General features: G+C 44.5%; 3 protein-coding genes across 7 annotated transcripts; 2 read left to right on the forward strand and 1 right to left on the reverse strand.

The window, feature by feature from the left end:
• The first annotated feature begins 5,156 nt into the window (after positions 1–5,156).
• Positions 5,157–13,680, forward strand: LOC132586139 (fatty acid-binding protein, liver-like). Its single transcript, XM_060258102.1, has 4 exons — positions 5,157–5,298; positions 6,184–6,356; positions 9,117–9,206; positions 13,553–13,680. Exons 1-4 carry the CDS (start codon positions 5,232–5,234, stop codon positions 13,601–13,603), a joined length of 381 nt encoding a protein of 126 aa, XP_060114085.1. The 5' UTR covers positions 5,157–5,231; the 3' UTR covers positions 13,604–13,680.
• A 7,326-nt stretch (positions 13,681–21,006) lies between these two features.
• Positions 21,007–33,414, forward strand: SRSF10 (serine and arginine rich splicing factor 10). 5 transcript variants are annotated; one of them, XM_060258658.1, is made up of 7 exons: positions 21,076–21,168; positions 27,609–27,780; positions 28,190–28,587; positions 29,242–29,363; positions 30,977–31,139; positions 31,407–31,460; positions 31,590–33,414. In XM_060258658.1, exons 3-7 carry the CDS (start codon positions 28,520–28,522, stop codon positions 31,885–31,887), a joined length of 705 nt encoding a protein of 234 aa, XP_060114641.1. In that variant the 5' UTR covers positions 21,076–21,168; positions 27,609–27,780; positions 28,190–28,519; the 3' UTR covers positions 31,888–33,414. The 5 variants fall into 5 exon arrangements, with proteins under 5 accessions (XP_060114640.1, XP_060114639.1, XP_060114641.1 ...); XM_060258660.1 differs by having other exon boundaries at positions 29,257–29,363; XM_060258657.1 differs by lacking the exon at positions 28,190–28,587 and having other exon boundaries at positions 21,007–21,162; positions 27,609–27,713; positions 29,260–29,363.
• A 3,208-nt stretch (positions 33,415–36,622) lies between these two features.
• PNRC2 (proline rich nuclear receptor coactivator 2) lies at positions 36,623–42,758 on the reverse strand. The gene is made up of 3 exons (XM_060257589.1): positions 42,637–42,758; positions 39,474–39,680; positions 36,623–38,058 (listed from the first exon to the last, which is right to left on the reverse strand). Exon 3 carries the CDS (start codon positions 38,038–38,040, stop codon positions 37,627–37,629), a length of 414 nt encoding a protein of 137 aa, XP_060113572.1. The 5' UTR covers positions 38,041–38,058; positions 39,474–39,680; positions 42,637–42,758; the 3' UTR covers positions 36,623–37,626.
• Positions 42,759–71,034: the final 28,276 nt, after the last annotated feature.

The raw sequence follows: 71,034 nt of genomic DNA on the forward strand, positions 1-71,034 counted from the left end.
CCGTGTTCTACTGGAGAAAGTTTTTCTTCCAGACGTTTCGTTCTCGGCTGTGGAGAACATCCTCAGTGGCGTTGCAGCCGGAGCAGGCACTCAGACCTTCTTGGCTGCTGTGCATTGAAGGTCAGAGCACCAAGAAGGTCAGAGGTCAGAAGGTCAGAGTGCCTGCTCCGGCTGCAACGCCACTGAGGATGTTCTCCACAGCCAAGAACGAAACGTCTGGAAGAAAAACTTTCTCCAGCAGAACACAGCACTTGAGCTCGAAAGATTCTACAAACCCTAATGATGTTACCAGCCGTGAAAACCTGAAATCTTTGATAGTCAGAACAAAGTTTGAGACCAATGGCACACACGAAAGCTTATACCCAGAATTAATCAGGTGCCGCTGATCTCAAACTTTGTTTATATAGCAACGGAAGGACTGTGTTCTGCCCTGATCTCCTTGGGTGAAGAAGAAGATAAAAATGGGGTAGAAAGAGATGTTTGCATTGAACACAGATTCAGGTGGGTAGATATGTTGGTCTGAAGCAACAGAACACATTGGTTTCATTCTTCCCACCCATTTTATCCATATTCCAACCCCGTGAGGTGGATTAGGCGGAAAAAGCTTATTGGCCAACCCAGTTTCTTGACTCGACACAGATAGAAACATACTCTTGTATATTGCAGGGTTGGTGTGCTCTGGAAACCCTTTTCAACATGCCATAATATGATGCAGATTAAAGCAGGAAAAAGCCAACGGTAGGGGCAGGGTTGCCAATACCCAGGTAAGGCAGGGGATCCCCCGGTTTGGAAGCCCTCCCCCCACTTCAGGGTCATCAGATAGGGGAAAGAGAGGGAAATGTCTGCTGAGCGCTCAATTATTCCCTATGCCTATGGAGACCGATTCCCATAGGGGATAATGGAGAATTGATCCACGGGTATCTGGGGTTCAGAGGGGGGGGGGCACCAAAGTTGCAGCATATCATCCAAATGCCTCTCCTCGAAATACCCTCCAAATTTCAAAAGGAGTGGACAAGGGGGTCCAATTTTGTGAGCCCCAAAAGAAGGTACCCCTATCCTTCATTATTTCTAATGGAGGGAAGGCGTTTATAAAGTGTGTGGTCCCTTTAAATGTGATGGCCAGAACTCCCTTTGAAGTTCAATTAGGCTTGTTACAACCTTGCTCCTGGCTCCACCCCCAAAGACCCCAGATATTTCTTGAATTGGACTTGGCAATCCTAGGCAGGGGGTTTCTATTGGCCAGTACCCATGGCTTCACTGAGAAGCCTCCCCAATCTCTGAGGGACTTTTGCAACTGTTTTGAGATTTAAAAAAAAAATAATAATAAGAAGCAGGATATATAAATTGATACACACACATTGTGCTTAATTTTTTTTAAGGCAGATGGTCCACCTTCCCTCATCAGAGGAGGAAAGAGTTCTTTGTCAGTTACTCTGTTTCCCTTTACAAAAAAGAGACTGCTCAGGTGGGTAGTCTTACTGTGGAAGCATCTGGGTTTTTGCACGTTTAAAACAAAGCAGGTGTCAGACGATGGACATTCAAAGAAAGCAGACTTCCATTGATTACAATGTTAAGGCTTTATTCTTGATCGTCCAAAAGTTCTGAACAAAGATTCTTTGGAACTGATGCCCTCCCTCTGGTGCATAGACATTTTAACTACGATTACATCAAAGGCTTTTCTAAACAAAACTACATTCCCACAGTATGGTGATACATTTCACAAGTTAGGTCCTTCTTATCTCGCTGTGGTTCCCGTTCTCACAGGAATAGCTTCTAGCTGCCCCTGAGGCATTTTATCTTCAAAGGATTGTTGCAAGTGTTAATACCAAGGACAGGAACTCACAGCAGTGTTAACAATAACTTCAATTCTACTTTGATATGCAAGGTTTCTACATTGGGGTTAGTAGCAGATGGTAGGAAATGGAGTAGGTTAGGTCAAGCAGATCACAGCAGTTTAAGCACAGTGCCACATTATACTCTTAGCATCATATCATAACAGTAAAGCTTTCCAGAGTCTGACAACAGGGTGGTTTTGTCTGTGTGTGTAAGGAACAGGCCATTTGTGGTCTGTGCACAAACGGAGGGCTACAGGATATGGAAACATGGAAAAAATGCACCAGTCAGGTGTGAAAGCAGCCCTGGAGAGCTGCCAGTCAAAGAAAATTATGAGCCAGATGGTTTGAATAATCATGCTGGGAAAGACAGAAGGCAAAAGAAGAAGGGAATAGCAAAAGATGAGATGGCTGGGCAGCATTACTGATGTAACAAACACGAATTTGAGCAGACTTTGGAGGATGATAGAAGACAGGAGAGCCTGGCGTGACTTTGTCCATGGGGATCACAAAGAGTTGGACTCGACTGTGCGACTCAACAACAACAAGTTTCTTATGGTCATTTTCTTTAAAAATTATACTTTTCTCAATCTGAAGAGGAGACATGAATCCCTTGGAGAAAAGTTTCAAAGTTTTTGTCAAAATTGGCCTGATTAGTATTTTTTATGTTCGAGAAAAGCAAGGTGCAAATCCGCTGAATCCCACAACTGACGGAAGATGCGCGTAGCTGGTTATGAGAGGGACGGTGGCTCAGTGGTAGAGCATCTGCTTGGGAAGCACAAGGTCCTAGGTTCAATCCCTGGCATCTCCAAAAAAGGGTCCAGGCAAATAGGTGTGGAAAACCTCAGTTTGAGACCCAAGGGTCTGATTCAGTAGAAGGCAGCTTCATATGTAGGAGGGATGGTGGCTCAGTGGCAGAGCATCTACTTGGGAAGCAGAAGGTCCCAGGTTCAATCCCTGGCATCTCCAAAAAAGGGTCCAGGCAAATAGGTGTGGAAAACCTCAGTTTGAGACCCAAGGGTCTGATTCAGTAGAAGGCAGCTTCATATGTAGGAGGGATGGTGGCTCAGTGGTAGAGCATCTGCTTGGGAAGCAGAAGGTCCCAGGTTCAATCCTTGGCATCTCCAAAAAAGGATCCAGGCAAATAGGTGTGAAAAACCTCAGCTTGAGACCCTGGAGAGCCGCTGCCAGTCTGAGAAGACAATACTGACTTTGATAGACCAAGGGTCTGATTCAGTATAAGGCAGCTTCATATGTCCATATATATGTCCATAAGGATGAGAGGGAACAGTATACTTCAAACTGATGATTCATTGTGATGAATGAAATCACCTCTAAGCAACTAGATAGCAAAGCTTCCATATTCTACACTCAATACCTAAACTTTTGGGGCTATGTTGTTTTAAAAAGGATAATAGATGTGGGAGGAGATGAGGCAAGATTGTCAAACTTGTAGTGGGCTACTAGGGCTAGGAATGTTGACCAAGAAAGGTCAGACCCGAGAGGGCACAGACTGTTCTTGAATGAAGTAATACCAGGGCAAACAAGGTATGCAGATTTTGTCAAAGTAGTACTCAGCCCTAGAAAAATGATTCATCACTATGCTATGGCCATGTGCCAAAGATGTCTGAGCCTAAGAGGAAAGTTGCAGACCCCTGGCTGTATTCCAGAATCCTCCCGCTCTCCTCCTACGTAGCAGGTTGCCAAAGATTGGAGCTGTGGCATTGTTGACTAGCAAGCATTCCTGTAGTTCTCTTCTGATAACTCAGGCTTGTGCACAGCTACCCATCTAGTCACCTGTGATGAATAAGAATCACTTTGAAGCATCAGATAGCAAAGCTTCCATATTCTATACCTCATACTCATACTTTCTTGGGCTATATTTTTTTTAAAAAGGATAATAAATGTGGGAGGGGATGAGGCAGGCTTATCAAAGTAATCATTGGGAGAGGATGAGACAGGCCAGTACCTTTTCAGGACACATTTGGAAGGCTGTAATATGTAACATCCACTGCCCCAGGCATTGATTTGATTGTGCTGTGATGCAGTGCATCATGGGAATGACAGAAGTGAATCTTAAGGTACCAAATGCAAGTCGTCGTTCCTTCTCACCACCCACAAGCAGTTATTTCTGCTGTCCTTAGAGGAGATCTGCAAAGAGAAAGCTGTTTCCACTCATGGATCACCTATATTGGTTTGTAGATTCAGTGATTTTGGAGAACTGTGTTATTTGAAGTAAGACAATTATTTTTACAACCATCCATCACACTTGTGGAAAGCGTAACCATCCATTCTTCGTGTTGTAAAGAATGTCCTGCCTTTGACTTGGTCTTTTTTCCAAGTCTAGTAATTGGTAAATTCAGGGCTTTTTTTGAGCAGGAGCGCAGTTCTGGTTGGCTTGGTGTCAGTGGGTGTGGCCTAATATTCAAATTAATTCCTGCTGGGCTTTTTCTATAAAAAATGCCCTGAGTAAATTATATATTCAGACCCTAGGGAATGATACAGAAATCTGGGTTCAGTTTCCAGCCCTTATAAAAGTTGCAAGCAAATCCATTTTCCATCTGCAAAATGGAAGTATTGACCCTTCAAACCTTTTACACTTCTATGTTCTTACTTTGAATCATAACTAGCTGGCACTTGCTTTATTCTAAAGATATCCCGAATTTTTTAGGGCATTCTGTAGCAGCAAAATATTGCATGTTATGTTGCTATGGTCATTTTTTTTTATTTACTTCATTTATAGCCCCCTTTTCTCGTTGAGACCATAAGCTGCTAAAGTATGCAGCAGAACATGGGTTACAAAGATAGAAGACAATGTCCCTTATAAAATCAATTTCTTGAGCTGTTAATACAGATCTAGTCTCTTGATAAAAATGCCCTCCTGAACATTTCTGCTTTGCATGTTCCACAGAATGATAAAAAGTAGGGAAGTCATCCTCAGGCAGGTAGTTCCACAAGGTGGAAGCCACCACACAGAATGTACATAAATGGGCCAGTTACTGACCTTAACCATGTGCAGGGTGGTACAATTTATAATTAATAAATTCATTTATTTATTCAGAAACAGGAACAAGTGAACTGCACAAAAACATGCTGGTGGAAAAGTAGCCATAAATACTTTGAGGCTTTCTGCCTTCATTATGATTAACACTGGTATTAGTGATATGTAGACTAGAGAAAGAGAAGAGTCTGGCCTTTTCCACAACACAGTGAACGGGAGGTTATTTCCACGGTGAACAAATTTAGAATTAATTATTAATAGTTCATGGCTTAATCATTTGTAGCTTGACCCTAGGCAAGGTATGAGATTCCCTCTCTATAAATAGAATTTGTTCATTTCCTCTGGAGACACCTCTGCCCAGAACTTACTAGCTCAGTTCCCTCAGTCCACATTCCAAAATGGCATTCAACGGCACGTGGCAGGTGTATGTCCAGGAGAATTATGAAGAGTTCCTGAAAGCTATTGGTAAGCATCTAGTTGCTTTGGTCCCAATAGACCTTAGACTGGAATTAACTCTACATAGGATCGTGCTGTTAGCAACTAAACAGAGAAAGAGTTTAACCCTAAAGAATGATAATTCCACAACTCAGATTTTAACAAGGCATCCCCCAAAAGGTAAAAAAAGGTGCAAATTCAGGAACAGCAAATTATCAGAAGCAAGGACCAGAAATAGAGTTGCCAGGTCCAACTCAAGAAATATCTGGGGACTTTGGGGATGGAGCCAGGAGACTTTGGGGGTGGAGCTAGGAACAAGATTGTGATAAGCATGAATGAACTCTGAAGAGAGTTCTGGCCATCACATTTAAAGGGATCGTGTGCCTTTTAAAGAAGTTAACATTTCATTGGAAATAATGGAGGATAGAGGTTCAATCTTTTTGAAACTTTCTTTTTAGTAGAGGCACCAGATGCTATGCTATGGTGAAAATTTGGTGCCTCTACCTCAAAAAACAGCTCCCCCCAGAGCCCCAGATGCCCACGGATTGATTCTCCATTATACCCTATGAGGACCGGTCTCCATAGGGTATAATGGTGTGCCCAGCAGACATTTCCCTCCACCCCCCACTTTTTGATGACACTGAAGCAGGGGGAGGGCCTCCAAACCAGGGAATCCCCTGCTCCCAACTGGGGATTAGCAAGCCTAACCAAAAAACAGGGACTGTCCTTGGTAAACAGGGTCAGTTGGAGAACATGGAACCCTTAACAGCCCTTGTTGAATGATCACACAGTCTAACGTACCTCACCGGGCTGTTGTAAGAAAAAGGGGGAAAGGAGACAATGTACGCTACTTTGGGTCCCGACAGCCCACGGCATTGAGAATACTACTCCAACCCCCTCTTTTTTTCTTTTCAGCCTTGCCAGAAGACATCATCAAAACTGCCAAAGATATTAAGCCGACCATTGAAATCCAACAAACTGGGAACAACTTCATTGTCACATCCAAAACCCCAAACAAATCTGTGACAAATACATTTACATTGGGGAAAGAAACAGAAATGTCCACCATGGATAACAAAAAAGTAAAGGTAAAGAATAACTTCGAAGATTACTTGAGGTCACAAGACTTTAGTTTAGTGTTCAAATATTTGTGCCTGTTTCTACATATATGTGTATTTCTACCTGATTTCCATACAAAGACTGCTGGAAATGATGGGGTGGCTTCCAGCTTTTCTGCTTGATCTTGTCCAATCTCTTCCTTAGTGCAGAGCCTGTTCCATATAGCTTTTGGCCACATAGGTCCAGCAGTCCTTGTCAGTGGCCAGAAGGGGAATTTCCTGTCTCATTTATAAGCAGAAAAACTGGTACGATCCAACTCAATAGCACTGGAGAGCCAGTTTGGTCTAGTGGTTAAGTGTGCGGACTCTTATCTGGGAGAACCAGGTTTGATTCCCCACTCCTCCACTTGCACCTGCTAGCATGGCCTTGGGTCAACCATAGCTCTGGCAGAGGTTGTCCTTGAAAGGGCAGCTGCTGGGAGAGCCCTCTCCAGCCCCACCCACCTCACAGGGTGTCTGTTGTGGGGGAGGAAGGGAAAGGAGATTGTGAGCCGCTCTGAGACTCTTCGGAGTGGAGGGCGGGATATAAATCCAATATCTTCATCTACCTCACAGGGTGTCTGTTGTGGGGGAGGACGGTAAAGGAGATTGTGAGCCGCTCTGAGACTCTTCGGAGTGGAGGGCGGGATATAAATCTAATATCTTCATCTACCTCACAGGGTGTCCGTTGTGGGGGAGGAAGGTAAAGGAGATTGTGAGCCGCTCTGAGACTCTTCGGAGTGGAGGGCGGGATATAAATCCAATATCTTCATCTACCTCACAGGGTGTCTGTTGTGGGGGAGGAAGGTAAAGGAGATTGTGAGCCGCTCTGAGACTCTTCGGAGTGGAGGGAGGGATATAAATCCAATATCTTCATCTACCTCACAGGGTGTCTGTTGTGGGGGAGGAAGGTAAAGGAGATTGTGAGCCGCTCTGAGACTCTTCGGAGAGAAGGGCGGGATATAAATCCAGTATCATCTTCTTCTTCTTCTATTGGAGGTTCTGAGATGCCACATCAGAATTAATTTTCTAAGGTTCTTTAGTGAAGTCATTCATTTTAAAAAGTTGATACAGATGCAGCCTCAGATTAAAGTCACACTAAGATATTTTGGAGGATGGCACAGAAAATCCAAATGGCATAACCTAACGCTCATGATCTGGACATGGTATATAATCCATTGCCACATTTCTATGCAGCTCTGGCTCATTTACTTCCTGGTGAACTGCGACACAAACGCCAGATTTCCCCTATTTTCACTCTGTTACCCTGAATGGCACCCAGATCTGGCAGGAGAGTCAACTGTCTCACCTCATTTGCAGTAGGATTCTCTCTGCCTCAGAATTCTTTACAGGGTTGCCAGCGGGGGTGGGGGGGTGGGGAAGGTTATTTGGGAATCAGGTGTGAGGTACTATTGCAGCTCTCTGCCTTGAAAATCTTCAGACAACAATCTGGAGTTGGCATCTCTGTTTTTTCATTTGTTTGCTTTTTGTGCTGCTTCCAACAGGCTACGGTCGCTATGCACATCGCAGTATATTCAGTTGGTGGGTCAAGGGCTGCCAACTCCAGTTTGTGAAATTCCTGGAGATTTGTGAGTGGAGTCTGGGGATGGTGGGGTTTGGGGAGGGGGACAAAATATCAGCAGGCTTGCCAGGTGCCTGATTATAGTGGACAATCTCCTGGTCACTGATCTTGATAAAACTGGGAAGGGGGAAAAGGCCTGATACACTGGTGATGTGGCAGCATGCTGGCACCACTTCTGGTTTAAACTGGAAGTGACAAGGGGCACTCTGGCATTTCTTGAAAAGTCTATGGTAAAACAGTTACACATTGATATCACTTATGGGCACACAGGGAATGACATAGGAACATCGTTAGTGCTGTCATGACCCACCACCACCAAGATTAGCCACTGCCATTTGCACAGGTGACTTGGCAAGCCTAGATCTCAGTAAGGAATACTGCCTTTACAGTCCACCCTCCAAAGCAGCCATTTCCTCTGGGCAGAGTAATCTGTATAGTCTGGAGATCAGTTGTAATGTCAGGAGGTCTCCAGGCCCCACCTGGATATTAGCAACCATTGTCAGCACTATGCCAGTAACATTTCGTTTGGCATGCTGAGTAGGGTTGCCTAGTCCAATTCAAGAAATATCTGGGGACTTTGGGGGTGGAGCCAGAAGACTTTGGGGGTGGAGCCAGGAGACATTAGGGGAGGAGCCAAGATCAAGACTGTGACAAGCATAATTGAACTCCAAAGGGAGTTCTGGCCACCTTTTCAATTCCTTCCTTCAATAGGAAATAATGAAGGATAGGGCCACCTTCTTTTGGGGCTCATAGAATTGGACCCCCTGGTCCAATTTTTTTGAAACTTGGTGGGTATTTTGGGGAGAGGCACTAGATGCTATACTGAAAATTTGGTGCCTCTACCCAAAAAAACAGGCCCCCCCAGAGCCCCAGATACCTACAGATCGATTCTTCATGATTTTCTATGGGAATAAATCTTCACAGGGAATAATAGAGTTCCCAGCAGACATTTCCCTCCCCTCCCCCCGCTTTCTGATGACCCTGAAGCGGGGGGAGGGCCTCCAAACCGGGGGATCCCCTGCCCCCACCTGGGGATTGGCAACCCTAATGCTGAGTGAGTTCAAAGGATGCATTACTTTTTCTCTTTGTGATACAGTTCTGGTCATTTGCTTTGGTCATACCTGGCTGTTTTTGTTCATTACCTTTGTTTTCCCTCTCAAATTTTACAGTGCACGGTAAACCTGGTAGATGGAAAATTAATATCCAAAACAGACAAGTTCACCCATCAACAGGAAATAATAGGCAATGAAATGGTGGAGGTGAGTAAATACTGATGGAATGGGATAGGAAAGAAAAGAGTCAAGGGAAGAAAATAATGTTTCAGCAGATGGGGATCAGCCCAGAACCTCCACGCCCTTTGTCCCGGAAATGTCCTTCTCAAACATGTAGAACTGTACATTAGGAATGTAATCATTTAATTTGACAGTCTATCGCTTTCTGCTCTTAACTCAGAGACACATTATTCCATCACAATGAGAAAGGAACTTATGCCCAGCAGGGGCTCAATTGCTGCCCACAAATCAGTGGCATGAAGTTGGCTGACATCTCCTGGTCCTCCAGCATTGCTTTCCAATTCCAAGTCAAGTTTTTGTGGCATTGCTTCAGGGGGCTAGCTTGGACTCAGATGGCCAGCAGCAATTCATGCTCCGGAGAATGAGCATGCCTCATCTTCGGGAGAGGGGGGGGGGGTAACAAAATACCTTGAATGGGCTCCAGTTCCAGGGCTATGACTTTATGAGCCCAAGCAAACTTTAAGCCCTGGGAGAAGCAGCAGAAGTTTCTCTCAACTACTAATACATGGAGTGCTTCAGACTGCAGCCATGAGCACACTTTCTTGGAAGTAAGCCCTGTTGAAATAGGCTTCCCAACCCTCCTGCCCTGCGGGGGACCCCAGGATTTCCACCCTCTTCCCCCACTCCCTAAAAAAACAGAAGCGGGGGGAGGGGGGAAACTGCGCCGGGGAGCATGGCAAGCCGCCCCATCCCGGAGCGGGCGAGGCTGCTGCGCCGCCCCCTCCCCGCCCACCGCAGCTGCTCCTCCAAGATGGGCCCAGGCTGAGCCCATCTCGGAGGAGCAGCCAAGACGCGGCAGCAGCGCAGGCAAAACCAAAGAAGGGAAGGGCGGAGGCAGGCCAGGAGCATGGCGAGCCGCGAATCCTGGCCCTTCTAGGACCCGGACTCGTGGCTCGCCACGCCCCCGGCCCGCCTCCACCCTCCCCCTCCGATTCCACCCCAGAGGCGGAGCGGGCGAGGCCGCCGTGCCGCTGCCGCCTCTTCTCCGCTCGCCGTGGCTGCTCCTCCGAGATGGGCTCAGCCTGAGCCCATCTCGGAGGAGCAGCCACGGCGAGCGGAGAAGAGGCGGCAGCTGCGCAGCGGCATCGCCCACTCGGAGTCGGGGCGGCTCGCCACACTCCCAGGCGCCATTTCCCCCCTCCCCCCTAGCTCCACCCCAGTGTCTCCTGGCTCCACCCCCAAAGTCCCCAGATATTTCTGGGTTTGGACTTGGCAACCCTATGTTGAAATGAGTGAGACTTTTCAGTAACATTAATATGACCACTCTGAGTCTTGTGCTGGTTTTCAGGAATTCATGGGAATGTCTACTAATGCTAATATCAAATACAAAGCCCTTCATGGCTTTTGCCCCTCTTATTTGTGGGACTGCCTCTCTCCCTTATACTCTTCCATGACAGCTTTGCTCATGTCTAGGGTTGCCAAGTCCAGTTCAAGAAATATCTGGGGACTTTCGGGGTGGAGCCAGGAGAAAGGTTGTGACAAGCGTAAGTGAACTCCAAAGGGAGTTCCGGCCATCACATTGAAAGGGACTGCACACCTTTTAAATGCCTTCTCTCCATGGGAAATAATGAAGGATAGGGGCACCTTCTTTTGGGGCTCATAGAATTCGACCCCCGGGTCCAATCCTTTTGAAACTTGGAGGGTCTTTTGAGGAGAGGCATGGGATGCTATGCTGCAAATTTGGTGCCTACCTCAAAAAACTCCCCCCCCCCAGAGCCCCAGATACCTGAGGATCAATTCTCCATTATTCCCTATTGGAATCGGTCTCCATAGGGAATAATGGAGTTCCCAGCAGACATTTTCCCTCCTCCGCTTTATGATGACCCTGAAGCGGGGGGAGGGTCTCCAAATCAGGGGATCCCCTGCCCCCACCTGGGGATTAAAAAAATCAAAGGTACATAACCCACCGTGAAAACCAGCTTCTATTATCAAATTATACAAGGTCATCAAAAATAAACACAAATTCCACCATCATAAATTACAAAACAACCATAACTTTTAGTCCTTAATAGAAAAGGAAAGCAATAGCACCAAGAGTCTTTCTTTTCATCCTATGGTAAAACTTCCCATCTTATTCCATGCAATCTTGGTGCAGTACTCCAGATGTTTAATGTCTGTGCAAAGATGCAGCCAATAATCCAAGTTTCCAAGGGCAAGGCCGTACTGAACCCTTGTTTCGTGGGAGCTTCTTCAAGCTGCAACAATCCTCTTAGCAATTTCTCTTAAGTGTTAGGCCAAACAGCCAGCATATTTGAAAGAACACCTGGGGATTGGCAACCCTACTCATGTCAGCAGGGGCTTCTGCACGTGCCAACCTACAAATGGGCAAAAGCAACAACTGCCAGTACATGTGCTTTCTCTACATTATGGAATGGTCTCCCCAAGCAGGTCAGGAAAGCGCCCACTCTCCTGGCTTTCTGCAAGTTATGCAAAACTTAACTATTCAAGAGGGCTTGTCTGCAGAGGTAATAGAGTAGTACTGTATAAAAGGATTCACAAGATTACTCGGATAAATGATTGAGGCTATAATCTATGCTACTGTGCATAGTTTATTGCAGGTTGAATCCTATTATGTAATTTCTGTACCATTTAATGAGTCATATGAATACCTGTGCTGTGCTTTAGTTCTTTCTGGTGGTTCTAAGCGTCTACAATCCCAGTGTCCTGGTTACTGAATGTCCATTTTGTTGACCCTCCTGACTCACTGTAGCCGGCTCCAGGTTGGCTCAGCCTTCCATCCTTTTTAGGTCGATAAAATGAGTCCCCAGCTTGCTGGGGGTAAAGTGTAGATGACTGGGGAAGGCAGTGGCAAACCAACCCGTAAAAAACAGTCTGCCATGAAAATGTTGTGATGCGACAATGCTCCAGAGTCAGAAACGACTGGTGCTTGCACAGGGGGACCGACTCACTAGTGAAATCCATCTTCAATCCTAGGGTTGCCAAGTCCAATTAAAGAAAAATCTGGGGACTTTGGGGGCGGAGCCAGGAGACACTGGGGGTGGAGCCAGGAACAAGGGTGTGACAAGCATAATTGAACTCCAAGGGAGTTCTGGCCATCACATTTAAAGGGGCAGCACACCTTTTCAAATGCCTTTCTTCCATAGGAAATAATTAAGGATAGGGGCACCATCTTTTGGGGCTCATAGAATTGGACCCTCTGGTCCAATCGTTTTGAAACTTGGGGGGTATTTTGGGGAGAGGCACTAGATGCTATACTAAAAATCTGGTGCCTCTACCTCAAAAAATAGCCCCCCCAGGGCCCCCAATACCCACGGATCAATTTCCTATTATTCCCTATGGGAATCATTCTCCATAGGGAATAATAGAGTGCCCAGTAGACATTTCCCTCCCCCCCACACACTTTCTAAAGGGAGGGAGAGCCTCCATACCAGGGAATCCCCCTCCCTCTCTCACACACACACAAATACTTACTTGGTCTTCTTCTGGAGAACTGTGCCTGCTGAGAAAACGAAAGCAAAGAAGGGAGGGGCCGTTCTCCGAAGCCCTTCCTGTTTCCTCCTTCCTGCCCAGCCTTAAAGGGACAGGGATTTTACAAACTGCTCAGGAGCTCTACAACAGGAGCTCTATAGGTATGTTCTCCCCCCCTCCACCCCCCCCCCCGCTTCTCAATTTTTGAAGACCGGGAGATTAAGCTGGGAACCCAGAAGTCTCCCGCTAAAGCGGGGGGATTGGGAACCCTATTCAATCCCTCTGAGAAAGACAAGACTATAAATAATGTAAATAAATAAATAAATATGGGGGGGCTGAGTCCACAGATGAAAAAAATGTCCCCCCTCTCCAAATGTTTCTATTTTTTCCCACTGGGGCCTTCACATCTGTCATTTGAGCCCAGCACTCTATCCGCTAAACAATCCTGACACAACAGCCAGGTAGTCTGCTGTACAAAAGAGAGATCTCACACAAAAAACCCCATGAAATTTGGCTAGGATGTTTTTGGAGTCAAACTCTATCAAGACTGGAACCACACAGCAGAATCATGGGATGGATCTCTAGCATCATCTGGTCCAACCGCCTGCACAATGCAGGAAATTCACAAGTACCTCCGCCCACACCCCCAGTGATCCCTGTTCCCTGCCCAGAAGATGGCAAAAAACCTCTACGATCTCTGGTCAAACTGGCCTGAAGAAAATTGCTTCCACTCCATTGTGTTTGGCAACTATGCCAACCCCTAAGACCTCTTATAAGTTGCATTGTGTTGTGGCCTGATGCATTTAAGGTAGCTTAAGGAAACTTTAGGTTGTTGTAAATGTAACGGAAAAACTAACAAGACTGTTCAAACTTATCTTCCACAGACAATAACTGCTGGCTCAGCAACATTTGTCAGAAAAAGCAGGAGGATTTAAAACTGCAAATGAAGACCTTGTTTAGCAATAGATATTTTTATATTTGGGAAATAAAGTACACTTTCCATCATCCATAATGTTTTGTTTTATGTACTTCATTATGTTTGAACTTGCCTTAAAGTATTATAGTGCCTTTTCTATGATGTTGGTTCCAAAGTCCTAACAAAGAACAATGGGCTACTCTTAGAATCTTTGCTAAGTGTGGAGAAACACCATTTTAGTTGGGAGGGAACATGAAACTTGTAACGTACTCGAAGCGGAGACGAGAGTAGGGCAACATAGTTTATTAGGAGCACGTTGCAAGAGAGAGAGCACGCGGGCCGGGCCCCGCTTATATACAATTCCCGGTACGGCCTACTGGGTCGGTCAGGCCAATCCTGACCTGTTGAACTTCCCGCCGCAGCTGTTGATTGGCGGGTGATTCCGCGCCCTGCGCTGGAGGCTTCTGGGACAGCCCAGTAGCCTCCGCGCGGGGCGAATGTTGTTACTGATACACTACAAAACTGCTACGCAGGCTTTGGGGCCTAGCCCTCCCCTTACTCCCCCCTCCCTTCCAGAGTCAAACCAGCAACTCTAGGGGGAAAGCCTCCTAGAGAGGCAGGAAGTTCTTTTGGTTTTGTTTTTCTTTGAAAAGGGCAGTCCGCAACTGGCGCTGGAGGAGGAAGGTTGGTAGCCTGGGCTCCTGCCTGTGGGGGTGGCCCCAAGGCAGTCATTCACAAGGTAGGGCCAGTTTACACCAGGGATGAGCAGATGCGTTTAAATCTACCTTTTATTTGCCCTTCTTGTTGCTGATCAGGTGCTGTGCTAAACGTTTATATGTAACTGTTTTTTTTTATTATTATTATCCTCTTTCTCTTCTTATTAAACATTTTTTGTTTCTGTTTTGAATGCTGGCAGTCAAACTCTGTACCACATAGATCCCGACCGCTTAGACCACGCTGCTTTATGAAGGGGGCCCCGGGGAAGGGGGAAGGCATGCAGTTGGATAAGGTGCCAATCCTCCAGGGGTTCCCCGAAGAAGTGCTGTGGTCTCTGTGATACCCAAGTACAGGGTGGCAGAGGACCTTGAAGCCTGGCCTCAGAGCTGGAGAGGGGGATTGGGAGTCCTGTTCCTCTCAATCTGAATCCCTAGACTGAGCAGGTGGTGGCAGCGAGCCCAAGTGGCCGGAGGAGAAATAGCTCCCTCCAGGAGTTGGCGACTCAATAGGGAGTTGACGGGACCGGATCTGAAGGCAGAATCGGGCCAGTTCCGTCACACTAAGCATATTAGATATGAGAGGAAGTCTTCTTTAGCAGAGACTTGTTATCTTCATTTTGTTCTGTAAACATCTTTCAGTGGAAAGTAAGCTATCTTTTCTACCTCCGGGAGTCTCCAGGAGCCTATCTCTAGAAGAAGGTCAAATCCCCGTTACAGCAGAAGCTCTGCTCTTACTCATCCTGGAATTGGGCCAGGAGGTCTACACTGGAGTCGAACAGGGAAGGGGGAGAAACCGTAGATATGAAGTATAGGGAAGTGGGGCATGGGGTTTCAGATTAGCGATCCCCGGGTGATATCTATTCATCTCTTGCTTCTAAATTGGGATATGGGACCTATTTGACCAATGAATGTAATCAAAATGTCAAAGGTGAGGACCGGTGGAGCCAATCTCTAAGTTGGCCTTTGTTTACAGAAAGGTGTAAGATGTTGTGACTATGGGGAAGAATTTCAAAGGAGAACGGAGAAGGGGGTGAAGGGTTTTGCTTTCTCCTTCCCACATTTAATGTGAACAGTAAAAGAAATCTGCACATCAGCTCTTCTGCGCTTCTGTCGTTTGGAAAGTCCCTTGATTGGAAAGAAGGGGACTTCGTCCATTTGCAACATTACAGCAGTTTATATACATTTTGATAACATATCCGCGGAACAGATTAATTATAATTGGTTTTGTAATGTACTGGGGTTGGCACAGTAAGAGACCAGAGTCGGAGAGTGATTTCAGCAAGCTTTACTTCAGGAACACACACACAGACTGAGCTCTATTCAAACTTCCCGCTCTTTTATACAATTCTTGCCCCCTTCTGATTGGTCCTTAACTATCTACATGGATTGGCTATTTACAGGGCCCTAAGGGCCTATCAGGGTACAGTATGAGCCTAGATGTTGATTGGCTACTTATGTTTCAATCCTTCCCCTGATTGGGCACGCTTAGGCCTTCTCTGGAACCCTGGTGTGGAGTACAAGCTTTGGCTTGTTCAGCTTCCCTCCAAAAGTAACAATTCCCTCCAAAAGTAACAGTTCTCCCATTTAAACCTAGGACACAACAGGTTTATCAAAACATGACCCAATAACCTATCTCTGTTCCCATTGGGCAGTTTCCCCTCAGGCTACATGGGCTCTTGTGAAGAAGCTGAGCCAGTGCTGGTGCAAAAATACCTTAGCATATTTTAAAAAATGCTAGTCAATGCCAGTGTAGGTTGCTGGAAGTTCTATTTCTAGGGGAATGCTGGATTATTCTGGGATGCCCTGGACTCTTCCCGAAGTGCCTGGGTCAGCTTATTATCACTTGCAGCCATATGGAATGTGGAAGTTTTCCTCAAAAACCCTTCCCTTCGTTTGGCACTTTCTCTGAGATAAAGACCCTTTGTTTAGGAACACGGTCTTCTCTCTTGCTAACACTTTCTGGCTTAAAGTTTTCCCTGTTAGAAAAATAAGGCTTAAGTATAAAATGCTTTAGGCTTAATCAATATATCCTAGGGGTGGCCAAACTTGCTTAATGTAAGAACCACAGAGAATTAATGTCAGATGTTTGAGATCCACAGGACATGAATGTCAGGTTTTTGAAAGGAGGGAGGGGGGGAGAGACGGAGGGGGGGAGGAAAATAGATGGGAAGGGAGAGGAAGGTAGAAAGAAGCAACTTTAATTTTAAATGTATTCTCCAAGCTGCCGGCTGGCTTGGCGAAGTGATTTAAGCAGAGAAATACTTTCTCCAAGTTGGCTGACAGGGCGGTGGGAGCTTCAAAAACCACACAATATGTTTGAAAAAACTGCAGTTTGGCCACCCCTGAAATATCCCATATTCAAGTATGATCCTCTGTGTAAGGCATGCTTCTAATCAATCCCTGAAGTGTTAGTGCAAGTTTAACATGCAAACAGGTTGATTTGTCTATCAGTGTCATGATGCCTTCACATGTTCCTGACCAGAACACAAAGTAATTTATGTACAAAAGCTCACAATGCCCAGCCATTTCATATTTTCCCCTGGGTCCTAGGCTCAAAACACTGACCATGAGATTTCTGAAATGAATGTCAATAAATCAAAAGTAGGTTTGCAACTTACAGATACACATGTGAACAACAACTGAACAGCATACTCAAGATTGCTACTGCACTGACATTGTCTCCAGATCTTGATGCAATAATTCAGAGCAAGAGGTGTCAGTTATCAAAGACTGTTAAATAAACAAAATATTGCCAGAGTGCTAATGTTTTAAGTATGTTTTATTTTACATTTTTTTTAAAAAAATCTTTAATTGTGTTTGTCTATGTCCTTTATAAAGTTTATATCTGTACTACGTGATGTTACATTTTATGACACAGGTGGCCTGGCCCAACAAGGTTTCATTTATGTCAGGTCCAGCCCTCATAACAAATGAGTTTGACACCCCTGGTCTATAGTCTTGGGATGCTCTCGGGCTCAGGCCTACAGCTGAAAAAGCAGGTGGCAGCTCTAGCCAGGAGTGCCTTTTACCGGCTTTGACTCTTAGCCAGCTGTGGCCTTTCCAAGGCAGAAAAGATCTGGCCACTGTGGTGCATGCCCTGGTCACATCTCGATTAAATTTTGAGTCCAGGTGCACCTTTAAGACCAACAAAGTTTTATTCTATTCCATTCAAGAGGGCAACCCACACTGAAAACACTTTGGAAGCTGTCTTAACTGCCACCACACCCGCTGGAATGCCCACATCTACCCTGGTGGCAGGGTTTGGGCTGTTGGTCCGCCAGCGTGCTGCTGTGGTGCTCCTACATCAGAGGCGCAGCATCACTATTTATTTATTTTATTCCACTTATATCCCGCCCTCCCCGCCGAGGCAGGCTCAGGGCGGCTCACACAGACATGCATGTGCATGATTCAATGTAATAGTACAGCATTAAAACCATCAAACATAGAGTAAAATAGACATAAAATACATCATGTTTCGGTGCTATGATCTCACATTTTCCAGTTTAATAATTCCCTGTATGGCAGTGTGGGTTGCCCAGTAGTGCTCCGCACCAGTATAAACTGCCCTCACATGGTCATAACTTCAAGTTACACCTGTACAGGGATCAGTCGGATATAGGGTTGCCAAGTCCAATTCAAGAAATATCTGGGGACTTTGGGGGTGCAGCCAGGAGACATTAGGGGTGGAGCCAAGATCAAGGCTGTGACAAGCAGAATTGACCTCCAAAGAGAGTTCTGGCCATCACATTTAAAGGGACGGCACACCTTTTCAATTCCTTCCTTCCCTAGGAAATAATGGATAGGGGCACCTTCTTTTGGGGCTCATAGAATTGGACCCCCTGGTCCAATCTTTTTGAAACTTGGGGGGTATTTGTGGGAGAGGCACTAGATGCTATACGGAAAATTTGGTGCCTCTACCCCAAAAAACAGCCCCCCCCCAGAGCCCCAGATACCCGCAGATCAATTCTCCATGATTTTCTATGGGAATAAATCTCCATAGGGAATAATAGAGTTTCCAGCAGACATTTCCCTCCCCTCCCCCCGCTTTCTGACGATCCTGAAGTGGGGGGAGGGCCTCCAAACCGGGGGATCCCCTGCTCCCACCTGGAGATTGGCAACCCTAGTCGGATACCTATTCTGATCCCCCCACCCAGTTCTGCTCTGTTAAGATGCAAAACAACGTGAGTTCAACTTGTCCACTGCATGACTGTCGCATTCCTGTTTTGTCTGAGGAGAAAGGGATCGCAAAAGAATTATATGCTGCAAACTGTAAGAATATTTATACAACAAAGCAATTACAGTGGAACGAATGATGAAACTGACACCGTTGTGGACCAGACAAGCATAGCTCATGGCTGCAAGAAAGATTTGCCTTCAAAAGGAGCAAGGACTTTTGTCAGTAGTATTAATAGGGTTGCCAGCTGTAGCGTGTGAAATACCTGAAGATTTTGGGGAGGGTGGGCTTTGGGCAGGAGAGGGACCTCAGCAGGGCACAGCACCATACAGTCAACCCTCCAAAGCAGCTCTTCTCCAACGGAATGATTTCTATTGTCTGGAGATCAGTTGTAATAGTAAAAAATCCCCAGGCCCCAACTGGGGGCTGGCAACCATATGCATTAATTATCACGAGGGCTGCAAATATTATTAATAGGATCTACCTAGTACCTTCTAATCCAAGCTTTCCTCCAAGAAGCTCAGTTCTTTTTTATCCACACAACCTTTTCTATGGTTCTCTTTTTCATCCCCACCACCATCTTGTGTAGTAGGTCATGCTGACTGTGGCAGGCCCAAGGTGATTGTCCCAATCTGACACTTCAGCTGTTACACTACATTCGCCACTTGAATCAGGAATAGTGTACAAGCCAATATGATAGGGTTGCCAATTTCCAGGTGGGGGCAGGGGATCCCCAGTTTGAAGACCCTCCCCCCGCTTCAGGGTTGTCAGGAAAAGGGGGGAGGGGAGGGAAATGTCTGCTGGGAACTCTGTTTCCTATGGAGATTTATTCCCATAGAAAATCATTGAGAATTGATCTGTGGTTATCTGGGGCTCTGGAGAGGCTGTTTTTTGGGGTAGAGGCACCAAATTTTCAGTATACCATCTAATGCCTCTCCCCAAAATACCCCCCCCCCCAAGTTTCAAAAATATTGGACCAGGGGGTCCAATTCTATGAGCCCCAAAAGAAGGTGCTGCTATCCTTCATTATTTCCTATGGAAGGAAGGAATTGAAAAGGTCCCTTTAACTGTGATGGCCAGAACTCCCTTTGGAGTTCAATTATGCTTGTCACAGCCTTGATCTTGGCTCCACCCCTAATGTCTCCTGGCTCCACCCCCAAAGTCTCCTGGCTCTACCCCCAAAGTCCCCAGATATTTCTTGAATTGGACTTGGCAGCCCTATCTTGGCTCCACCCCTAATGCCTCCTGGCTCCACCTCCAAAGTCTCCTGGCTCCACCCCCAAAGTCCCCAGATATTTCTTGAATTGGATTTGGCAACCCTACAATATGAAGAGAGCATGGTGTTTGAAATCAGCACTGAAGAACGTTTTGTTCTTGCAGTGCACTTTTCTGCCAGACTTTGTCCAACTATGAGAGAATAAAACTGCCCCCAGCAATTCAGAATGAGCGCCTCTGGGCATGTGCAAAGTAAGTTTGTCTTTCTCACACTAATGGAGATAGATTCATGGAAGACAGTGTATGAATGGCTACTAGTCAAGGGGACTAAATAGAAATGTCTGTATCAAGAAGCAGTCGAGCTCTGAATGCCAGGGCCAAGAGACAACAATAGGCCTTGTTGGCTATGCCATGTGGGTTGGCTGTTTTATGCAACAGGATGCTGGACGAGATGTACAGTCAGCCCTCTACTGGCTTCAACCAATGTGGCAATCTTATCTTCACCTTCCTCTGAGAATGAACAGAATGCCTGGGGTGCCTTCTGTACACCTATGCCAGAGTCTTGCAGCATATTATAGGATTTCCTTCCTCGGGAAGGTTTCTTCACGCTAACGTAGGCACATCATAGTTTTTGAAAACATTCATTTGAAAAAAAGGATGCAAATTTTTAACACTCTTTAATGGCTGTTTTTAATAAATAAGCATGTTTAGAATACCGCTTTTTCCCTTTTCATTTTATATGTCCACTGATTTTATTTTTTAGAAAAACAAAGAGTTTCAAAACACTAAGCTCTTCACATAATTCCGCGCGCTCAAGGCGGGAAAACACAAGAGCTCCAATTACAAAAGTCGCTATGCAACCCCACATCTAACAAACAGGCTTGGGTTAAATGTGAAGCAGGGAGGAGCGAGAAAACGTTGAGATACTTCTGCGCTTGCGCACATAACACCGCACGAGGGGTTGATGGCGGCTGCGCTTAAACCAGAAGGAAGTCTTCCAGTTGCTAGGTTGCAAAGATGTGTGCGTATTTCCCTCCGCCCCTCCCACCTATTGTTACGTTATCGGGGCCGAACAGAACGCGCAAGCCCACTCCCGCCTCCCTTCCCACTCTCCTATTGAGAGCGAACGAGGTCTCCTCACTCACTCACCGCCCAAGTACCAAGTATCGCGAGATGTCTCCAACAAGGCGGTTGAGCTCGGCGCACTTCTTAGGGTCGCGCCGTTTGAGCAGCCAAGTCTCGCGAGATCTCTCTTGAGAAGACTACGGGCGTGAAGCGCTTCTGAGCGTCGCGCGGAGCCGAAGCGGCCAATTCTCGCGAGACGCCCCCACGAGGCGGTTGGGCTCGACGTGTTTTCCCCCCTCAGAAAGAGGCGCTTCTTTTCTCCCCGGCCACCTACACCAGCGCCATGTCTCGCTACTTGCGGCCTCCCAACACCTCGCTCTTTGTGCGGAACGTGGCCGACGACACCAGGTGTGTGTAAGTGAGGAGGGGGGGCGGGACGGGAAGGGCTGGCGGGAGGGGGACGGATTGTCCCGGGGGCTTCGGCCTAGATGGCGCCCGCGCAGGCGGCGATTTGGGCTCGCCGGGCCCATCTTCTCCAGTAGCCGAATAAGCGGCGTTATAAGAGACCTTCCCGCCACTTGCCTTCATTTTTCATCGCGGGGGGGGGGGGGAAGTAAAGTTATGGTTAGTTTCCCGCCCGATCCTCACGCATGCTTTCTCATGTTCAGTGTTACGTGCAAACACACCCGCAGGTTCGCAGCTTTGATAAGCGCTTCACTCTCGGTTTTTAAACTTAGACTTTTTACCCTGGAAAAGCTTTACATTAAGATATATGTCGAGAAGCGAGTTAATAGGATATGTTATGTGTCTCGGTCGCGTTAGGAGGCCGTCTTAACGTAGTAAAGTGCACCCCCCCCCCAAAAAAAACCCCAGCTTAAAATCTGTGTTGCTTTTTAATTTTGTAATATCTGGCCTGATGAGTTCTAGGGAACCCTAAAGTTTGCGCACTGTTTATCTGTCTCAATTTTTAAACTTTATTTACCTCATTTATACTCTACTGATCCTTCCAATGGAGACCGTAAGTGGTTTTCAACATTTTCCCCTCTGATTTGCCCTTACAGAAATCCTGCTAGACATAAGGGGAGTGATGGTGGCTCAGTGGTAGAGCATCTGCTTGGTAAGCAGAAGGTCCCAGGTTCAATCCCCGGCATCTCCAAAAAAGGGTCCAGGCAAAATGGTGTGAAAAACCTCCGCTTGAGACCCTGGAGAGCTGCTGCCAGTCTGAGAAGAAAATACTGACTTTGATGGACCAAGGGTCTGATTCAGTATAAGGCAGCTTCATATGTTCATATATGTTCAAATATGTTCATATAACTGACCTGAGATCACGCAGCTAGCTTCCATGGCAAAGTGGGCATTTGAGCCTTGGTCTCCTCAAGGCTAGTCCAGCATTCCAGTACACGACAGTGACTGTATCATTGGGTTGCCCTAATAAAGGTACAACATGGACTGTGGTCTTTGCTGGCTCAGACCAGTAGTTCATCTAGTCCTGTTAAACTCACTGGTCAACCATTTTGTCCTGGAGGGCCAGCAAATAAGGGTGTAGATGCCAAGGCATTGATAACGCCTCCAAACACTGGAATTCAAAAGCTGATTGCCTCTGGATGTGGAGGCTCCTTTTAGTCATTGTTACTGGACATAATCTCCATGAGTTTGTCTAATACCCTTTTAAAGTAATCTAGGCTAGGCTCATCAGTGTCTCAGTAGTAGTGAATTCCGTGTTGATTAACAAAGTAAATAAAGACATGGATGGTACATGTGTTTGTAGAAGCAAAATAAGGCAGAAATGTGTAACCATATTTATTGCAGTGAGTCAGATTGAGGAGCAGAAAGGTGGGGGAGGCATATTACAAAGAAAGGGCAATTTAAAGTAAGATCCAATCAAAATGAAGAAAGATCACTCAGGTTGCTACTGTGATTTTGCTTGCCTATCGTTGGTTGGAGGTGAGCCTTAGTTTTGAAGATGCCATTGGAATTGTGTTTTAAAATTAATCCAAAACATTCTCTTTAATAAAACTAGACTTGCTAAAAGATCACATCTGGCTTAAAGCTGCAGTTATGTCTCTACCAACACATTTCCCAGTCTCTGTTTTTAAATATTTATTACTAATATTACTCTTTGTCTTGTCCTCACTTCCTTTCCACGTCTGTTCCTCTACATTCCATTTTTCTATTTCCTTCCTCTGTGTCTTCTTACAGTCTCTCCATTTTGCATAATCTCTTCTCTCAGGGGGATGAGTTGTGAGGCTTTATAGCAGTAAACCTTTTTTGTGAGAGTCTCTTCTAAAACAGCCCCGAGGCGCAGTGTTAAAACTGCAGTCCTAAACTCTGCTCACGACCTGAGTTAGATCCCTAGTGGAAGCTGGGTTTTCAGATAGCTGGCTCGAGGTTGACTCAGCCTTCCATCCTTCTGAGGTTGGTAAAATGAGTACCCAGCTTGCTGGGGGGGGAAGTGTAGATGACTGCGGAAGGCAATGGTAAACCACCCCGTGAAAAGCCTGCCGAAAACGTGTAAGCAGCGTCACCCCAGAATCAAAAATGACTGGCGTTTGCACAGGGGAGCTTTCCTTTCCTTTCCTTTCCTCTTCTAAACTTACTGAACTTTCTAGGCCTCGCTGGTTCCTTTGCTTACTGAGAGCTATTTCATATATTGTATTCATCCCCAAATATTAATTTCACTGTGTAAAAATGATTTACTACGTTTGAAATTCCTATATGTTTGGCAGCTGCCTGATTGCTGTATGCACACTATGGAAAAATACATTAAGATGTTTTCTTCGTGGGGAAAGATTGTGTGGTTTCCCTGTTCCTGGTGGTGTGCAGTGGCAATGGGGGTTTTCCCAGAAACAACATCTCTCTCCACTGCCACTAGGACTTTTAAATTGGCAATTTCATATTTTTATATCAACATATCATTATAACAATAAGCTTAACAGGTTCTGTGAACTTCCACTTTTTAAAAAGTAAGTCTCCAGCCTTTTCTGTTGTAGAGATATGCCATTCCTCTTCCATCTCTGCCACAATAAGACAATGCAAAATTATCCTCCTAAGCTAGAGGTTCCCAAAATTATTTGGCCTAATGCCCCCTTTTCAAAAAAAAAAATTACTCTGCGTCCCCCTGGAAATCTACCTTCAAGAAGTGGACTAAAAGATGCAGTGACATATTTGCACACAGAGTAGGCAAAGCTGTTGTAAGACACTTTGAAGCATGAAATTCTAAAATTATTTTATAAAATCAACTATAGTAATATTTGCATTCACAGAGAATTTTTGAAATTTCAATTCCAACTGACAGGAGGCCATCTAGTTTGACAGGTATTTGACAGGCAGGCCCGGCGTGTGGGAGTTGGTTATGTAGGCTGCCGCCTCAGGTGCCCCTCTCCCCGCGCCCGCTGCTGCCTCATGCCTACCGCCGCCTCCCCGCGCTAGCCTGCCACCTTCTCATTCCTGCCACCACTTCCCTGCACCCGCCGCCACCTCCCCCACGCGTGCCCCCCTCCCCACTCTTGCGAAGCCTCCCGAAGGCTCGGGAGGCTTTGGAAGAGTCTGGGGACATGGCAGTGCCGTCAGCTGAGCTCGCACGCTTCATGCGCGCAAAGAAACATTTTGGAGGGGCGGAAGTTAGAGGGCATCCCTAGCCCCGGACCTGTCGACAGAAGATCTAGATGGGCCCATCTAAATTGGTTGTGTTGTACCAATGATCGGTTGCACGATTCTGGCTCTTTGACAGCCAGTCAGGGATATAAGTGGATTAGTAAAATATGAAAACTCAAGAAGAGGAACAGAAGACCAGCGCAGGCGCTAGGGGTTCTACCACCCTAGGCAGAACCCCACGCACCTGCCCACCCCCCCGTGCTCCTAAGGGGAGATATTCTTCGCATGCCGGTGATGATGTCATCACGCCAGCCAGCAGGCAAGCCCAGAGCCCCAGGTGGTGCACACAAGTACTACTGCAATGCCGCTTTTCTTCACAGGGCAAACGTCTGTGCTTGTTGGAGCCTTTAAAGGAAGCCTCTGAAGAGTGCCCAGTTTTACTGCTGCTTTCGGATTGAAAGCACTTGGGTGGGCGGCATCTTCCCATTGCGCTCGTCAGCTCCAACTAGTGCAATGGGAAGGTGCCATCACCCAGCCACTTTTAACCCAAAAGCAGCAGGCAGCAGAAAATGGGACACTCTTCGGAGGCTTTCTTGGAAGCCTTCAGCAAGCACAGGCAATGTTTGCCCTGTGAGGAAAAGGCAGCATTTGCCCTGCAAAGAAAACCACCCAGAGCTCTCTGCTTGCCTGCTGTCTGGCACAATCATGCCACATGGGAAGAGGAAGTAAGGGGGCGCCCAGAAGCGCCCCCTGGCAGGGTTGCACCCTAGGTGGTCACCTACCCTGCCTACTCCCATGCGCTGGCCCTGCAGAAGACACTGTCTGGGGCACTGCAGTTGGCTGAAATCAACAGAATCAATCAACTGGTAACCAGAGGACTGTAAGAAGTTTGACGCTCTGCAGAAAACTTTGTGAGGAGAAAGCCACAGGTTGGAACTCTTCAGAGAGGTTTGTGCAATTGCCTCAGTGCTTCCACTGTCCTGATTTAAACTGTATTGCTGAGAGAGAAACTGCAAGCAACCTTAAGAAGCTGCTAGCTGTAACAAGTATTGGCTAGGATTTTTTGTTTCTGTGTTTCTTGTTTGTCTATACACCTCTCATTTTTTATTCTGTTTTGTAAATAAACTGCATCTTTCTTATATTTTGATTGGACGGAGTTCTGGTCATCATTACTAGTCTAATTGGGTGAATTCGCACTAAGTAACAGACAAAAAGGAATCCTCTATTTTTGTTAATTGGAATTTTTCTCTAAATTAAAAATTCTGGACCCAGAAACGTGATGTTTTGACATCTCTCACCCTCTTCTCTTCTCCCTTTAAGCTTCCACCTCCCCCTTATTTTTATTCACCGCCCCCCAGTTGCACCCAAGGCTACTACCACCCTCCTGGATCGTTCCAGCACCCCCCAGGAGGCAAAATCGCCCACTTTGGGAAACAGTGTCTTAAGCCATGGGGACTGTATCAGGGAAAATCCTGATTTTCTCACCCACACAGCAGCCAGTCCTGGTTTTACTGCAGTCTTATCCAAAACTTTCAAACCTGTTTTGGTTTGGAAAAGATGGGAGAAAAGTCAGGGAACTCTGGGAAGAGCATAAAAATACCATGATTCTGTGGAGAAGCAGGAAAAAAACCCTCAGCCTCATTAAACCTAGAGTAAGTAGCCCATGTGGAAATGGCTAAAAGAAGCAATCTTAAACTCAGGAGTAAGTCACATTTTATTCAGTGAGCTTACTCCCAGGAAAGTGTTCTTAGGATTGCAATGTATATTATGGTGTGTCTTTACAGGAAACTGCAACATATGAATCACTTCTAAGTTCAGCGATGTTAAGCTATGGATAGTCTTTAATTAAAAGTTCTTTGTTCAGATTTAATCATCTTTGTTAATACATAATTGAGACACAAATTTGTAATCAGGCAAACCTAGAAAACTTGAGAGCTAAAATGAGAAACAGCAGTAGTTTTCATTAAACGGCATAGGCCTAAATTTGTGAGATAACGGTTTCATCCAGTAACTTCACATAAGTCCCCTTCTGCTTATGTTGTTGTATGGTGGGTTTTTTGGTTCTAAATGAGGGCGAGTCTCTCCCTCCATTATGCTTTGGGAACACATAATCATTGCTTATGGAATAATGTTAGTTTTCCCTTATGCAGCTATTTGATTTTTTAATTAAAGGAATATTTAAAGCAGCAGCCAAGTGCTTTGAGCACACACTCCTTGGAGTTGCATATGGTTTCACTTTTTCTTATGAATCAGCTTATCTGTAAACTGCAAAAGACAATACTGTGATAAATTGAACTTAGAACTGAAAAACTGTCGGTCCCCAAGAAATTTTGCATATTCTGAAACAATCCAGAGAACCTGGTTGTATTTATTTATTTATTTATTGCACTTGTATCCCGCCCTCCCCGAACAGGCTCGGGGCGGCTGTTCAGTCATTTTGATTTGTAAGGACTGTAAAACATGGGGGAGGGGTGACAGGGGTAGTCTTCAGTGTTGTTGTATATCATGCATTGTGTTATTTTTGTAGCACTGTTTGATTGAAACACTTTATATGTTGTCTCAGTTCTTATAACTTGGATTATTACACCAGTGTTGCAGAAGAGGAGTCAGGGAGGGGATGCGACTCACTGGCAGTGCATCTGTTTGGGATGCAGAACGTCCCAGGTTCAATCTCTGGCATCTCGAGGTAGGAGGTGATGTAAAAGACCTCAGCTTGTGACTGTGGAGAGCTGCTGCCAGTCTGAATAGACAATACTGACTTTGATGGACCAAGGGTCTGATTCAGTATAAGGCAGCTTCATGTGAGTGAAGGCTACCTGGAGAGCTGCTAATGGAGTAGAGATTTGAACCAGGGACTTCTTGATTTACAGTACAGTCCTAGAAAGAGTTAGAAGTCTGTTTAGGATTATACTGTTTCTTAATTGTTATGGTATACTAGTATGCCCATCTGCTTAATTAGTAGTTCACTGGCATGTGCCTTTTTGTAATTCCTGAATTCTTGAGGAAGGATTAAGTATAGGCTTGGAAGGAAAACATCTAAAAATCTGTTATTAAAGAACTCCTTACTCTGATAACTAAATGCATCTTTAAGACAAATGAGTTACACTGTCTTCAGCATTCATATAGTATCTCTGGGGGGGCTTGGACTGCTAAAAACCAGGTTTGACAGTAGTGACTCAAGATATACAACTAGACTTTTGTTTCTGAACTTCATGCAACATAACTATGGAAGATATACAAATGTTAAGTGTCTCTTTCAGGTCTGAAGACTTACGTCGTGAATTTGGTCGTTATGGGCCTATAGTTGATGTGTACGTTCCTCTGGATTTCTACACTCGTCGGCCAAGAGGATTTGCTTATGTTCAATATCCTTTCTTCAGATGGCTGATTAGTGAGGGGTGTTGAAGTATGAAATTCACATTTGTGTATGAGGTAACAAACCTAAATGAAAAAGCTGTTTACTTCTGTGTTGTCTGTAATGTGTCTTATTGTGGTGTACTGCATTACCCTAAAGATTAATACATTACAAATTGCCATATTTTCCTCAAAATTTAAGCCATATCTAGCAAAATGTGCTTTTTTTGTTGCAAGCTGCATATTCAGATTGATGCATATAATGTAATGGGCTTTTCTTGCTGCTTCAAGTGTGTTTTTGCATCTTACTATAACTAGCTTTGATGTTAAACTTGTTCTTAAGCTTAGCAAAATGTGGCTGATATTTATTGTTTAATTTCATGGAAACTGGAATAATTTGATCAAAAGCAAATTTGTACAAAAATGAGGTGAAAAGTCTTGCTCTGATTATTGTCCCCTAATTTGCTGTCCTCTGTTGTTGCCTCAGAGTGTAAAGCTGTACAGTAATGGCGACCCCAAAGAGAAAGCATGAAAGAACCTTTAGAGTAGAGTTCAAGAATTAAGGCAAGTAGACAAGCCAAAGACCTCTTAAGGATCAGGCTTGACGAGAAGGGAAAGTTTGGGAAAAGAAAAGATAAAGAAAAGCTGGAAGAAGGACAAGCCATAATGGGAGACAAAGCTTCGCTTTATCTACAAATGGGGGAAAAGGTTGTTTTTCAAAGTATAAAGATAAAGCCATCTGTCATTTTTGACCAAGCATCTCATGACAAGTCCTTCTGACAAGCGCTTAAAGAGTTAAAGGTCAAGATGAAGTTGAATGGTGGCCAAGATTAAAGGAGCCATACCTGATGTATCCTACAGAATAAGAGCTATCCTCTTGCTTGTGTAAGTGGTAAACCAATCAATTTTTCTGGTATAGTCTAGCAATGGGCCCTATAATATTTGCTTAATAATTAGTTGTGTGTTTTAAAACTATGGTTCTGAGTGAAATGCAGCCTTAACTTGAATATATCTTCAGTTGGATCAAACTTAGCTTCTGCTTAGAAGCTGGTATATTGATATATAGGGACTATTAAACTATTTGAGTCACAGAGAAACGTACATGGTTTCACATTTGACCCAAGCTTAATTTTTTCAGTTTATGCCTTTATCATAGATTTGGGTATAGCTTTACATAGTGTAACTTTTAAATCAATAGCAGAAAAGCGTAGGGAACATTCATTTCAATACTAACTTCATCAGCAAAGTCCAATGAGACATTTAAAGTGTTGTCTCAGCTTAAGGGGAAAACAGATTCTCAGGATGAGAAACCAGTCCTCCTTGACATATCAGTATATATGGGAGGAATATGGGATTCATAAAGAATACATTTTCTTTAGTTGAAATTTGCATTTTGTCTAAAAGTATGTAATAGGTATAGTTAATGTCAGCTAATTTTTGTTATGCCATAGAACATGCCAAAGTGAGTTGTTAAACAAGGGTGTATGATAACATGGGAAAGCCAGAATTGTGTGGCTGTAAATACTTCAAATTCCCAAGTACCTTAACATCTAGCACATTTGAGGATGTCCGTGATGCTGAAGACGCCCTTCATAATTTGGATCGGAAATGGATTTGTGGCCGTCAGATAGAAATACAGTTTGCTCAAGGAGATCGGAAAAGTAAGTGCATTGTGGTCACAATTAATTTAACCTTTAGAGAACTGGGGCTTGAAACTTATTACTTGGGGCTACAAGTAGGGTGTGGTTTGTCACTGAATCCCTAAATCTGGAATATGCTTTGTATTTTGAGAACTTTCAAAAAACAACCCTTGTAAACCTCTGTTGTTAGTGGTGTCTAAAGGCTTAGAAAAGCAGTGGGCTGAGTTGTGGCTTCCAACTCCTGCGCAGAGATGCCTGTAATTCTCTCATAGTTGCTATTCACTATAGCTTCCGTCTTGCCTGTGGACGGCTAAATCAAGTATGTTTCCTTTGATGATTCTTCCTCCTGGTTCCTGAACTCTTGGAGTACAGAATAATCAATTTAGAGTCAATTCGCATATTCATCAGCAAAACCTTTATTGATAGGTGTGGTGTATTTGAGCTAATAAAGCTCTGTATATGGTTACCTCTATCTAGAACAGCACCAAGATAGTGACATTTGAGTGTAACTGGAACATGTAGAAAGTGTGGGTGCTTTTCCCCCCTTTATAATTTGTTGCAAATGTAAAATCAGACTCAACTATAAAATCAGATTAGAAGAGATTTGTGGCATACAAGTGGGAGGGATAATTTTTTATTATTTTATTTTTGCTGTTATCCCCCTTCCCACTTTGTTTTCTTTTTCTCTCCCTGGTATTCCCCATAACCTCTCCCATTTCCTGGCTTCTTTCTCTTCCTTCTACCCAGCCACCAATATATGATCTGACCCCCTCCCCTTGGCAGCCTCTTTCCCACCTACCTGATCACCTGTCTTTGGTTCAGACTTTTTCTGTTCCCCTTTCCTCCCATCTTTTTTTACTTTTTCAGTCTCCTTCCCCTTTCTCCCACTTTTGATTGACAGAAACTGAGGCTTGGAAACCTTGGTAATATTATGATTGCTTAGCAACCCTCAATATGGTCTCCAAAATCTCAGTGGACATTCTTCTTCTTTTAAAGCTAGAAATGCTGTTTCTGTTATTTGGTGGGGGGAGTTAATCCTCCTCCCATGGCTTATTTTTTTTCTTCAGGTTTGTAGGAACTCCTTTCATTGTAAAAAAAAAAAAAAATTCATCCACATTTTAGGTCCTGGTTCATAATAATGACTGTTGCACCAAGTTTTTACATGCCCGGTCACCTGAAATTTTGCAAAACAATTTGAAAAATACTAATGTAAAACTTACCATTAAATAGCTGCAGTGACTACTAGAGAGTCTTGCTACTGATTATAATCAAGACCATCTTCCACTATAACAGTATCATATATAGACAACTGCATTTTTTGTTGTGCTCATGTCGCAGCCAACTAAACTGTCTTGAGTTGTGTTCTGAACTAATGGTATGCAGTAAAGTAATGAAGTTGTTCTATGTGGGATTCTGCATCTTATTTCAACAGATGTTTTTGTGGGGGGATTATGTGTGTGGATTTTATATATGTCAGCTCTACTATTTTAAAGTAGTTTTGTTTTCATGATAGCCTAGGATACAAATGTTAAAGACAGAAACAAATTAGTTTTATAGAAGCTAGATGAAAAATGTTCTAGTATCAAATATTAATTAGTAAACATTAAGAAGAGGTCCTACATTTTTTTCTACAGCACCAAACCAAATGAAAGCCAAGGAAGGAAGAAATATGTACAGTTCTTCACGTTATGATGACTATGACAGATACAGACGTTCTAGAAGCCGCAGTTATGAAAGGAGGCGTTCAAGAAGCCGATCTTTCGACTACAACTATCGCCGCTCTTATAGTCCTAGAAAGTAAGTGTTGTACTTGGCTTGACCTATGCTGCCATGTAAAGGAGAAGAGAGATCATGTTGCCTGTCTGACACCTCTAAATATCCAGTCTCGTTTGTAATTACATGCATGGAAGTTTTTTATGCCTTGCATGCACCATCTGGCCAAACATTGTCTACAGTAGTCTGTGCCATTGAAGAGAAAGTGCATCTCAAGAAACCTCTTAATAGGTGCGTGTGTAATTGTAAAAGTATATGCCACTGTTTACTTTTTCTGATGTACCTTTTTAGCAGTAGACCTGCTGGAAGACGTCGCCGTAGCAGAAGTCGTTCAGATAATGATAGGTAAAGATTCTTTTATATAACCAATTCAAAATTGGATTGGTGTGCCTAGGATAAGCCATTTTAATGTGAGATGCACAACTCCTAGCAGCTTGTCCATATTCAAATGTGTTATCTTCCTCTTTCTGATAGGTTCAGACACCGTAACCGATCTTTTTCAAGGTCAAAGTCCAATTCAAGATCGCGATCTAAGTCACTACCCAAAAAAGAAATGAAGGCTAAATCACGTTCTAGGTCTGCGTCTCGTACTAAATCTAGAGGCACTTCTAAAACGGATTCTAAGACACACAATAAGTCCAGCTCGCGATACGAAAAAGAAGCGAGGAAAAAAGAACCAGCTAGATCCAAATCTCAGTCAAGATCTCATTCTAGATCTAGATCAAAGTCCAGATCCCGGTCATGGGCTAGTCCCAAGTCCAGTGGCCACTAACAGTGTATCTTGTTTTTATAGGCATGTATCACCCAATAACACAATTGAGTTATAATGTTGCAACATTGCTTAAAATATCTTTGTCAGTTTTCCCTGTAGCAGGCAACTATTAAAATTAAAACACAAATTGAGAATCTTATACAAGAGTCCACTTGTTAAATGTCATGGGCAGCTACTGACGTTGTTGTGGTGTCTGTGTATATTTTTGTAATACACTTGCATTTTTATGCTTCAAGTATTGATGGTACCTTGATTAAGAATTTCATCCGCAAAGAAAATGTTTCTTCTAACTGGTCTATGAACTTAATAGTTATTTAAATTGTCCAGTACTTCCTGCTGAAAAAGTGGGAAATTGGGCAGCAGTAATGCAATACTGACTGAAAATATAAACTGGTCATTTCAAATTCTATATCAAAAAGGGGAAAGGGTTGGTATTCTCCATGCTCACTTGTATCAAGATGGGTGATTTCTGGAGCAAGTGGAAATATAGTGTTGAGGTGTTGGTAGTATAACAAAGTGTTCTAAGATCAGCCATGAGAGGTTATTGTGAGTCTTACTAAGATTTTAGGTGTCTCCTAATATTTGAACCCCTACAAGTGTGCGTGTGGAGGGTGTTCCATTGAATAATTAGGTAAATGTGTTTACACATATATGCAGTGTGGTATATCAAGTTTTAGTGAGCAATTGCCTACAAATTGCTTAGGGCTTCTTGCTGTATAGACACAAGTTAAATATCTGATTAGTGTGTATGGTATGTCCACTAATTTTTTTATGCCAATGACTTCATTAGGTAGTTTGTGTCCATCACTACCAATTTCCAGCCAGGCCTCTAATCCTAACTGGCAGCTTGTGTTTATAGTTCAGAACCTCCTTTGAGAAGCAGGTCTTGGTTTGAACCCTTTGCTTTTGATTTGTTATATTTAAACTGAAATTGGAAAAAAATATGCCATGGCATAACCTCAAGTATTTCCTGGAGTTGGCATGATGTTGTATTATGAAATTCACAAAGCTATTGAAATGTAAAAAGTCAGCTTCTGATAGCTAATGGTCCCTCTGTTTGTTAAGTAAGATCAGTGAATGTTGGTGAAAGAAGGCTTGCCTTCAAATACAGCAGGGCCTTTCTGAACAAAAGCTGGCTTTTTGAAATACTGGCTGTGGAACATGTCTAAGGGGTGATTCTAGAAATCTTTGTATATTTGATAGTATTTCTAACTTTGGTTATTGTTGTTCATGTTCTGCTATGCAATCATTTATATCTGCATTCCTTTAATTTTCTAGACTTCTCCCTGATGTATAGTTTGAAAGAACAGTGTATTGTTAAAACTGTAGCATTAGAGTGCGTCTCTGGTCAGAGGAAAGTTGTGGAAATAAACTTTGTATTTCCTTTCTTATAGAGGCTTCTTAAAAGGTATTTTTATATGTTCTTTTTAAACAAATATTGTGTATGACTTTAAAAACATCAATGTTTTGATCAAGGTATAGACCCAGCTTATTCTCTGCTTGCTGTAAATATAGCAAACATGCTGTTAATAAAAAAGGAAATGTTGATATAGTAGAATTATTGCTGTCTTTAAATTTGGCCTTATTTTGGAACATGTACAGGTTTGTGACTGAGAACAAAATGAAATAAGAAAAAGTAACGCTGTTTTCATCTTGAATACAGATTTCAGTTTCATGCTCAATATGGTTTGATACATGGGCTTGTATTTAATCAAGTTGTTCAGTGGTAGTTTGGTCAGGTGTTTTATGAGCATGATTTCATTTTGTGCTAAAGGCACAAACAGTTGCCAGATATACCCCACTCCATTCTAGTAAATTTTATGTCACTTTACCCCAGGTCCTATGAAACTGAATCAGTGAGACAGTTTGGACTGCAGCACACTTTCTGCTTGTATACATTATCATTTGAGTGTGTGGCATTTGTTCCTTTGTATTGGGAAAGCTTTTTGCCTGGCTATAATTAGAAGTGCCTCAGTCTCTTAGGATTACGACAGAAATGGTCCTGTACACCTATCTATTGTCTGAAGGAGCTCAGCTGAGATGGGATGACTCCTGTTGGAGTAGGTGCACTGTGTTGTATACGTAGCTCTGAAAGGCTAGCGTGTTATTGTTTTTAAGTATGGTAAGCTATGCCATAAATTTCAATTGGAGAAGTCAGGAGCTTCTGCAGTGGGTGTAAAATAGACCATATCCCTGTATCTCAAAGCTGTACATATTTAAATGCTAATAACCAATAGCAAACATTGTTGGCTTGCTGTGTAACTTCCAGTAAATGAGATCAGATGCCTCCTAGCCACAATCTACCTTCAAAATGTCCTAAACCAGAGGTGTTGAACTTATTTGTATGAAGGGCTGGATCTCACATAAATGTCACTTTGTCAGGCCAGGTCATGTGTGCCACATGATGAATTTTAAAACTCACCATGACCCACAACTTTTGCTTGATATGCACACGAAGTTTTGCAACACTTGTGGCTCCTTGAAGATTTAGCAGATTACCTGGAGCATGAAGGGCTGCATTCCGCTGCTGCAAGTGTGGCAGCCAAAGACAGATGGCATCAACCAGGAGAACCCAACAGGACCTGCTTTAAAAAAACTCCTGCAGCTAACGAGCATTGGGGGAGTGATGGGGTGAGGCAGCCATCCAGTCCCCCACCTCTTTTTTTCTTGAAGTTCCAAATTCAGCAGCAAGCTGGAACCACAAGGGTGCTTCCCCAGCACCACAAGCAATCTTCAGGCTCTTCTGCTCTCCAAAATACCAGTTCCAGTTTTTGCAGTTTTATTTCCTGCCCATTCTGCAGCGTATCCAGCCACCCAGAATTTTACTCCCCATGTGCAAGAGCACAAACACATCCAGTACCTACCTCTAGGCAATGTTGGCCACTTACTGTTGATATAGAATCTATCCTGATCTTGAGCCAGAATAGGGGCCAAAGAGATTCTGCCTGCTGTACATGAACAGCAACCCAACATGCTCTGGCCAAAGGCAGCGGCAATGATGGCAGCACATCCCAGCCAAGGGCAGCAGGCAGGTATAAATGGACTGGCTGCATACAGCTGGAGGCCAAACCAGCCCTCCTTGTCCTTTATGGTTTCCAACTTTGGGGTGATCAGTCTCAAGATTTGGGCCCAGAAGACCCTGGGAAGGGACCTCAGCAGGGGTTATAATGCCCTAATACAGGACCTGGTCTACATTCAAACTGGTTTCCCCATTGCCTATGGGCCGTATGTTCAACATGTCTGTCCTAGACTACCCCATAGCTTCGAAAGACTGTCCTCTTTGGTGTGGCAAGATGTTATAGTGAGCTATTAATCACTGCTCTGCATGCTGGATGAAATGAGCTGTCCCAAATTAAGTCTGCTTCCTCACAAGACGGCAGAGGCATCTTAGAGGCACCAAGGGAACTTTGCCTTTGAAAAGCTGAAGCTGTAGTGGCTCCCAGGTTTTTAATAATCCCTTCAAAATGGATGTGGATGCTGTTACTACTGGTGGCAGGGCTGATCTTCCTGCCCTTAATAATGTTCTCAAGTCACCATTTGCCAAAGATGCATGGCTGTTTGAATGCAAAGAACTAGTTCTCCCATGTTTAGCAAGTAAACTGGCTTAACAGTATCTGCTACCCGAATTATGATCATGGTTGGCAGTTTAGTATGCCTATCCAACAAGAAGCAGTTAAAAGTAGTAAAGACAACATTATAGGGGAAAGGTCAGGAATTTTATTGAATTTTGCTTCCAATTAAAGTAATGCAGTCAAATACAGAATTTAGAACACATTAAAATTACATTGGCTATAGTAATATTGAGTTACCATGGGTCAATCTGGGACACAGGACAATACATTTTTGTACAATACCCAATTTTAGTCTTATTTGGGGAAGTGGTATAAGTTTTGATGGTTGCTAAAAGATTTTGAATGTATACACTGGTAGATAGCCAAGTACCTCTGACACTATGTTCTTCAGCATATTTTCCTTGTTCAACTTCTGCCAATTAACTAATTAATTATAACTAGACACATTTACTATGAAAGATATTCTGATTTTGATACAAAGTCCAGTGATCCATACAAAATCTAAACATCGTATATGTTGGTTGCCAGCAAATTTCAGATATAAGACTAATAGGAGAAATTTTATAAAACTTCTTTGAACTGGTTTTACAATATGCCAAGAATTTAAAGGGCCAAGCTCAAATATAATTCCAGGCTAAATATTGTCTCTAATGCAGGAATCTCAAATAGGATCAGACATCACAGTTGTACTGGCAGGCTTGCATGTTACATGAGAATTACATTTATAAACATCCAGTATTGTGGTGATGGTTTGTCTTGGCTAGTCACTTAATACATTCAAAACGGAAGCAACCCTGGTTGCAATCCAGCAGTTTTGTATACTTCAGTCCCACAGAAATCAGAGGGCTGCAGAATGCTTAACTGCCACAGGATTGCATCCTAAGCACACTTCATTTGTCCTGTTAAATTAACAGGAATTGCTTCAAGTGTTCCTAGGATCATAGCCTAAGGATGCAATACAGCTTCATTAAAATTAATGTGCTATTGCAATTAATGAAAACTGAACTGCACAACTTAGCTTTAAAAGTTTATCTTCTGCCATCAAGAGCTTCTCTTTGCACCATGTTTACATTAAAGCCAAACATGGGTCACACCCTCACTGTTACTCAAGTGCAAGGGCACACACATGTGCTTTTCAGATTTTTTAAACTTTTTTTAAAAAAAAATCATGCCATGAGCTCAGCATGGTCTTTTTTTTTTACATTCAGCTGTTTTGTACTAAAAATACTTTTATTCTGGCAGGAAAGCCCAGCATAAATTTACATATGCTACAAAGTTTTACAGTTATTTACATGGCTCTTCTTCCATATGTAAAAGATGTTTTTTACACTTGCGAACCCTCAAACATATTCATCTAATTTCAGACTGGCCTCAACAGTTCTATATCATCAAGAGATACAAAAACAACACAAAATGTATTTAGAATACAGCTCAGTGAAACACACTGTGAAGGATAACACTTAAAAGCATTTGGCAGTCATCTGGCAATGCAAAAATGCTTTTGAGTTGGCACACTTACAGGGTGGTTGTGTTCCCCTAGGTTTATGCAAAAAAGATCAAATGTAGAATCATGTTTCTGTTTTTACTAAACAAGTGCTGCACAAAATTTGTTTCCCGAATTCATTTGATCATAGGACTTTGCCTGCCCAAATCTTTTCAGATGATGAGTCAGCCAACTGTTAAAACAAATACATGATGTTACTTTTTTAAAAAGAAAAAATTTAGGTATTTTCTAAAAATTTAAAACCAGATAGTTGCTTTTACTTTAGCACCTACAGTATTTTATAGAATGCAGGCAATCATTTGTGCAATTATTTTATAGTGGAAAAATGGTCAACTGGAGTTAATTTTTACTTCCCCTAAAAAGGGAATTGTGCCTAATGAGAACACACAAGTTGGATGGTCTAAAAAACAGGCACTGAGACCTGTAACCAGGAATTCGTACAAGCTGCCTATCAGTTTAACAGCACAGAGAAATAGGTACAGTGCACAGAGTCCCAGAAGGGTGACATATTAAGTAAAACATTCCCAAGGGGAGGATCCCCCCCCCCCAAAAAAAGTAAAAATTCTCACAGTTAATCTGAATTCCTTAAGATGTACTTGGGGCTGCATTTTGAAACCCAACATTACAGACTTTGAAAGTATAAAATGTTCGGTGTTTTCCACTTCAAGCCTGAACTTTAAGTAGAGTCTTCAACTGAAACGTCATGATATCTTTATCAGCAGGGTTTAGTGAAACTGTGACCCAATGACTTGGTGGCTTAGGAAGAACACTTGGGGAAGGTGGCTCACTGAATTTTGCTCCAGCATAATTTTGGTTGGTCTGAGGCATGAAGAGTGCCGTGGATAAAGCTGGATCCCAATTCTGGCTAGTCGGGAAATGCACGGTGTTCTTTCCCCCACTCTGCATGGCGTGCCACGCTGCAGATGGTGGACTACATCCATGTCCTCTTTCTTTCTTGTGGATTTTCTTCATCTGGGAATTCTGATCTTTGTTCTTCTTCCTGTTTAGCTGCTGATGGTTCTTGTTAACGTTTCTGGACTGGGTAGATGGAATGTTAAACCTTTCTCCACCCCCCATTTTCAACTTAAGTGTCACCTATTCAGGGAAAAAGAACAAGCGCAACTGTCATACAAAACAAGTATTTTCTGGAAGGTACAGTGTACACTACATATTACTTTTTCTCTGCAAAGAGAATACCAAACCTCAGTATAGTTAATGGCTGTTACATGTTACAAGGATTCCCCAGACAACTTGCACCCCAACTCCTTTGTTGCTGGCTTAGCGGGGAGTCAGTGAGGAGTTCTGGTTGCCCTCTCAGGGGGGCAGGTGATGGACTTGTGGCTCAGTGGAGGGCAGCAAGGACTCCTGCACCCCCACCTGACTCCCTCCATGCTACCTTAATGGGTGGTGGGGAGGGTTTCTTCCCTCCATTGCCAGAAGCTTTCCCCCATCACCAATGCTTGTGGGAGCCCCATGTGACTCCCATTTTGTTTGTGCAGACAACGTCATCAAACAATGGAACCTAGACATGTGATTGTGTTGTTTCATGGATGCAATGTACTGAGAACCGAGACGGTTTGAAGGCAACATGGTTTATTCAGTAGCACATTACAAGAGCAGCACATTACACATTAAAAAGCACTGGCGGGGGGCAGGGGGAGAAGACAGTGTCAGGCCCTTGAGTGAGGCAGCAGACACCCATAGTACGTCAAATCTGAGCTCCCTTCCTGCAGTATCCCACCTTCTATCGGGTCTGCTGGGATATCAGTTCCAGTTCTATTTGTATTATGCCCTGATTAGTTGTCTTCCATCTGAAACTGAGTAATCTTAACTGTTTTCTTATTTTAATTGTTAAATTTATTGTTAATTTTTATTGTTCACTGTTCCGCGTTTAAACCCTGCTCACGGGATAGGGCAGAATAGCAATCAACAAAATAAATAAATAAGTGATAAGGAAGGTCCCAACAGAAATTTTTCCCAAGTTGCTATTAACTCCAGGCAGGGAAAAAGACAGTATCTCCAACTTTGTAAACCAATCTGTCTACCAAAGACAAACCTACAAGAACTTTGTTCCCAAATACAACAAAAGGTTTGCTGGAATAACATGCGAGTCTACTTCTTATATCCTAAAACATCGTCTGAAACATCACTTTCATATAGGTATAACAAAAAATAAGAAGATTCACAGTACAGATGGATACGTATGATTTGGCTATTTACACTGAAAACTTAATATGCCATACTGAACATTCTTGCAAACACATTCTACAAGCAACACTCCACCCAAATAATTTAATAGATAAAGCACCAAAATATTGAGTTATTAAACACAGCTACTTCAAAACTTTCCCACTAGAATACAATCGTAAGGATGTCGTACATTTTAACACTACAGTCCCAATCCTTAATCAAAGGAACAGGAAGCAATGAAATGGTCTTAAAAGTCAACTCTGAACTGAGAAGATTTCACAGCACTCTTCAGGTTGCATTACAGTTACTGTTCCCTTTACCTTTCAGTTTTCTTTTCAGAGTCCACAGTCTCCACCTCCTGCCCTCTTTCTTGCTGCCAGACCTGAAAGAATAGATGCTGCCTCTTGTTGGACCCTTTCCTTTGCCTGGAAATGGTAGTTCTCATGGGCCGATATGCTGTTTTCAGCCACGAAGCCGAGCCCAACATCGGATTCTCGGCACACGGGCTTTAAGGGTAGAAGTCCCAGCTCTAAAAAGAAAAAAATCTGATTAAGTGCTAAAATAATGTTCCTCGTCAGAAAACAGTATAGTTTGGGAAAGACCACTATGGTAGTCACATAAGAGTGAATTGACCAGTCCTATATCCTGCCACATGGTTACCAACCAGACCCTCCTAGAAGGCCTTCAAGCATGGTAGGGACGGACAAGACCTCAGTGCTGATGACTCCCAGCCACTAGCCTCTCAACAGGAAGATGTGCTTTGTCTTTCTTCACTTTACTAGCTACATTCATATTTAAACATAAGTTTGTTATTATTTCTTCTCTCTTCTAATGTGGATTTTCAATTCTGGAATTCTGTGTACTAGGTTTGTTGGAACGATCTGTTTGTTCCAGGTCTGTCCATATGAAACAGCTCATTTAGACTATATTAAACCTTTCACTTAAACACAGGGCATTTTTGGTAGAAAAAGCCCAGCAGAGATTCATTTGCATATTAGGCCACACCTCTGATGCCAATGCAGCAGGAACTGTGTTCCTGCTCAAAAAAAGCCCTGCTTAAACATATTGCTCAAACTTCATTAAATAAAAGACTCTTTAAATGAAGTCCAGCATCTAAGAACTTTGTATCCCACATACATTTTTTTAAACATTCGCATCAACTGAGCAGTCTGTTAGACCCGAACCATTGCAGAAAATGCAGTAATTAACTCCCCGAAGACAAATACTGGAAACCCTCTAAGAATCTTAGTACTTCGGATATAACAAAGTCCTCTCATACTGTTTCAGGTTTCTTTCACGGAACACAAATGGCTCTTTGAAGAAACGAGTAAGTACCCGCAGTACACAGTTCTCACTATATGTAGCATCTCACTCATATTTGCAACGAAGTGCATGCCAGTATCCTACTTCCAAAAAAGCAGGCCCTATCCCCAACACACACAAGTCTAGTCTTGTCCAGCAAGACACACTTTGGCCATTGATTTCAATGCAATTTGATAGTCCGGCTCTGCATAGGAACATTCTTATTACCATAATACTACTGTAACAATACCACAAAGAAATTAGGTTATCTTCCCCACTCACAACACCTCCTTTCCTACAAGGCTCCCAAATATAATCATTCCATTTTCTTTTCCCCACAAGCAGAAAACAACAACAACCCCTAAAGTTTTGCTATTCAACAAAAGCTTACAACATTTTACTCGTTTCCCAAAACTCTTTGCAAAGGATGAGGTTACACACCAACCACGGGCAAAACACTTTTGATCTCACACCAAACCACACAGCTCTCCTCACCATTTATTCCCACACACACACACACACACACACACGGGGGAGGGAGCACTCCTAGGTTTAAATATGTGCCACTGTCAACTATGGCTTGGGCATAACCAGGGTTGCTTGCCAGGTCTGTGAAAATACCTGGAGACTTTGGGAGTGGGTCTGGGGAGGGTGGGGGTTTGAGGAGGGGAGCAGCCTCAGCAGGGTACAATGCCATGGAGTGCACAATTCAAAGCAGCCATTTCCTCCGGGGGAGGTGATCTCTGCCAACTCGAGATCAGCTGTAAAAACAAGAGTTCTCCAGGTCCCATCTGGAGGCTGGCAACCGGAGACATAATGTATAGAGCCTGCCCTCCAAAACCACCATTTCATTCAAGGGAAGGGATGTAAGTGTGGCGACCCAACTGTAATTCCAGAACTGCAGGCCCCACCTGAAGGCTGACAACCCAAATGCAGGATTCTTGAGCCAGCGCCAGATCCTCCACGATCTGATACACAAAGACTTTCCCCCAGGGAGCGGAAAAGAAGCTAATCCCTTCCCCCAGAAAAATACTAAATGCATGCACCCTTTCCTTCATTAAAAAAGTTATCTCGAGTACCAAACGGTTCCAAAGACCTAAAAATTTTGCCCCTAATTTTTTTTGGGGGGGGGGGTTGTCTTCCGGGCAATTTATTCCTCTGCCTTTTATTTTTCTCAACACCAGGAGCCCTCCTCCTAATACACACGGCTCTCATTCACTTTCCTTCAGCCTCCCCAAATCCCTCCCCACTTCACACCCTTGTTATTCACCCCTATTTCCTTCTCCCCTCATTTATTAGTCACTACGGAGGCCAGCCCCATTCGCGCACGTAGTATGAACATTCCCTCCCCCCAACATAGGGTTGCCGAGTCCAATTCAAGAAATAGCTGGGGACTTTGGGGGTGGAGCCAGGAGACATTAGGGGTGGAGCCAAGATCAAGGCTGTGACAAGCATAATTGAACTCCAAAGGGAGTTCTGGCCATCACATTTAAAGGGACGGCACACCTTTTCAATGCTTTCCTTCCATAGGAAATAGTGAAGGATAGGGGCGCCTTATTTTGGGGCTCATAGAATTGGACCCCCTGGTCCAATTTTTTTGAAACTTGGTGGGTATTTTGGGGAGAGGCACTAGATGCTATACTGAAAATTTGGTGTCTCTACCCAAAAAAACAGCCCCCCCAGAGCCCCAGATACCTGCAGATCAATTCTCCATTATTTTTTATGGGAATAAATCTCCATAGGGAATAACAGAGTTCCCAGCAGACATTTCCCTCCCCTCCCCCCGCTTTCTGACGACCCTGAAGCGGGGGGAGGGCCTCCAAACCGGGGGATCCCCTGCCCCCACCTGGGGATTGGCAACCCTACCCCAACACCTCCCGACTGGACTGGCCTCACTCATGTCTCCCCCTCCCCATGCTGTGTGCCCATTTGGGCACGTTTACTTTGGAGCAAGCCTCCCATTCACTTAACCACAACCAGCATCTACTGCGTAGGTTCCCCATATCGATTCCGTCCTCGTTTGGTGAACAGCCGCCTCCTCTCCCCCGGGGAAGTGCCCAGGCTCCCCCCCCCCCACCGCTTGTTCATCCATGATGGCGGCCCGTTCTCTCGCCCCCGCAGAGCTTTCTCCCCTCCCCAAGTTCGCACGGGCGGCTGCTGCCCCGCGTCGCCTCCTTACACCTCTCTAGGCGCAGTCTAAACCGCTCCGTTCGTCGCGCAGCTTCTGCTTTCGCCTTCCTCCAAGACAGCGGCGTACACAAAATGGCGGCCGCCTTCCCGACCTGATGATCAGCGAAGGGGGAGGGAAGAAAAAAAATTAAACATCCCCACCTCCTCTCCAGCAATCCGACCAATGACAGTGCGAGGCATACGAAAAGGTAGCCAATAGAAACAGCGTCCGCCTGTTGCTAAGGTGAGGGAGGGCTTAGTGGGAGGAGAAAAGAAAAAAGGGAAGCGGCTGTCGGCTGTTGTTTCGTTTTGAATACTCTACAGGGAGAGGAGCATGTCGGGAAAATGCGGCGGGGGGGGGGAAGGTTGCTGATGGGAAGAGAAGAGCACGATGGAATTAAAGTGAGCAAAACGGAGAGAGAAGTTGGGCAGGCTTTTTGGAGCTTACCACCAAACAAGCACATTTTTCATTTATTTTTTTGGCTAAATTCAAAAAGCTGGCCTTCTCTGAGATCGTGAATCTTGTGAGCGTAGGGAGCAACCCTGTATAAGAAAAGAGTCCGTTTAACTCAGACAAAAGCATGTTTCAATTTGTCAGTCTCCTTCCTCTCTACCCGGGACGCGTGTTTTCCTTCATAAATTGTACTGAAATTGACAAACGTACTGCGGCTGTCATCACCTATATTACATTGAAATTGACAGCGCGTCTCTGCAATCAACACGGGGGCACTTTGTAGTCTGGCGACTGCTTACTTTTTGAATGAAATATGGACTGAAACAATAAATAATTGAATGTTTGAATTGATGAGACGGAGTCAATTTTTTTGGAACAAAAGTAGTTTATTGTAGTAGAGATATCTTTGTAACAGTGTTCTTTTTTTTGGCTAAATCCCCAGTTGGGGGCAGAGGATCTCCTGGTTTGGAGGCCCTCCCTCCAACTTCAGGGTTATCAGAAAAGGGTGGGGGGGGGCTACTGGGCTCCATTATACCTTATGGAAACCAGTCCCCATAGGGTGTAATGGAGAATTGATCTTGGGGGGGTGGGCGGGTGTTTTGAGGCAGAGGCACCAAAGTTTCAGCATAGCATCTAATGCCTCTCCTCAAAAAATAAAACTAAAACCCCAGGGTCCAAAAAGATTGCACCAGGGGTCCAATTCTATGAGCCCCAAAAGAAGGTGCCCCCGTCCTGCATTATTTCCAATGGAAGGAAGACATTTTTTAAAAAAATGTGAGGGCAAGAACTCCCTTCAGAGTTCTATCAGGCTGTTGGCAACCTCTTGCTCCAGGCTCCACGCAGAAAGTCTTCTCGCTCTGCCTCCAAAGTCCCCAGGTGTTTCCTGAGTTGGACCTGGCAAGCCTAAAACCTCCGCAGAAGCCTCTGAATCAGGCCCATAGGTAAGGGGGGGGGGGGAGCAGGCCGCTCTGTTAACCCCCCCCCCCTTCCATTGGAGGGCCTCCAGGATCTGCGGCAAAGGGAGGGCGAGACCAGCGGGCCGTGCCACCTGCGCCCTCCTCCTGCTCCCTTTCGCCCCACGCAAGCGAGGCCAGTCGGGCGACCCAAGCGCCCCAGCCAAGGAAGCTCCCCCGAGGGCGACGCGGGCGCACCGTCCCGTCAAGGCGAACCCTCTCCGGTTCTCTGGGGCATGCCTGGGCTGGGCTGTGCAGCAGCAGCAGGGTCTTTTGCTGGAGGCGGCGTCCCTTCCTCTGCTCGCCGGTTGCAGCAGCCCCTCGCCCGCCCCGGACCAGCAGGAGTGGCAGCCGGATCCGGGCTTCGTGCCAGGCGCCGCGCCTCTGGGCAGAGCAAGCTCCCAGCCAGCCAGCCTGCCCGAAAGAAGAAGCCCTCGAAACGGGGCGCTGGAGGGAAGCTGCCGAGGAGGGGCAGTGGCTCAGTGGTAGAGCTTCTGCTTGGGAAGCAGAAGGTCCCAGGTTCAATCCCTGGCATCTCCAAAAAAGGGTCCAGGCAAATAGGTGTGAAAAACCTCAGCTTGAGACCCTGGAGAGCCGCTGCCAGTCTGAGTAGACAAGACTGACTTTGATGGACCGAGGGGAGTCTGATTCAGTATAAGGCAGCTTCATATGTTCATATATGTTCATATTTCTTTAAAGAAGCGGGCTGGCTGGCCGGGAAGCCCAGCAGACGCGAGACACTGGGGAAGGGGGGGGGGGACAAGTTCAAGCCTCTCGCAGCCAAGCCCCGTGGCCCCCTCCCCACCAATTTTTTTTAGCTCCCAGGCCCCTCCACCCAAACTTTTCTGCCCATGGGGCTGCTCTGAATCCTAGTGCCAGGAGGTATCCTCAGGGGAATCCCTTGACCTATATGCTGGACCTATATTCCTGGACCTCCAGAGGAACTGGTTGGCCACTGTGTGAGACAGGAATCTGGTCTGATCCAGGAAGACTCTTTCTCTGTTCTTATGTTATTCTTCCTTTTTTGGGGAGGCGGGGTGGTGTATGAAGCAATACATCTCTCACTATAAAGGAAGACAATTTGCTTCTGTTGCCTGGTAGCTCCCTAATCTCCAGTTAGGATAATGTGGTCAACCAGCCATGAAGTGGCCCCAAAACTATTTTATTTAGCCTCTAGCAGGCTTGCCAAATTTAAATCAAAATATGGTTAACCAAAGAGAATGAGAATAGCTGTGCAGTCTATCCTAAACAGAATTAAACGCTTGACGTTAATTAGAAAAGGAAAAGGTTTTCCAAGTTGGAAAATGGCCAGAAGTTCAAAGCCAGGTATCTCCTTGGATTGTATAATTATGCTTACGCACATGTGGTTTGTAAGCGTGAAGCCTTCACTTCTCCCTGGTAACATAATTAAAATGCAGTTCTAGGTCCTAAAACACTCTCTGTAGAGTTTCTTCCAAGGAAATGGTGATGGAAACTACCATCAAGTTCTAGCTGACATATGGTGACCCCTCATGAAGTTTTAATGGCAAGAGACACGGAGGATCAGCTTCCTCAGTCGTCTCCCTTCCAAATACTAACCAGGGACAACCCTACTTAAGAATAGTTGAGATCAGGCTAGCCTGGGCTACCTGGGTCAGGTTGACAGCCTCCAGGTGGCACCTGGAGATCTCCCACTATTACAATTGATCTCCAGGCAACCGAGATTAATTCCCCTAGAGAAAATGGCTGCTTTGGAAAGTGAACTGCATGGCATTATACCCTACTAAGGTTCCTCTCTTTCCCACCCCCCCCCCCCCCGCCCTACTCTCCAAATCACCAGCTATTTCCCAACCCAGAACTGGCAATCCTAGTCAAGAGCCACAAAGAAATACAAGTTAGTAAGAAATTGTAGGCCAAGAAAACAGTGGTTCTATTTTGGATTAATATCGCCAAAACCACTATCGCAGTGATGCCCAATAGGGTACCTGTGGCTGTCACATCACCCACCAGTGGATGTCTATGTTGAGAGAGACTGGGTTCAGCAGAAGCCACTTCTTATGTCCACAACTGTAAAAGTTAAAATGGCTACTATCAACAGGAATAGAGGAGGTAGTGGGCAGATTATGGCTCGAGAAGCATGAAAAGGTACCACTTCTGCTATGGGGCAGGCTGACTGGCATCTTCTTTCTTGTGGCATGTGTCCACCAGCCCACCAACCTGTGTGCTGTATGTGGCAAGGAGGGGCCAGCAGTTTATGGTATAGCAGGCACGGCTCTTGCAAAGCTGCAGAAGAATGCCACCATCACAGCGCATGGACAGAACAAGGGGGTTTGACCAGTGTTCAGCATCTTGTTCTTGTACCAAGCTTGCAATGCAGCAAGCCCATTTCTCTGTCCTTTTACTAGTGTCTTATCAGGATATCTTCTCTCAGGGGGAAAGGGATCAGTTGTGAGTATATGCTTATACTGGAAGCCCAACAGTGGGAGTGTACCTTTATTCCTGGTTGCTGTTTTGTGTGAATAGGGCAATGTACAGATTTTCCATGCTGAGCATTTGGAGCAACTAGCAGACAAACTGTTATAATGTTATGATGCTGGTAGTAGATAGGGTCCCCTATCATCATCAAGCCGCATTCCATCAAGCCGCTGCCCCTCCCACACACAAAATACGGCGCACAAAAATGAACGCCGTATGTTTCCTTATGGGGGGGTGATGCAACAATCCCCGATGGGAGGTTAGGGATCCGCCCACCCCAAGGAATGCCAGGTGTTTCCTAAGGGGGGAAGGGGGGGGTCAGCCACAGGTGTAGCAGGCTTCATATTGTTTGGGGAAAGCATGTTTTGCAACACAGACGTTATTTAGAGAATTGTGGAGATGCAACAGTTCTAAACAGCCATAGTTTGGAGAGGAGACATACCCAACGGATAAAATGATGGCTTTAAAACTGAACACGGCTAACCTTATACGTGTAACACGTCCCCTTAACAGCATGTTGCATCAGGATGCATGTCGATACAACTCATGCTCTTTAACTTGTTCATTAATTATCTGGAGTCGGGAGTAAGCAGCAAAGTGGCCAAGTTTGCAGATGACACTAAATTGTTCAGGACGGTGAGAACCAGAGAGGATTGTGAGGCACTCCAAAGGGATCTGTTGAGGCTGGGTGAGATTCTACAAACCCTAATGATGTTACCAGCATTAACACTTAAATGTTTACAGGCATTTTGTTATTATATCTATCAGCAGCCATTTAAAAAATAGTAGAAGCACAATGAATAATTCCTGGCAGGCAGGGTTGGCAGAAAGCAGCACTTGCTAGCGGGCGGGGGAGGGGTGGTGAGGGATTAGGAGAAACACTTGGGTGTCCAAAAGGCTGAAGATGGACAATCCATGACAGGTAGGGGCAACAGGTAGACAAGGAAATTCAGATTAAGTGAATTCTTTGTTATTGTTATAAAAAACCTGAGTCCCACCTAGACCAATTCTGCATCCTTCCAGTGGTATGCATACCACTGGCTGAAAACTACTGTTTTAATGGGAAGAGTCTACAAGAGTTCTTATGCTTTTGCTTGTATAAGAGATCGTGCAAATGGTTTCAGAACCTCTTATGCAAGAAGAAGTGCATAATCCAACTTTGTTCTACTTCCTCAGATGATATCCCAGTGCAATGACAGCAGGCATTTCCATTTACATGCGGAAGAACACTCTGCATCCAACAGCCTGTCTTTTTTGAAATAATAACTTTTAGACAAAGGAGATGTGCCATGATACCTTTACTCAACTCAGTAGAGTCACCTCAGTCTCAGAGCTGCGAAAGTCTGTAACCTCCACATGGTAACCTGCTGACAAGCAGGGGGCGACATGACTTCTCGGGCTGTTTGAGAGCATATGTGCTACACGTAGGGTTGCCAAGTCCAATTCAAGAAATATCTGGGGACTTTGGGGGTGGAGCCAGGAGACATTGGGGTGGAGCCAGGAGCAAGGGTGTGACAAGCATAATTGAACTCCAAAGGGAGTTTTGGCCATCACATTTCAAGGGACCGTACATCTTTTAAATGCCTTCCTTCCATAGGAAATAATGAAGGATAGGAACACCTTCTTTGGGGGCTCATAAAATTGGACCCCCTGGAAACTTAGGGAGTATTTTGGGGAGAGCCACTGGATACTGGATACTATACTGGATACTATACTGAAAATTTGGTACCTGTACCTCAAAAAACAGGGCCCCCAGAGCCCCAGATACCCATGGATAAATTCTTCATTATTTTCTATGGGAATAAGTCTCCATAGGGAATCATGAGTACCCAGCAGACATTTCCCTCCCTTCCCCCCCGCTTTCTGATCACCCTGAAGCGGGGGAAGGGCCTCCAAACCGGGGGATCCCCCGCCCCCACCTGAGGATTGGCAACCCTAGCTACACGTTTATGAGCACTAAATGGTTCAGACGAAATGGTGAGAATTCTTCAGCTCAGCACTTTTCAAATGGTTTCTCTGCCAAAACTTTCCCCAGCTAAGTCTAAATAAAAGCAAGAAGTTCAGGCAAGGTGCATATTTCATTAACTGAGCGAATGCGTGCTTTTGCTGACATTAATCTGCCGACGTTCCTTATTTATTATATTTTAAAAGTTATGGTATAAATACCTACTTTTTAGCACCCACATGCTGTGAGTTCAGAGGAAGAAATAATTACAGTCCCAGGGGTTAAAATAATAATAGCTCTAATGACAAAGTCTTATCAGTTTTTGTTCCCATGATAGATAATATACCACAGCAACGAAGTGTTTTAAAATTCCACAATGGGGGCAAACCCTCCCCCCCCAAAAAAAACCCCCCAAGAAAAACAACTATGACCCAATAATTATAAATAATGTTGGTCTCAGAAATTATTATACTAAATATGCATGACCTTGAACTTGGATTCTTTTTTAATTTGTATTTTCTGGCTGGAATCATGAGGGGAGAGCTTGTGTCGCTATGAAAAAACAGATTATCTGCCCCACCCCCCCATCTCCTCTGTCCTTCATTGCTCTAACACCAGACCAGCTTGTGGGAGAAAGTAAGGGCCAAACTAGACATGTTTGTCTATTCTTCTTGCAGTCCTTAGACTAGACCCACAAAAGGAAAATACAAACATACAAAATTTCCAGAATTTTAAAATACTTAAATCATTTTTTAAAACAGTTTAAAATCTCATCTAAAATCTAGTAATTGCCTATTTTCTAATTACTATACATTTTTCATAACCTGAGTATCACCATGAAGAAACATCTGCCATTAATTCTATATGACTCTTACATTAAGTAAGTTATATTAAGGACCACTACATCTGGGCCACTGAATGATTATACCTTAATTTGCACTATGTGCCCACCCGCATTTGTTATATCATGTTGTTTTAATTGTATTTATTGGTTTTATTGCATGCGACCTGTTTTACTTGAATGTGATCCACCCTGAGCCCACCTGGGAAAGGGCGGAATATAAATTTACCAAATAAATAAATAAATACTAGGGGATTGCCTAGGGCGCCAGCCTTCTGAAGGTGATGAATGTGACTCCGTGATTTTAGTGCAGGGTGTGTGTGCCATAAGTTAGCCTTGCCCAGGGTGCCAGACAGTTTAGGGCCAGCCCTGTTGGTAGGCAATCTTAGGTTATCTATCAGATGGAAGGAGGAACTAGCTTTTTCTGAAAGGCCTGAATTTTTTTTCAGTCAGCGGTGGTCCCTGAAACGGGGGGGAGGGTCTCCAAACCGGGGGATCCCCTGCCCTCACCTGGGGATTGGCAACCCTAGGTGTGATGATCTCCTTATCTGCCACCTTATAATATGGGCATATGAAAAATGTGCTCTGTAGCCTCAACCTCCCTTAATAGGCAAGTACAGAGCCTTTCCGAGAAAAGAATGTACTTATATTTCCCTTTAAGAACAGCAGAAGGCTCTTCTAAACACTTTTATTTCCAAAAATGTTAAATAGTTTGCTGGTTCAACTGTATTTTTGATACTTGCCCATCATAGTATTTTGTAAGGTAGAGAAATTGTTTTAGCGTTCAATATCCTCAATTTTCTGCTTAACTTTTTTTTTTTTTTTTAATTTGCCTGGTCTATTCCACAGGTTAAGAGTGCCGGGGTGTGGGGAGCCAATTCTCAGCAGATAACTTTGAATGGATTTACACCAGTTTGATTGGAAGTTGTTACAATATATCAGAGAGAATAAACCTTGTGGGTTAAAATGTCCCTTCAGCCATAGATAGCTAGAATACAGACCCAGGCTACAACATTTATACACTCTGTCTCCAGTTTTACCCTAGCAGTTGACACACATTGAGGGAAACTAGCCATGATGTTTTGCCAAGTGTCTGGTTTGTATTCCTTTGGCCTGACTGTTATAGTGTTGCTGCCAGGTGGCAGCTACCAGGAAATACGTTCCCAAGCACTGCAAGCACCCAGTTTGGTCTGGGGCTGCAGTGTGGAGGGAGCAGGGACCAGCCTCTCCCCATTCCATTCCACAGCCCTTCTCTGAATCAGCCCCTCCAATGGGAGGATTTAGTGTCTGGCAGCTGCTGTCTGGTTGTAAGAGTGCTAAGGACACCATTCGCCCAGGAGCAATAGCCTCCAGGCTCCAAGTTCTATATTGAAAGTTGCCTCTTTACCAGGGAAAGTCCTGATTTTGTGGTCTTTGTCTCCGATATATCACTGTTCCAGTTCTGTGCCCTTTTTTGCCTTTTGGGGATATCTTATTAAAAAATGTTGTTAGTGTAAGTTGCTAGAATTGTCATCCTTTAGCTTTCTTCCTTAGACTCTCTAGAAGTTAAATCTCTGTGGGTGAGTCCTGGATGCATCTTGTTTCTAGGACAGACTTATAAAGCAGCACAGGCTGTTTTAGAGAAAGCGAGTCCAGGAAACTGCTGGCAGAAAAGTGCCTTTCATCCTGGGCTGAATTTTTGAAACCAAAGGTGGTCTTAGCCTTTGGGAATCGGAGGCAGCCGCCCTGGGCTCACCAGAGTTTCAACTGCTCACAGCCCTGCCCTGGGAAAGAACAGGGAGACCAGGTCTCAACTGCCAGGCATACCCAAACCCTCTCCAGAGCTTGGGCAGCTGACTTGGTTGCAGTGACTTGAGCCCTCCCCCTTAGCAGCTGGCTTGAGCCTGGGGTGGTTGTGGCCCCAACAGGGAGGTGGAAGGGTGCAAGGGGTGCAGTGATTCTGGATCTCCATCGTGGAGTTTTGCCCAGTAGACATCAGCTCCCCTGAAGAAAATGGCTGCTTTGGACTGTATAATTTGGAGAGTGGACTGTATTATACCCTCCTGGTGTCCCTCCCCAAACCTTGTCTCCTGTACACCCATACAGGAGAGCCAGTTTGGTGTAGTGGTTAAGTGTGCGGACTCTTATCTGGGAGAACCGGGTTTGATTCCCCACTCCTCCACTTGCAGCTGCTGGAATGGCCTTGGGTCAGCCATAGCTCTGGCAGAGGTTGTCCTTGAAAGGGCAGCTGCTGTGAGAGCCCTCTCCAGCCCCATCCACCTCACAGGGTGTCTGTTGTGGGGGAGGAAGGGAAAGGAGATTGTGAGCTGCTCTGAGACTCTTTGGAGTGGAGGGCGGGATATAAATCCAATATCTTCATCTACCTCACAGGGTGTCTGTTGTGGGGGAGGAAGGGAAAGGAGATTGTGAGCCGCTCTGAGACTCTTCGGAGTGGAGGGCGGGATATAAATCCAATATCTTCATCTACCTCACAGGGTGTCTGCTGTGGGAGAGGAAGGGAAAGGAGATTGTGAGCCGCTCTGAGACTCTTCGGAGTGGAGGGCAGGATCTAAATCCAATATCTTCTATCTTCTTCAAATCTTCAGGAATTTTTGAACCCAGAGTTGACAACCCTACCCCAGAATCACTAAGACTACCTGTTTGGACCAAAGTCTTGGCCCCCACCGCTACTGTAGCTTAGTGGGGAGGGGCACCTACACATGGCTCTTTCATACATATTGTGTGGCTCTTGAAGCCCCCACCATTGTCAGCCAGCTTGGAGAAGGCATTTGGCTCTTTAAATCACTTCTCCAAGCCAAGGGATGAGCCTGCAAGAATTAAATGTCCTCTTGGCTGCCTCCTGCTGACACTGCATTACTTCTTGCCCTTAGAAGGAATTATTTCTTGAGTTGGATTTACCATCTAATTCAAAGGGGATGGGAAACCTCATCTTGTATTTCAAGCCAAAGAAGTACAATTTTGGCCACATTGCTCAGATTAGCCAGATGTTGGGTGGAATGAGACCTCCTATAAGACCATTATGTCCAGTCTAACATTACCTAATTGCACTACTATTTTCAGCAGTGTGTTATAGGGGGCCTCAGATAGTGATCCTAATAACTGATAACTGCGACATTATACACATGTCCCTAATTTTAACTGTGAAAAGTTGGAGCCTAAAGGGTAGATAACTTCTGATGGGTCTGGGAAGAAAAAAAGGTAAAGAACTATGACTTACATAAAGTCGAGAAATCTCAGCCTCTGACCACTGGAAGACCACTAATCTGTGGGTTCTTATAGCAGATAAATACTTGTGAATTTGAAGCTTTTTATTTATTATCAAGCTGATATTATTTGTGTATTATCTATAATCTTTTTATTTATTATTATTTGTGCATTATCTATAATCTAAATTCATGCTGATTTTTGGAAAACAGCACACATACAGTCTCAGCCGTCGGTATTCCATACCAAACCTTTAATGGCATAATAGATTCAGATAAAAATACACAGAATATAAAAATTTAAACATTGGAGATAAAATCAAGATAAAACCGAGCTTACAGATGCATTCAAACATGGTCAGAATTAAATTTAAGGATGTCAGCCAGAAATTTTGCCACAGCCTCACTAACCACCCCCTCAGTATCACTCAATAAATAATAACAGGGTGGCAGAATAGACAAATCTGGAGAAAAAGAAAGCTTGCCAAATAAATCTTTACGGAGGTTATGGTATAAAGAACAATCAAGCAATATATGCTGGATTGAGTCAGGGGTATTTGCTCCACAGGAGCAAAGTCTGTCGGCTAAAGGGACTCGCTGATATCTCCCTTGTAAAACTTTGAAGGGAAACGCGTTTAGTCTAGCCAACATAAATGCCCTGCGATGACTTGGAGTTGGTATTCATGCTAGAGAGCCATATTCTGTTCTGTAACATCCAGGTATATCTGTATGGTTTCTAGATTTTCTGTAATATAAAGATTGTTTGGTAATGCAGCGAAATACTTTCATGATTTAGTCATTTCTTTGCTGACTTAAAGAAACTGTTGGCATTGTTTACCATTTAATTCCATGACAATGTCTCACAGGAGATTGACTTCACTGTTTGGCAGTGAATACACTGGAAACAGTGGCATTTTTAAGGGCCTCTTTTTGGCCTTGGGGAGTTATTTATGGTACTGATGATCAGTGCATTTATAGAACCCCAAAAATAGGGTTGCCCAGGGCTTTTTTTTTTTGTAGAAAAAGGCCAGCAGGAGCTCCCCCGTGCCTTCCCCAGTGCACTCATGTCACAACTCAGGAGGGTCTTACCAATTGCTACCACCACTCTGGGTTAAGGGTCTCCCTTGAGAAGGCCCAGAGTACTCTCTGAAGCCCTTCCAGGCCTCCCTTAGCTTAGGCCAAATAATGGGCATGAGGACCAGGCAGAGTTAACAACAAGGGGCGGGGGGGGGGGAGTTTATTTAAAAGGTCAGTGCAATATAACAAACAAGGTACATAAACAGTAAAAGGAGTGAAGGGAAAAATAAACAAATGCCCTAACACGTCTATCTATATAGTCCATCTAAACTAATACTAACACTTATCCCCTTGGGTAAGGGTCTTTCCCTTGCTTCCAGCTCTCCGGGCAACAGCCTGCCTCTGGCTCAGCCTTCCAGGGAAAGAACACCCACTTCCTGGGCTTGGCCTTTATATATTCTCTTTCCAGGCCCCACCCCTCTCTGAGCCTGTTTCCCTCCAAAACCCTCGCTACCCAATCAGAGGGACAGAGGGGATCCTGGGAAATGTAGGCTTTTCCCAGTAACTCCTAAGCTGGCTTCCCTGGGGCCTGCAGGCCTCGCTAGGCCCAGAATCATGACAACCCACCATAGCAGGCACACTGGGGAACGCGAAAGCCCTTGGGGAGGTGTTTAAAGATGCTTCCCTGCACCTTCCCCAGTGTGCCAGCCAGAGCCCTGGTCAGCCTAGGCAGAGTTCTGTGCACTCCTGCCCCCCAAAAGCCCTGGGGTTGCCAATCCTCAGTTGGGGGCAGGCGATACCCTGGTTTAGAAGCCCTCTCCCTGCTATAGGGTTAGCAGAAAGTGGTGGGGTGGGAAGGAAATGTCAGCTGGGCACTCCATTACACCCTATGGAGACCAATTCCCATAGGGTATAATGGAGAATTTATCTGTGGGTATCTGGGGCTCCGGGGGTGGGGAGTAATTTTTGAAAATTTCTTCCATATCAGTATCTACTGTTGGGGCATAAACTTGAATGATGATAATATTGATAGACTTTTCATGAAGTCTGGGTGACATTACTTGGTCAGACTTTGTATTATAGGCATGGACTGTTTGTGCGACATCTCATCTCACTATTATAGAAACTCCATTTCCTCTGTTTCTCATTTCCAGAATAAAACACTTTGTAATCTTCTGACTGAAAATATCCTAATCCATTCCACTTTAATTCATTCACTACCAAGAACACACTGTTTAAATGTTCTATTGCTCATTTTACGATTTTGAGTTTACCTTGATACATGCTTTTCATGTTCAATGTTCCTATTATATGCGTATAACAGCTTTGGGCTTTTTAGCCAATATCCCTCCCCCGAAAAATCAGTGCCTCCAAATGGTTGTCACATCTGGTGGGAAAAATTCATAGGCACATATACTTTTTCAGATTTTTGTGAATGCCCACGAAAGGGAAAAAAAATGTATAATCTCTTCCTGGAAACGGCAGCCCTAGGGTCTACAGTCTGGAAAGAAAACACATGTCCTTTGTGGAACAAGCTTCCAAAACCACTAACTCGGAAAGCATTTACTTACTCTGTGCAAATCAAGTCAACAGTTACCTGGCAAACATAGGAGGAACTTTTATCTCTGGGTAATGCAGGAAACTGATTATTGTATCTCAGCCTGGTGACTCAAACTTTAGACACTGCCTCAGACTAGTTTCAGGGAGGAACATGGCTAGAGGCCATCAGATGACTCATAAAACAGCGGGAGAGCAGGAAGTAATTCAGTGAGAAATAGCCACAGTCAGCCCCACTATTAAGGAGGGTGAGATGGACTGCCTCAGGTGGCAGATTTCTCAGTGTGGAATGCCAAAGTAGGAAGTCAAAAGGTGACTGGAACAACTGACAAGTTTGGCCTTGGAAAACAAAATGAAGCAGGGCAAAGGCTAATAGAGTTTTGTCAACAGAACAAGCTGGTCATAGCGAACATCCTCTTCCAACAACCTAAACAACATGTGGACATCACCTGATGGGCAACACAGAAATCCGATTGATTATATACTCTGCAGTCAAAGATGGAGAAGCTCCTTACAGTCAGCAAAAACAAGACCTGGAGCTGACTGCGGCTCAGATCATGAGCTACTCATCGCAAAATTCAGGCTTAAGCTGAAGAAAACTGGGGAAGCCATTAGGCCATTCAGGTTTGACCTTGATCACATCCCTTATGAATATACAGTGGAGGTGAAGAATAGGTTTAAGGAACTAGAGTTGATAGACAGAGTGCCTGAAGAACTATGGACGGAGGTTTGTGATATTGTACAGAAGGCAGCAATCAGCACCATCCCCCAAAAAAAGACATGCAAGAAAGCAAAGTGGCTGTCTGATGAGGCTTTACAAATAGCTGAGGAAAGAAGGAAAGCGAAAGGCAAAGGTGAAAAGGAAAGATTCACCCAACTGAATGCGGATTTCCAGAGAACAGCAAGGAGAGATAAGGAGACCTTCCTGAAGAAACAATGCAAAGCAATAGAGAAAAATAATAGAATGGAAAGGACAAGAGATCTCTTTAAGAAAATTGGAGAAATCAAGGGAACGTTTCATGCAAAGATGGCCATGATAAAGGACAAAAATGGTAGGGACCTAACAGAAGCAGAAGAGATCAGGAAGAGGTGGCAAGAATGCACAGAAGAATTATACAAGAAGGATCTCAATGTCCCGGACAACCGTGACAGTGAAATTGATGACCTTGAGCCAGACATCCTGGAATGTGAAGTCAAATGGGCTTTAGAAAGCATTACTAACAACAAAGCAAGCAGAGATGATGGTATCCCAGTTGAGCTATTCAAAGTCCTAAAAGATTATGCTGTTAAAGTGCTGCACACATTATGTCAACAAATTTGGAAAACAAACAGTGGCCACAGGATTGGAAAAGATCAGTTTATATTCCAACCCCAAAGAAGGGTAATACCAAGGAATGTTTAAACTATCGCACCATTGCACTCATTTCACATGCCAGCAAGGTCATGTTAAAGATCCTACAAGCTAGGCTTCAGCAGTATGTCGATCGGGAAGTACCAGAAGTTCAAGCTGGGTTTCGGAGAGGTAGAGGAACTAGAGATCAAATTGCCAACATTCAATGGATTATGGAGAAAGCATGGGAGTATCAGAAAAACGTCTTTTTTCTGCTTCATTGACTATGCTAAAGCCTTTGATTGTGTGGATCACAACAAACTGTGGCAAGTCCTTAAAGAGATGGGAGTACCAGACCACCTCACATGTCTCCTGAGAAACCTGGATAAGGGCCAAGAAGCAACTGTCAGAACGGGATATGGAACAACTGATTGGTTTAGAATAGGAAAAGGAGTTCGACAAGGATGTATATTGTCACCCTGCTTATTTAATTTATATGCAGAGTACATCATGTGGAATGCTGGCATGGATGAAGCAGAAACTGGAATTAAGATTGCTGGGAAAAACATCAACAACCTCAAATATGCAAAGGACACTACTCTAATGGCAGAAAATGAGGAGGACCTAAAGAACCTCTTGTTGAGGGTGAAAGAGGGGAGCACAAAAGTAGGAGAGCACAAAAGTAGGCTTGAAACTCAACATCAAAAAAACTAAGATCATGGCATCTGGTCCCATCATACCTTGGCAGATGGAAGGGGAAGACATGGAAGTAGTGACAGACTTCACATTTCTGGGATCCAAGATCACTGCAGATGGTGACTGTAGCCATGAAATTAAAAGACATTTGCTCCTTGGGAGGACAGCTATGGCAAACCTGGGCAGTATAATAAAAAGTAGAGACATCACCCTGCTAACAAAAGTCCGTATAGTCAAAGCAATGGTATTCCTAGTAGTAATGTATGGCTGTGAGAGCTGGACCATAAGGAAGGCCGAGTGCAGAAGAATAGATGCTTTTGAGATGTGGTGCTGGAGAAGAATCTTGAGAGTCCTTTGGACTGCAAGAAGATCCAATCTGTCAGTCCTAAGGGAAATCAACCCAGACTGTTCACTGGAAGGTCAGATGCTGAAGCTCAAATACTTTGGCCACCAAATGAGAAGGGAGCACTCACTGGAGAAGATCCTGATGCTGGGAAAGACCGAAGGCAAAAGAAGAAAGGGACAGCAAAAGATGGGATGGCTGGACAGTATTACTGATGTAACAAACACAAATTTGAGCAGACTTCGGAGGATGGTGGAAGACAGGAGGGCCTGGTGTGACTTTGTCCATGGGGTCGCAAAGAGTCGGACTCGACTGCAACTGAACAACAACAACAACACAGTGTGTCTAAAGTGCTGCCAAGCTGAAGACATAGGGTTTTCAAGGCAAGAAGCTGATAGAGGTGGTTTGCCATTGCCTTCCTCTGCATAGAGACCCTGGGTGGTCTCCCATCCAATTACTGAATAGGGCTGACCCTGCTTAGATTCCAGGATCTGATGAGTTAGGGCTAGTGTGGGCAATCCAAGTCAGGACTCAGAGGGCAGCAAAATGAGGGGGCAGCAAATTGTCAAATATCTAGTCACTTATTGACTTTTTAATGGGCGGGGGGCGGGTTGAATTACTAGATTTTCAGCATCAGATATACCAAAGTTCTTGGGGCTGTTCAGCTTTATGGCATGATATCATATGTGCATCTGACAGGTTTCCATCCAGTCTTCTCCTGAAAGTCTTTGCGGAAAGTCATTCCACAGCCTCTTCAACCAACTTAAGCTGGGTTTGTAGCACAGTCTGTACTGAAATGACTACTGCTGCCTTGTCCAAGGGAAAGCTAGCACTGTTACTCCTCACTTTCTTGAGGGTAGGCACACAGACTTCTTGATTAAAATTTTCAAGCCAGGGCACATATTTGCAGCTTGACATTTCAAATGGGATGCTTGGGAGAGAGCAGTATTCTGGCATGGCAAAGTTCAAAATGTAGAGTTTGTTCCCTTTTAATGAAGTAAAATGCCCAAATTAAGTCCCCTGTGAGCATAAAAAAGGTAAAGGTAGTCCCCTGTGCAAGCACCAGTCGTTTCCGACTCTGGGGTGAGGTGGCATCGTGACATTTTCACAGCAGACTTTTTACGGGGTGGTTTGCCGTTGCCTTCCCCAGTCATCTACACTTCCCCACCTCCCCAGCAAGCTGGGTACTCATTTTACGAACCTCAGAAGGATGGAAGGCTGCATCAACCTTGAGCCAGCTATCTGAACCCAGCTTCTGCTGGGATCGAACTCAGGTCATGAGCAGAGGGCTCCGACTGCAGTACTGCAACTTTACCACTCTGCGCCACAGGGCTCTTGCAAACCCTGAGAGCATACCCTACAACTATCCCTATTTACCAGGCCGATTTGTATTTTGTGGGATGTGTCCTGGTAAGTCACTGTCCTGGTTTTTAATTTCCGGGAAATGCCTTGTTAATGTTTCCTAACAGCTCCCATCTAAACAGAGTTGTACCCTATTAAATCCATGGTCTTTAGAATAGTATGTGTCTGCTTAGGAAGGCAGTGTCTACTGTCTGAATTACCACAGGTACATTACAAAGTCCTCATGTCTGCTGGAGAGCAACACAAGGGCATTGTATCACATGTATGATGAGAGTGTTATCTCTCTCCGATGCACACTGACTCTTTTCTGTTTGTGACAACAGCATGCATGGAGAAGTAGAAGAGTTGGTTTTATACCCTGCCCTTCACTACCCAGAGGAATCTCAGAGCAGCTTACAATTACCTTCCCTTCCTCTCCGCACAACAGACACTCTCAGGTGAGGCTGAGAGAAGTGGCTGCAGTTCACCAAACTGCTCCATGGAGCTTCTGTTGGCTCCATTGTGAACTTTACACATAGCCAAATAAGGAACAGGATTTTTATAACAGAGCCAACAGCAGTTCCATGGACCAGTCTAAGGATGCAAAAACAGCAAAGTGGGGAGGCTTAGAGTAGCTATCTCCAGGTTGGGAAATTCATGGGATTTGAGGGTGGAGCCTGGGAAGGGGGACTTCAGCAGGGTATAATACCACAGAACACACCCTCCAAAACAGCCATTTCCTCCAAGGAGACTGATCTTTGTGGTCTGCCTTGGCAAGGGGAGGGCGGTCTAAAATCTAATGAAATAAACTTTAAGGACTACAATTGGACTTTTATTGATTTACTGCCATCTTGTTCTTATTATCTGTTCTTTGTTGTTTGATGATTGATCATTTTAACTGGTTTTATTATATAGTACTGTTGTTTAAATCCACTCACTGTAAGCTGCCCTGAGCCTGTCTCAAGATAGAGCAGGATATAAACCCAATAAAACAACAAACAAGTAACACTGTATGCAGTCTGACAATTGTGAATAGAATACTGTTTTCCTTACACCAATTTGGTGTAGTGGTTAAGTGTGCGGACTCTTATCTGGGAAGAACTATTGTGGGGGAGGAAGGTAAAGAGATTGTGAGCCGCTCTGAGACTCTTCGGAGTGGAGGGCGGGATATAAATCCAATATCTTCATCTACCTCACAGGGTGTCTGTTGAGGGGGGGAAGGTAAAGAGATTGTGAGCCACTCTGAGACTCTTCGGAGTGGAGGACGGGATATAAATCCAATATCTTCATCTACCTCACAGGGTGTCTGTTGTGGGGGAGGAAGGGAAAGGAGATTGTGAGCCGCTCTGAGACTCTTCGGAGTGGAGGGCGGGATATAAATCCAATATCTTCATCTACCTCACAGGGTGTCTGTTGAGGGGGGGAAGGTAAAGAGATTGTGAGCCACTCTGAGACTCTTCGGAGTGGAGGACGGGATATAAATCCAATATCTTCATCTACCTCACAGGGTGTCTGTTGTGGGGGAGGAAGGGAAAGGAAATTGTGAGCCGCTCTGCGACTCTTCGGAGTGGAGGGTGGGATATAAATCCAATATCTTCTTCTTCTTATGATTTTGTGGGAATCTTCACTGGCAGCTAGGGAGGAGCCGGAGACCTTTGATATGTTAGCGACCATGCTGTTCCCCACAATGAATCCAGCCTTTTTTACAATGTTATGACAGCACATTTAGCATGCTTCATAATAATTGAATAACAGTGTTGTGGATTGATATATCCAGTTTGACAATCACCAGGCATTTTCTTAGCTGGCAACTAAGGAGGAGCGGGGGACCTTTGAAATGAAGGCAACCATGCTGTTTCCTATGATACATCCAGGTTATTACAATGTTATGATGTTATAGCACTACTGCACATGTCCAAAGAGAACAAGGAGGTTCCAGTGCGGACAAAGTACAGGATGACATGGCTGCACCCCTTTTTAAAGGAAGTATAGAACACATGGGGAGAGCTGGATTTGAATTCAAGAAAAAAATTCCCCCAAATTAATGACCTTTTGTGGAAGGGGTGTTGCAAAGTCAGAGCATCAGCTGGGGATTCAACTCACTGGGAAACTGTGGCAACACAGAGGTGTGGGAAAAGTCTACATCTTGTTGTCTGCTTCTGTTTCAAGAGTCCCAAGAATCCCAGCTCTTCCTAATTCTACTGCCTGCCTCAATGTTTGTTTTAGAACAGTTGTGTTTTCCCACCATTACTTTTAACCTCACAAAACCCTTAGTTTTCAAAGCTGTGCAGGGCAGTAAGTATTGGAGAGCACATGAATGCAACAAATGGAGTGGGGCCTCCAGCACTGTGTAATGAGGATAGCCTGAGTGCTGAGAATAGGAACATTACAAGGGTGTCCCCATTTCTGTCTATGAAATGATACCAGAGCATGTGTGTGAAAAATGGCATCGAACTGAAGCCAACTTATGGCAATCCAGTGGGTTTTTCAAAAGAGAAGAACAGAGGTGTTTGCCATCTGCCTCTGTGTTGCAACACTGGACTTCCTTGGTGGTTTTCCATCTGAGTACTGACCCTGCTAGCTTCCAAGATCTGATAAGATCAGGATAGTCTGGACCATCCAGGCCAAGGTAAGACTATATAAGAGTACTAATGAGAAAGAAGAGCATAGGAGAAAGAAGAGAAAGGAGAGCCAGTTTGATGTAGTGGTTAAGCACGCGGACTCTTATCTGGGAGAACCGGGTTTGATTCTCCACTCCTCCACTTGCACCTGCTAGCATGGCCTTGGATCAGCCATAGCTCTGGCAGAGGTTGTCCTTGAAAGGGCAGCTGCTGTGAGAGCCCTCTCCAGCCCCACCCACCTCACATGGTGTCTGTTGTGGGGGAGGAAGGGAAAGGAGATTGTGAGCCACTCTGAGACTCTTCGGAGTGGAGGGCGGGATATAAATCCAATAACATCATCTACCTCACAGGGTGTCTCTTGTGGGGGGGAGAAAGGTAAAGGAGATTGTGAGCCGTTCTGAGACTCTTCGGAGTGGAGGGCGGGATATAAATCCAATATCTTCATCTACCTCACAGGGTGTCTCTTGTGGGGGGGAGAAAGGTAAAGGAGATTGTGAGCCGTTCTGAGACTCTTCGGAGTGGAGGGTGGGATATAAATCCAATATCTTCATCTACCTCACAGGGTGTCTGTTGAGGGGGGGAAGGTAAAGGAGATTGTGAGCCGCTCTGAGACTCTTCGGAGTGGAGGGCGGGATATAAATCCAATATCTTCTTCATATTCAGAGTATCCTTCCCTCACACCTGTATATTCATCACAACCCAAACCCCAATGTTGGTAACCGGAAAAAGACATATTCAGGCCAATTAACATGGCTCTCCTGCAGACTTGAACTTGCCCTGACATCTCCTATTTTAGTTCCACTTTAAGCAGCTGTGCACAGAACCTTATTTCCAGGGAAGCATTAAACTCTGGGACCTACTCCCTAGTTTATTTAATGTAATAAGTAACCTGGCTTTAGGGGCTGTAAAGATAGTGTTCCTCAAACTGCCTCAGCAAACACTGAGGGATTAGAGGGGTACATGGAGAGGGCAGAGTGTGGGGAGGATAAGATTTAATTTCTGGCTGATTTTCTCTAGGCTTCTTCACTTAGACTGTATACATTTTACCACAGAGACTGGGGGAATTTCCTATAATGTCACTAGGTGGAGGCCATTTTTTTTCCTGCTCCTTAACTCCCCAGGGATGGGAAATTGGACCTGGAGGTGGGTAATTCGTGCTCATTGGGTAAATCAGAGGCTTATAAATAAACACATAATCACATTTTAAAAAACATATCCCTGAGTTTTGTTTACAAGCCTGTCATCACATTGATTATACCATGCTCTGTTGTGCGGTATTATGTGCCCATAATAACTGCCACCAACAGGTAGGCTTCAGGAGGCACTGAAATGGCTAATTATGGCAAGGTAGTATCACATCATTCTTCTAAAAGTTTCCCATCCAAGTTGAAGTTGCTGATGTTTAGGCAGAGAAGAACCCAAAGCAAGCAGGGGGTGGGGGGGAGATCAGTAGAGGGATGTGGATAATGGTCCAGTAGTTTTCAAACTTTCTGCGGTTCGTTTCTCTGAGAAGCTGAAGGTGGCATACATGTTTCTCTCCTTCTCCCATTTTATTCTCACAACAACTCTGTGAAGTAGGTTAGCCAAACATTTTATTTACCCTAAGCATTACTGCAGAACAGGGATTTGAACTTGGGTCTTCCCAGTCTAGTCTAACCTCTGTTCCACAACGGTTGTCCTTTAGAAACCTTGTCTACCATTTTGGGGCACACACACATGGGAGCTTGGCCAGTTTTACTGGATTTCACTGTGGCCCCACATGAACTGAAAGCGGGACCTTTTGTTTTGTATGTTGTCGTTGTCATCAGTGTCTTCCTTCCTTTTTCCCTCTTGCTGATTAATCTTTTTTTGTTTTTACAGCATTCTACTAATATGCAACCAATGTGAGAATAACACTGACAAATGTGTTAAATTGAACAGAAAAAATTCAGTATGAAGAAAGAGAAACTTGTACCCCCCCCCCAAAAAAAACACCATCAAAACTCTAAACTTACAGGTTAATTTATCTCAACAGAAATATTAAATTGAAATTAGGGATATTCCGATCAAACCAGAGGGCTTTTGAATGTCAGTCTCAGCACTAGCTGAAGTGCGATTTGCAAACCACTAGACCAGGCAAAATGAGTCCCCAGCTTGCTGGGGGGAAAGTGTAGATGACTGGGGAAGGCAATGGCAAACCACCCCATAAAAAGTCTACCGTGAAAACGTTGTGAAAGCAACCTCACCACAGAGTCGAAAACGACCGGTGCTTGCACAGGGGACTGACTACCTTTACCTTTTTAGACCAGGCAATAATCGATCAGTATTGCTCTTTAGGTGGCGCTGTGGTACTGAGTTCGCGTCACAAAATGCAGACAGGCTCAGGTAAACTTGTTCCCACAATTTCTTCAGCTAAACAAAATGTGCCAGAAATAACTGGAAATGTGATCTTCAGATGTACAAGTAAATGTCCAAGGGAAAGCATCACAAGTCCTCCAATGCATGCAGGCATATGAAATTGATCTCTGAAGTAGTCCTTAATGGGCTACCTGCTGTCTTTTGAGTGCTACTGTAGTTTAGTGTAGTAGCAGTTGGAGTGTTAGGACCTGGGAGAGATGGCTTCAAATCTACATTTTGCCATCAAGTTTGCTGAGTGACCATGGGCCAGATACACTCAGTTGCCGAGATCATGACCAGAGTGCAGGATCAAATTAGAGAATCACAAAGATAAAACCCCACAAATTTGCAAGGAAGGGCAGGAAATCAGTGTTATTATGCAGCTGCACAAGGGCCAAATATTTTTTTTATTTAGTGGCACAAGACTAAAAAAACTAGAGGGCTCCTCCCCCATACAAATTGCAGCCCTGTGCAAAGTGTGGTGGAGTTGCAGCCAACTTTGCACAGGTGCACACACACACATTACCAATAATCACAGCTTGTAATGCCAGTCAGTGAGTTCTACCATGCATTCTGTACACTCATGTCCCCCCATATTATGAGATGTGTGACTCCCATTTTTCACAGTGGCCAATAACACAGCAGAGAATCCCCTAGTGCTCAGCAATATGGAAAATGGGGCTTTGCAGCTGCTTGTCAGTTTCAAAAAAATGGTCTTGTCAATTTCAACATCAGTGTTTCCCCTGAACAATGAGGATTTAAATGGGAGGTGCTTGGTGCAAGCTACTGTGCAACTGTGACAGGGCAATGGCATAACTACACATTATATTTCCCCCCTGCATTTTTAAATTGTAACTGCAGAATAAATACACTGGAGGAAAAAGAACGGTAAGCAAAAATCCAAAATCAAGATCAAGGCTTACTGCTCTGAAAATCTGCAGTAAGATGTGCATGCGTAATGGGCCATATAAGCCCACACATGCAGAACAAACTGCTACAGCCCTAAATATAAGTTCATCACGTTCCCTAAGCCTTCAGGTCTCAAAGCTAGGATGTAAACTATACAAAGAGAGACATTTGCAGAGATAGTCCCACCCCCCTTGCACTGGGGGTTGACAGAACCCGAGCACTTTTTATTTGGATTGCCAGCTGCCAAGGTTAATGTAAGCAAAGATCTATTGTATAGATTTCCAACAGATGGACTACACATTTTTGAAGACCCATCACCTGACAGGCCTGAGATCTTGGACAAAATGTAATTGAACAAAAAAATGTGGCACAGCAAACTGAAGAGTCTTCCTGTGCAAGCCTTGCCGAAATGAGAGAGAACCAAACGAGAGCACAATTTCAGTGTGCAGGAAAACTTCCAAGGGAATTGTGTCAGTAGTATATCTTATCCCATCTAGGTGTTAAAGCCAACAGAAAAAGACTGTAGTATGACAAAAACAGTTATTGCTTTTCAAAATTCATTAAAACCAAACAATGTTTAATTGCAGCAACGAAGCCAAGCCGAGATAGAGAGATAGAGAGAGAGATAGTATTTATACACATCTAATGTTATCCAAAACCTAGGTCTGCTAACAGTCATTAAAAGATAGTTAGAAGAGTGAATAGGCTTCTTATTCAAATGAGGATCCAGAAATTTCCTTCTCGGATACAAATAGATTACACAGAAAAAGAAAAAAATGCTCAAAAGTTTATCCGAAGACCTATCACAGATACAAACTCTAGATCCCCTTTGGTGGTCTATGAATTGTCCATGTAAGACAGCGGGTGGAAGTGAATCTATTATTGTAAAAAGAACCATTTCCAATAGCATGGTACTATAATGCTACAGAAATAATATGGTAACTGGTATTGATTATAGTATGACTATCCAAAGTACATGGGCCACTTCCCTTCTTGAAGTACATGGGCCACATACATGCCACTTCCCTTCTTGAGGACCACACCATTCTTCCACCACTAGATGGCTAATCAAAAGTAAACACCAGTCTCCCTAAGGCCAGAAGAGAGTCACAATCCAAACCAAGTGAGTTCAGCTTATCTATGAGGAGGTGAACACATCCAGGTTTAAAATAATAGTGACAGTGAAACTAGTGATTACTTACACTCTAGATCAGGAGTGGCCAAACTTGCTTAACATAAGAGCCGCAAATGTCAGTTGTCTGAGAGCTGCAAAACATGTATGTCAGATGTTTGAGAGCAGGAAGGAAGGAAGGAAGGAAGGAAGGAAGGAAGGAAGGAGGGAGGGAGGGAGGGAGGGAGGGAGGGAAGGAAGGAGGGAGGGAGGGAGGGAGGGAGGGAGGGAAGGAAGGAAGGAAGGAAGGAAGGAAGGAAGGAAGGAAGGAAGGAAGGAAGGAAGGAAGGAAGGAAGGAAGGAAGGAAGGAAGGAAGGAAGGAAGGAAGGAAGGGAAGGAAGGAACATAGATGGGGGAGAGAGGTAGAAAGAAAGCCACTTTAAATTTAAATGCATTCTCCAAGCCACTGGCTGGCTTGGCTTGCAGAAGTGATTTAAAGAGACAAATCCCCTTCCAAGCTGGACAATGGGGTTGTGGGGGCTTCAAGAGTCACACAATATGTGTAAAAGATCCATATCTGGCTCCCAAGCCACAGTTTGGCCATCTCTGCTCTAGATTAATTGCAAGACAATATGTAATAACCATTAACCAGGCTATAAGAGAAATTGTTTTCTGCCCAATTTCCATTAACAGGGAAGATGAGGCACTACATCTAAGACATGCTAAATTAGATCTAAGGAAATTTGTGTGGATTATATCTGGGCATGTACCTGAGCTACCAATCCACACCAGAATAGCAGACAAAAACAATGAGGTTATTTTTGCCTGAAAAGCATCCAAAGCACAGGAACAAATTAAGCACCTGTAGTGAAAAAAAATCTTCAAAATTGCCACTGTACTCGTGGCTTTCAAAGATATCTCTTTAGCATGCAAAGCCCAAGAGAGTGAATACTGGAATGTAACTCCCAGATATTCATAACATTGGACTTCTTCCGTAATGTAACCTGAGATATCCAGCATAATACTTTGGCCTACAAGATCTAGCAAAAAACAAAACCTTGGATTCTTCAAAATTAATAACCATCATCATCATCATCATCATCATCATCATCATCATCATCATCATCATCATACTGTTCATCAGCATAATGCGTTTATCAGCATAATATTGAATAAAGATCTCAATTGATCAGTGCAGTTACTGGTTACTGATACCAGTAATCAGGCTTTTTTTTTTGTAGCAGAAACTCCTTTGCATATTAGGCCACACACCCCTGATGTAGCCAATCCTCCAAGAGCTTACAGGGCCTACTGTAAGCTTCAGGAGGATCGGCTATAGCAGGGTGTGCGTGGCCTACTATGCAAAAGAGTCCCTGCTACAAAAAAAGCTCTGCCAGTAATATATAGCATCAGGCTGTGCCCGTGCGCAGGTGTTTATGGGGCTTCCTCATTAGCTGATGAGAGTTGGTGACCCGCTTTCCTGTCTGTCTCCACAGACGCATGACAGCAGTTTAACCACACCACCAGGGTCTCAGCAAAGGCAAGCAACAGAGACACTGGAGAGGAAGAAAGAGGGTATATTTCTTAGCTGGCGGCTTCCTGCATCAGCCAAAGAGACTGAGAACTCAAAACAGACCTCCTTGCTCTGCCTTGGCAAGATACAGCCCTACAGGTCTTAGGCAAACAGGAGAGAAGTCCAGGCTTGCCAGTGCTGCTTCCAAGAGGTGGAAAACTGGAAAGAAGAGCACCGACAGATGAGTTTCAAGAGAAGGTGAAGAATGGAGCCTTGCTACTGAGGAGAGGGTGACACCTGAACAGCCGCCACCCAATAAGGAATGGTAACCCTGGCAGAGCCAATGAGGACAAGAAGCATGTTATACAGCGCCCAGTTTCCAGAGGGCACCACAAGGAGCAGCTGCAAAGACAAAAGCTTTGGAAGCGATCCGGTCCAGTCGAAAAAGCAGCGAAGAGGTTTGACCTGCCTCCTATCCCAAACGACGAGTTTCCCTGCAAAAAAGGTATCTCCAAACCTAATCTATTTTTGCTTAATGTGATGTTGATACAGAAACCAAGTTTAAGTGCTGGCAAGTGCATTGGCAGTTATACCTTCCCTCCTTCTGGTATCTTTCCTTGTCGGTTTTTGTATTGGAAGCTTCTTGGGGCAGGGGCCTTCTGTTTTGCTTACTAATCTCTCTGTTAATTGCCACACACACCTGTAATTATAAATAGATGATGATGATTTATTCTTTTTTAAAAAAGTTTAGATGATTTATTCATTTGCAAAGCACGTTAAAACAGCTGAGTGCTCCACCCCGAGACTGCCAACGATCCACTGAGAAGTGGTGGTGGTGATGGTGATAGGGGAACTGTGGGGAGCCAAGTCAGTATTCATAGTGCTGACCCAAGTAGATTTAAGCACCTTTCTAAGTCCATTGTACTGTCAGTATCTTAGACACTGAGGCTCAGATCTTCCTGGAAGCCCTATCTGTCCATTAGTCATTTCAAGCCATGGCTGGTTGGCTGCAACAGAGCCGGCTGGAATTGAATCCATCGAAGATGGAGGTCCTGTGTCTAGGTTACAGGGGGCTGGGATCAGAGATCAGGCTCCCATCCTTTGATGGGGCTCCACTGCTGCCCACGTTAAGGGTGAAGAGCTTGGGTCCTGGATGCCTCTGTAACTATGGAGGCCCAGGTTACCACCACTGCCAGATCAACCTTTTTCCATCTGAGGCAGGTCAGACAATTGGTCCCATATCTCGCCCTTTACAACCTGGCCTCAGTGACCCATGCGATGGTCACTTCCAAACTAGATTATTGTAACTCTCTCTGGAGAGCCAGTTTGGTGTAATGGTTAAGTATGCAGACTCTTATCTGGGAGAACCGGGTTTGATTCCCCACTCCTCCACTTGCACCTGCTAGCATGGCCTTGGGTCCGCCATAGCTCTGGCAGAGGTTGTCCTTGAAAGGGCAGCTGCTGTGAGAGCCCTCTCCAGCCCCACCCACCTCACAGGGTGTCTGTTGTGGGGGAGGACGGTAAAGGAGATTGTGAGCCGCTCTGAGACTCTTCGGAGTGGAGGGCGGGATATAAATCCAATATCTTCATCTACCTCACAGGGTGTCTGTCGTGGGGGAGGAAGGGAAAGGAGATTGTGAGCCGCTCTGAGACTCTTCGGAGTGGAGGGCGGGATATAAATCCAATATCTTCATCTACCTCACAGGGTGTCCATTGTGGGAGAGGAAGGTAAAGGAGATTGTGAGCCGCTCTGGGACTCTTCGGAGTGGAGGGCGGGATATAAATCCAATATCTTCATCTACCTCACAGGGTGTCTGTTGTGGGGGAGGAAGGGAAAGGAGATTGTGAGCCACTCTGAGACTCATCAGAGTGGAGGGCGGGATATAAATCCAATATCTTCATCTACCTCACAGGGTGTCTGTTGTGGGGGAGGAAGGGAAAGGAGATTGTGAGCCGCTCTGAGACTCTTCGGAGTCGAGGGCGGGATATAAATCCAATATCTCCATCTACCTCACAGGGTGTCTGTTGTGGGGGAGGGAGGGAAAGGAGATTGTGAGCCGCTCTGAGACTCTATAGAGTAGATAGAAATCAAATATCTTCTTCTTCTTCTTCTACATGGGGCTGCCCTTGACCCTCCTCTGGAAACTCTAGCTGGTGCAGAACGCTGCTGCACAAATGTTGACTTCGTCGCCTGTACGGGCATGGATCCATCCTGTGCTGCGTGAACAGCACTGGCTACCCACTGGGTACCAGATCTGGTTCAAGGTGTTGGTACTTACCTTTAAAGCCTTTTACGACCAGGGTCTAGCATACCTTCAGGGCCGCCTCTCCTTGTATGAGCCCCGTAGGTCCTTACAATCAGTGACCCAGCAACTTTTGTTGATACCTGGCCCCAGAGACATCCATCTGGCCTCAAAGAGGGCCAGGGCCTTTTCAGCCCTGGCCCCTGCCTGGTGGAATCAGCTCCCCCTGGAGATCCGGGCCCTGCGGGATCTGCTTCAATTTTGCAGGGCCTATAAAACAGAGCTCTTTTGCCAGGCTTTCAACTGAGGCCGTGGACGTCGATTGTTACTGGCCTTCCCCCTCATTCCATCCCGGTGCTACAAGACCTGCTGGACCTAGACAATAGGCCCTGTCTATGAGGCGGAATCTGCCAGTCTTTGTAATTTTAGATTTTATATATTTTAAATTGGTCTGTTTTTACTGTTGGCTGTTTTTATGATGTAACCCCCCCTGAGCCTGTTCTACGGGAAGGGCGGGCTAAAAATAGAATAAAATAAAATAAGTAAATAAATTTCTAGATGGGTGGGAAACTGCACATACTCAAAGGCAGCCTTTTTAAGATTGTAGCTACTCATTAATTCCACATACTCCAGCGCTGAAAGCACTTTCCTGTCTTGAATTAAACCCTTTGTTTAGGGAGATCTCTCCCCCTTCCAAATCCCCCTGTACAAATGTCAAGAGCAAGACTTCAGTGGCTGTTTGACTTCTTAACAGAGTGCTAGCTGCAGAGGAGGACATCACCGTCACCAGGCTTCATTTTGGGCAGGAGCACACGGGAGCAGAGCTCTGGAACCTCTACGTTTTACGGCGAGCTTTCTTTTTTACCCCCCTCCCCCAAATACTTGCTTCTGGGCTCCATCGTTCAAACTCCCTGTAAGAATTTTGCTGAACTCTAAGATTTGACAAATTTTCTAATATTTTTTCCCCACAAAAAAATGGGAAATAACCAAAACATACAAAGCAGACAGATGGAAATCTTCCTCACGCCATTGTGGCCACATAGGAGAAAGTAATGTTAAAAGTATGATGGGAGTATGGTTTTGTTATGACAATTATACTTCAAGAAGCATTTTAAGGGAGATGCTGAGCTGATATAATTTAGTACCCCTTCTCATAGGGTTGCCAAGTCCAATTCAAGAAATATCTGGGGACTTTGGGGGTGGAGCCAGGAGACTTTGGGGGTGGAGCCAGGAGGCAGTAGGGGTGGAGCCAGGAGACTTTGGGGATGGAGCCAGGAGGCAGTAGGGGTGGAGCCAAGATCAAGGCTGTGACAAGCATAATTGAACTCCAAAGGGAGTTCTGGCCATCACATTTAAAGGGACAGCACACCTTTTCAATGCCTTCCTTCCATAGGAAATAATGAAGGATAGGGGCACCTCCTTTTGGGGCTCATAGAATTGGACCCCCTGGTCCAATCTTTTTGAAACTTGGGGGGTATTTTGGGAGAGGCACTAGATGCTAT

Source organism: Heteronotia binoei, chromosome 17, assembly GCF_032191835.1.
Source record: "Heteronotia binoei isolate CCM8104 ecotype False Entrance Well chromosome 17, APGP_CSIRO_Hbin_v1, whole genome shotgun sequence".
NCBI classification, from domain to species: domain Eukaryota; kingdom Metazoa; phylum Chordata; class Lepidosauria; order Squamata; family Gekkonidae; genus Heteronotia; species Heteronotia binoei.

Bases quoted from the DNA above. Each gene is read 5' to 3' on its own strand.
- LOC132586139 (XM_060258102.1), top strand. From the start codon at position 5,232: ATGGCATTCAACGGCACGTGGCAGGTGTATGTCCAGGAGAATTATGAA. The intron at 5,299-6,183 runs GTAAGCATCTAG...TTTTCTTTTCAG, and splicing joins AGAGTTCCTGAAAGCTATTG to CCTTGCCAGAAGACATCATC. The intron at 6,357-9,116 runs GTAAAGAATAAC...CAAATTTTACAG, and splicing joins TGGATAACAAAAAAGTAAAG to TGCACGGTAAACCTGGTAGA.
- SRSF10 (XM_060258656.1), top strand. From the start codon at position 21,098: ATGTCTCGCTACTTGCGGCCTCCCAACACCTCGCTCTTTGTGCGGAAC. The intron at 29,364-30,976 runs GTAAGTGCATTG...TTTTTTCTACAG, and splicing joins TGCTCAAGGAGATCGGAAAA to CACCAAACCAAATGAAAGCC. The intron at 31,140-31,406 runs GTAAGTGTTGTA...GTACCTTTTTAG, and splicing joins CGCTCTTATAGTCCTAGAAA to CAGTAGACCTGCTGGAAGAC.
- PNRC2 (XM_060257589.1), bottom strand. From the start codon at position 38,040: ATGGGGGGTGGAGAAAGGTTTAACATTCCATCTACCCAGTCCAGAAAC.